The sequence below is a fragment of the Dipteris shenzhenensis genome, chromosome 8 (genome assembly GCF_047967505.1).
Source record: "Dipteris shenzhenensis isolate YYH24624 ecotype China chromosome 8, Dip_SZ_1.0, whole genome shotgun sequence".
In the NCBI taxonomy this organism is placed as follows: Eukaryota; Viridiplantae; Streptophyta; class Polypodiopsida; order Gleicheniales; family Dipteridaceae; genus Dipteris; species Dipteris shenzhenensis.
The window spans coordinates 3,582,517-3,654,605 of NC_141603.1; the positions used below are offsets into that span (position 1 = coordinate 3,582,517).

Below are 72,089 nucleotides of genomic sequence, written 5' to 3' on the forward strand. Positions count from 1 at the left end.
ACTTCAAGACAAATGGGAGTATGTAGATGGATCTACACCTAGACCATTAGATGATCCAGCCAGTAGTAGCTCTACTCCACCTGTTGTCACAGCACCAGCAGCGAGATCTACAGTGGGATCTCCAACTACACAAATAGTTTTTGCACCTGTAGTAGATCCTGCCATTGCCCAAACTTAGGCAAAATGGGATAAGAAAGATAAGTATGCATATCATCTGATCAAGTAGAATGTGCAAGATGTCATGCTAGGATAGCTCAACACAATCAAAACATACAAAGAAGTATGGGATATGTTTGCAACTCTCTACGAGTCCACGGACACTTCTAGGGTTCTCACACTAAGAAACCAAATCAACCAAAGTTTCCGCAACAGTAGTGAAACGTTTGGTCATGCTTACGTACTCAGAATCAAAGACTATAACAATTAACTTGTAGCAGTAGGAGAGACCATGAATCCAACAGAAATGGTTCAAGTCATCCTGAATGGACTAGGAGAGGGATATGAGAATCTAGTCCAGAGTATTGCCATTTAATGGCAAATTCCGACACTAGAAGAACTTCAATCAATCTTACTTAGTGAAGAAATCATGACTGCCATTCATGCACGCAAAGGTCATTCTAATGATCAGGCATTCAGAGCTTCAAATAGAAGTAGAGGCAGAGGTAGATCATTCAAGAAAAGTGGTCATCATTAGCAAAGTCAACATCAGCATCAGCATCATCCTCAGGAACATCAGCGTCAACAAAGAGGAAATCATTCCAATCGAGGAAAATTCCAAGGATGAGGGAATGCATCCACCAATGTGTCAAACATCCATTGCAATTACTTTCATAAGTTTGGACACTATGAAAGAGATTGCCACAAGAAGCAGTACGACTAAGGTGGTCAATCTAGCAACAATCAAGGGAATTTCCACGAAAGAGGAAATCATTGTGGTGGACATTCTAGTCACAATCATTTTGCAAATGAACATGGGAATATGTTTCTTGCAAATGAGGAAATGCAGCAAACTAATACAGTGTACCTAGGCATGGATTGCAATCCAAAAGAGGATTTCAGCTATTAAGTTGACCAAGTAGATCAAGATCCTTGGTATATTGATAGCGGTGCATCATCTCACATGACAAATCATCAGGAATGGTTCACAGAGATGAAACCATTAGAAGGTCAAAAGAATGTCATCTACACAGCATAAAATACACCAAATCCAGTTCAAGGGACATGCATTATCCCTATGAACAATTTCACTAGTACGAAAGGATTGGTGAAAGATGTGCTCTATGTTTCGAACCTCAGCAAGAACCTCTTGTTAATAGGTCAAATGATGGAACACAACTACCGAGTCATCTTCGACAGAGATGAATGCACTATCAGAGACAAATCTAGAAGATTTCAGCTAGTAGGAAAAAGTGTCATGGAAGGACGCTTGTACAGACGTGCATCATCAATGGTTCACTTTACTACTTGACTTTCATCGATGACTACAACAGATATTGTTGGGTCTACTTTCTGAAAGAGAAATCTGAAGTGTTTTCTAGATTTCAAGAACTCAAAGCCATGATAGAAAACCAGATAGGCAGAAAGATCAAAGTCATGAGATCAAATAGAGGAGGTGAATACATGTCTTTAGCATTCATGAACTTTTGCAGAAGTCACGGCATTTGAAGACAATTTACTTGTGTAGATACCCCTTAGCAGAATGCAAGAGCTAAAAGGAAGAATGGTACTTTAGCAGATAGTGCTAGAGTAATGCTTAGTGAGAAGCATCTTCTAAATCAGTATTGGGCAGAAGCAATAGCCATTGCAAACTACTTGCTTAATCAGCTTCCTACTGAACCGATTCAGGGAATGACACCTTATGAAGCATTCACTGGACACAAGCCACGCATATTTGGTTGCATAGCATATGCCCACATACATGATCATCATCGCAGAAAATTGGATGTGAAGTCATGCAAATGCATCATGGTTGGCTACAGTGAAGAGAGTAAAGCATACAAGTTGTATGATCCCATCAACCCCAAGGTCATTATCTCCAAAGATGTAATCTTCGATGAGGAATCAAAATGGAAAACCTCAAACACATAGGAGATAGACGCACCGATTACACAGTCATCTACACAATCGATTGATGAAGAAGAGCAAGAATTGCTAGAAACACCCCAAGCAAAGCCACAATAGCTCAAACGGTCTACTAGGGAAAGCAAACTACCAACCAAATTGACATATGCTCAGAATAGCAAAGCAATTTAGAAGAGCCAGTGTACTTCGAAGATGCAGTTGACAAGCCAAAATGGCAAACTTCTATGAATGAAGAAATGGATGCTTTATATAAGAGTAATACCTAGGAATTATGCAACCTTCCAACAAGAAAGAAGGCCATAGCAAACAAATGGGTATACAAAGTGAAGTACAATCCAGATGGAAGTATTCAAAGATACAAGGCTAGACTAGTTGCAAAAGGATTTGCACAGCAATATGGTCAAGACTATGATGAGACTTATGCTCCAGTAGCAAAGATGGAATCCATACAATTTTTGATATCATTAGTGATACTCAGCAAATGGAATGTGTACCAGCTCGATGTCAAGAATGCATTTCTCGATGATTACCTAGATGAGGAAGTCTACATGCAACAACCAATAGGTTATGTTGAACCAAGAAAGGAGAATAAGGTTTGCCATCTCAAGAAAACTCTCTACGACTTGAACCAAGCACCCTAAAGTTGGTACACCAGAATCAACAAGTATTTTGTTGATTTGGGATACATGAAGTCCAATGCCAATCATACTCTCTACTACAAAGTTCAAGGGGAAGACATTACTATTGCACTTTTGTACGTAGATGATCTGATTGTGATAGGAAGCAAGGTGTTGTCTCTTTTTTACCCAATTGTAGGTTCCAAGGGTGTTGGTCACCTACAGTCATGTCATTGCTCATTGTAGCATAGGTGTTCACAAGTGTAGCATAGGTCCTCGGGTCATGTTCCATTGAGAGGTGTAGGTTGAAGCATGAAAAGTAGATCTCATGCGTATGTGAATGAGAAAGAGGGCTAGATTATAACAATTGATGGAGGCTCTCACCTCCACGAGAGTTCAAGGGTTTAGAAGGGGATTTCAGGGTTAGAAATGGGGATAGGGTTGAGAGAGTTTAGGAGTTCTAGGGTTTAGAGGGGGTTGCAAGGTTTAGGAGGAGTCCAAGGTTGAGGAGTGGAGAGCTAGTCTCCTTCGTGGATTCGAGGGGTAGGGGTTGAGGAGAAGGGAGGAAGGAAGAGGGAGGAAGGAGGAGGAGGAGGGAGAAGGAGGAGAAGGGAGGAGGACGAGGAAGGAGGAGGAGGAGGGAGTTCAAGGGTAGAGAGGAAGGGGGAGAAGGGAGGAGGAGGAGGAGGGAGGAAGGAGGGAGGAGGAGGAGGGATGAAGAAAGAGGGAGGAAGGAGGAGGAGGAGGGAGTTCAAGGGTAGAGAGGAAGGAGGAGAAGGGAGGAGGAGGAGGAGGGAGGAGGCGGAGGGAGGAAGGAGGGAGGAAGAGGAGGGATTTCAAGGGTAGAGATTGCAAGGGTAAGGGCATGCTAGAACACGATAGTGTAAGAGAGCATGGACACAATGGCAATCAATCGCATGAACACAATAGTGAGCTTGAACACTGAATCCCAAAGAGTGGGAGCTTCATTCCATTTGATAGATATTTATACATGTTGGTCTCTCCACTTTTGGGGGGGACCTTTTGGGTCTCTACACAAAGTGGAGGGACCTCCGAAAGTGTAGGCTTTTAGTCTTTCTCTCTCTAGATTTAGTATTTCTCTCTCTATATCTTGATTTTGCAAGTATGATTGGATCTTTTCTAGAGAGGATTTGGGCTATCCTCATCCTTAAGATTTATCATACTATCTTTTAGGATCAAGATATTACAAGCGGAGCTTTGCCGCTACTCTACACACATAATGATCTCATAGTTGTTGTCCTAGACTACACTTCTAGCCCTTGTTGCCACAGGGTTAACTCCCCTGGACCGATTTGATTACCCATCCTCGAGTTATGGTTGGGTCTTCAGACGATGTTGTGATGCCGTTGTCTTTACCCAATGAGTATGGTAAAGATGGCGGCAGTGATAGATGGAGCGAGCTTCTTGTCGACTTTTTCCTTGTAATCCACGAACACCGTAGATTGCTTGCTCAGTTTTTAAGAAGCCAATGTCAACCATTTCTTCAAACAAACACACATAATGCCCTTGAAGAGATATGGCCCTTTGAAAGAGGTGACTTGTTGTTTGAGCATCTATCTATTGATTTGGATTGAAGCTGAGGTTGAGCAAATGGTCATCAATGGTGAGGGACACCTCCAGGATGACTGCTAAGGCTTCACTGTATCTTGCACTTTCCTTGAGTGTTTTGTCATAACTGCTTTGCATAATTGATGCATGTCTGTCCAAGGCTCTGATGAGTGTTTCCTGGCTTGTTGTCCATTTGATTTTAGAATTTCTATTGATTAACGGCCAATTGCGAGGAGCATCTGCATTATTTGGATCATGATGATTGGCATCCCACCAATAGCGACGGGGCACCGCATCAAATGTGGGATGCATGCGAAAGGAAGATGGAGCCTACATATATTCAAGGAGGTACTTTTCATTAAGCAGCTTTGGTCTACACCAAGCAGGCTATGGCTCCAATTTCATGCTGATGTTTGGAGTGATTGTGCTTGGCAGATACTCATTGAAATTAGCGAGAGGTCCCATCCTCCTCTTGACTGTATGTTTGGGTATTGCCTCCAAAAACCACCAATGGGATTATCGGGCACGAGAATCCTATCTATATCTTGTTGCAACTCCCTTGTGGGTGTGCGTATTGAATTATCCAATTCTTGAAGCTCATTAATGGAATCATTAATGGTGTCTTCCATAGAAAACTCAAGGGAGATTGGAGGGACATGTGGTCTTGGGGGAGAGGAAGATGTTATAGGGGAAAAGCTTGAGGTCGAAGCAAGTAGTGAATTCAAGAAGTTAGAAGTAGGGATGTTGGAGGAAAGTGGAGGGAGAGCAGGACAAATTGACTTAGCAACTTGATAATCCTCAAGGGATGGATTGTCAAGTGTTGGAAAAAAGTTAGGTGTAACTGGATGATAGGAGTCAGATTCTTGGAATAGGTGATAGTGTTGAGAGGCATGGCAAGGAATATGGATTAGTGTGGATTTTTGGAAAGGTAAGGAGGATAGTACTGGAGTTAGGTAGGGATGTTAGTAGATCAGAATAAAGAGCGGCAAGATCGGGGAGATTAGATTGAAGGTAGACCATATATTCCTCTGGCAGATCCCTGTTGCTTCTGGTAGGCATTGACAGCTTTAATTTTGAATTTTTCTAGGAGTTGTATCCCATGGAAGTTGCAGGTGATTGTTGCAGTAAAGGTAGGGGTCCAGCTATTACCCAAAGAGGGGGGCTTCCCATCAAGCATTCATAATGTGGTATTGCATCAGCCTTTACCCGTATGAGATTTGCATGTATAGAGAGACAGAACACATTCCTCTCTTCTTCATCATGTGCTGGCATAGATCTTGGAGATTCTTTGTGCTTACTAGTCTAGTCCAATCAAGACCAGATACTGCATGTAACATTTTGATTTGCAAGTGTTTCCAGATTATGGGTATTCTTCCTTTAAGGTGATCCTCTTGCTGGAGGACTACGAAAGCTCTTGGTATAATGTAGTGATGCCTTGTATCAAAAGATCTTGTGGTGACCCCTCCGCACCATCATCGGCTTGACCTAGTAGTTGAATTCTCAACTTGAAAATTATAGCTTTTTGATTTTGCCACTCCATGCACTTATCTTTATACTTACCCAATGTGGAGGTGTATGCAAGCTTTAGACTATTGAATTGTTGAGCTACTTTTGGATGCCCTAGAACTTGATCATTAAGCATGCGGAGTTGGAGTATCTCTTGTTCTTGAGTGTCCCCTTGATTCCATGCCTTCCTTCTCTAGAGCTTGAATTTGATGTTCACCCTCTTTGAGGCTATTTTGCAACTCATTGTTTGTGTCTAATGTGGCATGGAGCTTATCCTCTTTAAGTAATAATCTTTCATTTAATTGCACCAATTCCTTTTTTATATCATCACAAGTGGCTTGCATATGGGAGAGGGATAACTCGACCTTTTCCTTTTGGTTCAAGGCCTTAGATAGCTATAGGTGTTTATCTTGGAGAGAAACCGTGGCTTGTAGGGCATCCTCTCTGCTTTTTGCTAGAGCATTGTGTGCAAGGAGTTGCTGCATTTGTTTAACCATGCTTTCCTTGAGCTTCATAATTTCAGTCTCGGCACTTTGCACTTTGGACTGGAGTGATGGATTTCTCTTTCCTGCTCATCTGACACCATGGTAGCAAATAATTGAGACCATTGTTGTAACTATTGGCTATGATGTTGTATGATCTGGAATGTGCTATGGCCTTGCTTGTATTGGTCATACAGTTGATTCGCATGTGCCCATGTGGAATTTTGATCTATGACTTGAACAAGAGTCTGTTGTATGGTGCCACTAGAGACATTTGGGGGTTGTGACTCTAGAGTCGTGGAGTTGTCAATATTGGTGACTTGTGATTCCTAGACAGGTATGTTATTTGGCTCTCTTGCAAAGTCATTATGTGGAATGGTATCCTCTTGGATTTCCATGTTTGAGTCCTTCTATTGTGAGGATTACCAAAAGGCGAGCGACAAAAAGTGAGCCAGCCAAAAAAAGAGAGCAATGAAAAACAATAAAAGATTTATAAATCCCCCATTTCAGTAGCAAAAAATAATAACTTATTCAAAAGTCCATATGTTTCCTCAATGCTAGAAGGTTAAATATGCATATAACTTTCTGAGCCACTAACACTAATTTCACATCATCCATGAGATAGTTTGTATGTTCCAATTCATTGTTTATATTAAAGACAAACCCTACAGTAACTGCAATCAAGTTCTCTCTTTCCACTATAGTAATTGAGATCATCAATGCAACCTTCCACACAGGTGGGGTGTTTCCAAGGACTCCTTGCATGGATTAGTCTAGATTCCATGCATATGTAAATGCTTAGCTTTTTAAACTCTGTTCACTCTTGGAATGAAACCCATGTTTCTTTGTTACTGGAAAAATATCCTTCCCTAATGATTTATTCTTACCTCCCACTAATCTAACCAATGCAACAAATTAACCACAAATTCATATTTTGGTGCATTAAATTTTACTAGATGGTGCACAAAGACATGATAATCATCTAAAGTACGCCTTGCCATTTGATTTGATATGTAACATGACCCTATTTGGACTTGTAAATCAAAACATACAAGGATGTGAAAATGTCCTATTTTGGGCCAAAACAGGGAGCGCGTTAAAATGTCCTCTTTTGGGAAAATCATATGTTGACATCTTGCAAAAATACAGGGATGTGAAAATATCCTCTTTTGGGCCAAAACAGGGAGCGCATTAAGACATCTTGCAAAAATACAGGGATGTGAAAATGTCCTCTTTTGGGCCAAAATAGGAAGCGCTCCCTGTTTTGGCCCAAAAGAGGACATTTTCACATCCCTGTATTTTTGCAAGATGTCTTAATGCGCTCCCTGTTTTGGCCCAAAAGAGGACATTTTCACATCCCTGTATTTTTGCAAGATGTCAACATATGATTTTTTTGGCCCAAAAGATGAGTTTTTAACATCCCTATATCTTTTTATTGTCAAATATAAATGGCATAATGTTACATATCAAATCAAATGACAAGGCATGATTTAGATCAATATCATGCCTTTTTGCACCATCTAAAAAAATTGTGTATCAGAATATGAATATTGTGAAATTCTGTCCAATTTTTTGCACCAAGTTTAAAGCAAGGTTTCCCATAATGGGGAGCGAGAAGAGTAAGGTCCCAATCAGCATCGTGACTGGGCAGCTTATCAAGCTTGGTAGTGTGGTGCCATCCAATTGGGGATGTTTTGCATGTTGTTCTATTACGTCTTGGAAGTTGTTGGGATCAATCACTGTGTCAATGCTAGGTGTTGATGGTCCTCTACTGCTACCATCCTATCTACTTCAAATTTTTCTTGTTCTTGTTGAACCCATTGCTTCAAGGCTTGGTAGTGCGTCTTTTCAGTTTCAGCATTGGGGTATGCTTCCTTGGCTCCTTGGGTGGCACTTTCCATGGATGTGCTAGGCATGGTCTCACTGTGTTGTGGGATTGGCATGGCTTGTTCTGCCAGAGGGCTCTTTGCTTTTTGAGCGAAAAGGAGTTTTTGCTATGCCACTTCCTTCTGTTGTCTTGTTATGATCAAGATCAGCTATGATGCCACACTTGGTGTTGCCACACTATGATTTTCCACACTTATTATCCCAGGGGTACTTCAGGTTTTATTTCCGTGCTTGGCTGAGGCTTTGTTCTTAGTGGGCAATCCATGCAAGCATGCCCAAATTCGCATTCCTTACACACAGGTTGGAATGAAGTAGGGTTACCCTTGTGTGGCCATTCTGCTATGTGGTGGTTTTCTCCACAACAAAAACACTTGATGGGTGTCGATATGTGGTGGGTCTTACTTGATTTGCATACATCATGATGAGTCCTTCAGCACCATCCATGTAGTACATAGGGTATTTTGTTTCATACTCATAGTGAGGTTCCTGCTCTTCAGTTTGGAGTTGTTGCACCGGAACTACTGGAGCAAGATTGGGAGCCCGTGGATATTGCGAGGGATTGAGATTCCTCATTAGTTGAGGCACTTGTGTTCTCACCGGGAGTGGGTTGAGACGTGGCACTTGTGCATTAGGTGCCAGTCCTGGTTGTCTGTACATGGGATGCCTGTTGGTATTGTTGGGGCTGGGGTTGTCCTAACCTCATATTGTAGAAGCAAGTATTTACATCATGCCCTACAGCATTGCAAATGGGGCACCATAACCATGGGGGCTGAGCCATTTCTGGTGGGTTGAGTCTGTTCCTCAAGATCAGGCATTCATTAGTTGTATGGTTGGCCATACAATGTGGGCACCAAATATTTTCTCTCCATGGGTATTGTGGTGGCTGAGAGATACGCAACTTTTGCTCAATGGCCTGCATCATTTCTTCTTTTACTCTTAGGGCCATGGCTTCCACTCTGTCTTCGGTGGTGCGATCTTTGTGGGAAGTGCTTCCCTTCTTTGAATATTTCTTGTCACGATGACTTGATTTATAGCCATCACTGTCACTGTCAGTATCGGTCATGCCGTCCTCAATGTCAATTGTAGCTTCATGAGCATCGTTGAAATGTGCATAGCTACTAACTTCTTTAATATCCTTGCGAATGGATTTTTTCAGGCCAGATATGAACCATGCTATGAGGTACTTGTCATCCGGACGAGGATCACATTTTGCTATTAATCTTTTCATTCTTCCCAGGTATGTTCTGACCTTTTCTATCTTGCGCATGTCTATATTGCCGAGTTGCAATGTGGGGTCATCTTATAGCCGTTCTGTTTGGAATCTTCTTTTGAACTGGTCAGATAGCAGTGCCCATGTGGCTCTCTCCTCTACAAGAAGGTCAAGGTACCATTCCGAAGCCTCATCGGTTAGGGCCATTGGGAACCAGGCGGCTTTGGTTTCATTTGATTGGTCACCTCCAGCACAACATGCTGTGTCGAAGAGTTGAAGGAACCTATCGGGGTCCCCTCATCCATTGTACTTTGGCATTTCCAATTTAGCAAAGTGTCGTCAACCATTGTTGTTGTTGTTGCAATTGCATTGTTCTTTAAGGTGTTCTAAAGGACTTTGATCATCGCTACTTATTGCTTACTCAATTCGAATTTCCTCCATGCTGCTTGTCGTGGTGAGAGGTTGAATTCTTGAATAGCGGCGAGGGTCAAAGAAAGCTCCCAGAAGTAGGCAGGTTCTAGTCTTTTTCCTGATGTCAAGTGCATAAACAAGTCCTATTTGTGATTTTTAGGTGGGTGCATATGACTGCAAAGTCCGATTATGATTTTGACCTTCGTGGACCCGAAAATGGTCAAAAATAAGCAAGTGGCAGGTCGACATCAATGCCTATGTGAGGCGACTGATTGCAAGTTCCAAGGGTGTTGGTCACCTACAGTCATCTTGTTGCTCATTGTAGCATAGGTGTTCACAAGTGTAGCATAGGTCCTTGGGTCATGTTTTGTTAAGAGGTGTAGGCTGAAGCATGGAAAGAAGATCTAATTCATACATGAATGAGAAAGAGGGCTAGATTATAATGATTAATGGAAGCTGTCGCCTCCATGGGAATTCAAGGGTTTAGAAATGGATTTCAGGGTTAGAAATGGGGATAGGGTTGAGAGAGTTAACTAGGAGTTCCAGGGTTTAGAGGGGGTTGTAGGGTTTAGGAGCATGGATGATTTTTTCGCATTAGTTTCGTTAATAAGCGAAAGTTTTATATGGCTTGTGAAAGTTTATATGCTTTTATAAAAATAAGAGCTTAGTATATTCGCCAGAATCTGAAACTAAAATTAAAAAAAGAGCTAAGTTTAGCCTTTAAGATTATAAAATTATAAATAAAGTCCATGAAAATTCGCCAAAGTTTTATATAATAGATAAATATATTTGGAAACTTTCGCCAACATATTATATATACAATTTAAAAATTTGGGTGGATCTATAGAATTAAGCACCAAAAGAAGACTTGTGCAATCAAGTATAATCTAGTGTTAACATTTAATGTTTGCTAGAATGATAATAATGTAGAGGTTTTATCTATTTGAACATGAAGCCGTTTGATATTGCATGAAATGTAAATGCAATCCATAATCTAAAATACATGATTAATGAGCTCCTATGGTATATGTGATTTTAAACTTGCATTTGAGTCTTTAGATACTTTCCCTATATATATACTTATATAGTGATTATTTTCCTTTACTTGCTTCCTTCTTAATTTCCTATGGTTGTTTACCATGTAACTTTTTAATTTATCGTTGTACCTTCTTACTCATTTGGACTCAGTGCAAATGAAAGGTGCTATCTATCTCCACATGCACCTTCAGTTACACACAACACCCACCAAACCACACCCCCTAACCGTTACACACCGCCATCTTGGAGCCATTATGCACCGTTATGCACTGCCACCTTTTAGCTCTTATCCTTACATCCTCACACTTGCGCCTCACCTCTGTAACCCCTATTTTTTGGTGCACTGAGCACTCCATCCTACTCTTTGCCTCCTTTTTTGAAATTCCTCCATCTCTATTAAGCTCCCGACTCCTTTGGTTATGCTTCACTACATCCCAACTTCATCAACCGACTTGCTCTCCTCCTCCTCCTTCTTACCATCTCAAGTGCCTTCCCTACCATGCCTCCTTCAAACAGGTTCTCTCCTTGTACAAGTAACCCATCCCTTCATTCAAGCCTCTATTTGTGTCCACTTATAGCTCGGCTATCAGCGCGCCAACTTCCTGTGGGCTTTATTTTCTATGTTGCAGCCTTATCTCCTCTGCAATTCTACTACGTACTCCACATTCAAGGTCGTTACTCAACTCGCAAGGTCTCGTTCTTCCCTCTCTTGCAACTGCAAGCACTATGGCTCTCATAGGCAGCTAGGCTATCCACTAGTACCTTGGTGCTGCTGTCCCTTTTCTGTGTGTTGATATAGTAGCTACGGCTTTTTGTTGGGGCTTTTTGTCGTAACAACTCCTCTTTTACTTTTAGCTTCTCTTCTGTCTCTTTTTGCTCACTAATTCCTCGCTAATTGTGGTGTCCTGTTACTTCCATTTGCACATTGAGCAACCGTTCCATTGTTTGTAGCCTACTATGCGTAGAGCATGTTCAGAAGAAGAGCAAGCTGCTTCTGAACCTAGTATTTGAATACATGGACACAGATTTAAAGAAGTACATGGATCTTCATGGATAGAGTAGTAACGGCTCGGGGGGGTCACTCATCATATGTAACCCTATCACGTGAGTTCAACAGATGGGTCTTTATTAATTTCATTACTTACAGATATATATATACATAAGGAAGTAAATTAAGGCCTAAATGTTAAAATACAGAAGGGTAGTGAAAATTACAAAAGTTTCAGAAGCTTGAGTGGTTTATGTTCTGTGATGGTTGAAATCCCTACCTTGGATTATTGTGGTGATATGTAATCTTTATAATCTTTCACATTTTTTATATGATGGGAGCATATGTCTAGGTTTGCTAGCCATGGATTATTGGTTTTTAAATCTAACCACATGAGCCAAGTCATAATTGATGATTTAAAGGAGACTTTAAAACTTGCAGAGTTTTTTTCTGTGTCATTGGATGAGTACACAGCTGTGGATACTACATCGTGGTTGGGAATGCATTTGTACGTGGTGGAAAACAATAAGAGAAAACCATATTTTTTACATGTACACAAACTTGATTCACAATCCAATGCTAATAACTTAGTGCAAGTTTTGATCCAAGCTTTAAAAGAGTATGGAGGTGTGACAGAGTCTGAGATGGTCAAGAAACTTGTTTGTTTTGCATGTGATGGTGCTTCAGTCTTGCAAGGTTGTCGGAATGGTGTCTCTGTACAAATAGAAACAAAATATGCTCCTTACTGTGTTGGGATACATTGTATGGCTCATCGCACAAATCTAGCTTACAAAGTTGTGTCCACATTTCCATCAGTACAACGAATCGAGACGTTGGTTAAAAAAAGCTACTCTTACTTTTGCAAGAGTCCAAAAAGATACAATCAATTTAGAGTTATTGCAGAAGCAGTGGGTACAAAAGGGAGGAAGATTTTGAAGAATGTGGATACTAGATGGATATCTTTGGTTCAGCCAGTGAAAAGATTATGGGATGAATACAGGACTTTAGTCTATTTAATGCACATGGAGGTAGAAGAAGAGGTTGAAAAGGCAGATATTTTGTATCATAAACTGACCAACATAGATTCGATATTGGGATTGTGTGGAATTATTCCACTTTTAGACAAAATGAATATGTTGAGTAAAATGTCGCAATCGAAGGATATTTATATCAATGAATATGTCAAGGCAATAAAACTCACTAATTTGAGTATAACAACAGCATACGATAAGAAGTCAAGCTCCAGTTTTCAAGACGAGAAATTGTTCAAAGATTGGAAAAGTTTAATAGACCTAGATGGGGATTCCTCACTTTTAACATGTGACCAGGAAGGATATGTTTGCCTTCGTGCAAACAATTAGATTTTCAGGATGACAAGAGAAAACAAACGACACAAAAGACTGCAATACATTAAAAAAGAGGCTTTTTTAAAGAAAGTACAAACGGTGAAAAATGCCCTTAGTGAAGTTGCAAGTGCAGTGGTAGATGAGATTAGAAGTAGGTTTCCACGAAATGACCTAATGGAAGCATTTACCATCCTATTTCCACATTCTTGGGTCAATGGATCTTATGAAAATATCAAAGCAGGTCTAAAGAATCATTTGGATGCTCTCAAAAAACATTTTGGACGGGACATTGACATGGACAATATAAAGTACAATGGTTTGTTGGATTTTGGAAAGCTTTATTCACAATCTTCCCTTTTTGGAGAAGTCATGCACCAGCAAAGTAATTTAATGGAAAATGTTCAAATGCAAGGTTCGATGGTTCGGCTACGAGCTCTCTCGCAGTACATTCCTACAAGATAACATTTCTGAGTACTTTAAGCTTGCAAATTTATGTCAAACCTTTATTCTTGGCTCAGTTGAGGATGAAAGGTGTTTTAGTACTCTCGGTTACTTGAAAAATAAGCTTCGTAATAAGCTAGATGATAACTTAGATCTTAGCTTGAGATTATATTCTTGTTCTTATGATGTTAGTAGCTTTCCGTATGATAGAGCATTAGCACTCTGGAAGTCAAGCTGTAAAAGAAAAGGCTATAATTAGTTTTTTTGGACTATTTAAACTAGACTTTGAGAATTTTCTTCCCCCATTGGATTTGAAGGATATTCATTATCCTTAAACAATTTTATGTTTTGCATACTCTACAGTATCCTAAATGCTAGCTATCTCATGTATTTTGAAATTATGTAAAACGGAAGAGACAGAGTTTTTAATATAATTAGTTTTTAATATATTTGTAAAAATTGAAAGTTTTTTAAATGTCCTAGAATATTTAGCCAAGTTTTGAAACAAAAATTATAACAAAAGATATAATTCGCCAATTCTTTGAAACTTTTAAAAATAATTTATGAAAAATTTCGCCAGTATATTATAATAATATATTTCTATACCTTCGATAAAAACATCCCTGTTTAGGAGGAGTTTAAGGTTGAGTGGAGAGCTAGTCTCCTTCACAGATTCGAGGGGTAGGGGTTGAGGAGAAGGGAGGAAGGAAGAGGGAGGAAGGAGGAGGAGGAGGGAGAAGGAGGAGAAGGGAGGAGGAGGAGGAAGGAGGAGGAGGAGATGGAGGAGGAGGGATGAAGGAAGAGGGAGGGAGGAGGAGGAGGGAGTTCAAGGGTAGAGAGCAAGGAGGAGGAGGAGGGAGTTCAAGGGTAGAGAGGAAGTAGGAGAAGGGAGGAGGAGGAGGAGGGAGAAAGCAGGGAGGAGGAGGAGGGATGAAGAAAGAGGGAGGAAGGAGGAGGAGGAGGGAGTTCAAGGGTAGAGAGGAAGGAGGAGGAGGAGGGATTTGGTCACCTACAGTCGTGTCGTTGCTTGTTGTAGCATAGGTGTTCACAAGTGTAGCATAGGTCCTCGGGTCGTGTTCCATTGAGAGGTATAGGCTGAAGAGTGGAAAGCAGATCTCATGCGTACGTGAATGAGAAAGAGGGCTAGATTATAACGATTGATGGAGGCTCTCGCCTCCACGGGAGTTCAAGGGTTTAGAAGGGAATTTCAGGGTTAGAAATGGGGATAGGGTTGAGAGAGTTAACGAGGAGTTCCAGGGTGTAGAGGGGGTTTCAGGGTTTAGGAGTCCAAGGTTGAGGAGTGGAGAGCTAGTCTCCTTCGCGGATTCGAGGGGTAGGGGTTGAGGAGAAGGGAGGAAGGAAGAGGGAGGAAGGAGGAGGAGGAGGGAGAAGGAGGAGAAGGGAGGAGGAGGAGGAAGGAGGAGGAGGAGATGGAGGAGGAGGGATAAAGGAAGAGGGAGGAAGGAGGAGGAGGAGGGAGTTCAAGGGTAGAGAGGAAGGAGGAGAAGGGAGGAGGAGGAGGGAGGAAGGAGGGAGGACGAGGAGGGATGAAGAAAGAGGGAGGAAGGAGGAGGAGGAGTTCAAGGGTAGAGAGGAAGGAGGGGGAGGAGGGAGTTCAAGGGTAGAGAGGGACAAGAAGGGAGGAGGAGGAGGAGGGAGGAAGGAGGGAGGAGGAGGAGGGATTTCAAGGGCAGAGAGTGCAAGGGTAAGGCCATGCTAGAATATGATAGTGTAAGAGAGCATGGACGCAATGGAAATCAATCGCATGAACACAATAGTGAGCTTGAACATTGAATCCCAAAGAGTGGGAGCCTCATTCCATTTGACAGATATTTATACGTGTTGGTCTCTCCACTTTTGGGGGGGACCTTTTGGGTCTCTACACAAAGTGGGGGGACCTTTTGGGTCTCTCCACACAGTTGAGGGACCTTTGAAAGTGTAGGCTTTTAGCCTTTCTCTCTCTATATTTAGTATTTCTCTCTCTAGATCCTGATTTTGCAAGTATGATTGGATCTTTTCTAGAGAGGATTTTGGCTATCCTCATTCTTGAAGATTTATCATACTATCTTTCAGGATCAAGATATTACAAGCAGAGCTTCGCTGCTACTCTACACACACAATGCTCTCATAGTTGTTGTCCTAGATTGCACTTCTGGCCCTTGTTGCCACAAGGTTAACACAAGGATAGCTTCATCAGAAGGCTAAAATAAGATTTATATACTATAGAGTTTAACATCAAAGATCTTGGACGTATGCACTATTGTCTTGGAATTGAGTTCTGGAGAGATTCAGACAGCACCTTTATGAGTTAGCTCAAGTATGTTGACAGTCTCCTGAAGAAGTTTCATATGGTAGATTGCAAGATTGCAGCCACTCCCATGGAACAGAGTTTGAAACTTATGATTCAGAAAAGCCTATAATCAATGACAGGTACTATAGGCAGCTCATCGGATCTCTTGTATATCTGACTATCACAAATCCAAAATAGTGTCATTGCAATGTGTCCAAAGGGTATTGAGATACATCAAAAGTACAAGACAATTTGGAATAGAATACAGAGGAAGTCATCCAAGGTTGCATGGATACTATGATAGTGACTATGCCGGAGATCGTGAAACTAGGAGATCCACACACGGATATGCGTTTTTCCTTGGTCAAGGTGCTATATCATGGTTGTCAAACAAACAACCAACCGTTTCTTTGTCTTCGACTGAAGCATAATATAGCACACTCACTACAGGTGCATGTGAGGCTATATGGCTCAGAAGACTATTGTCAGAAACAAATTACTTTGATGAGTCAAAGACAACAACGATATACTATGATAATCAATCAACTCAAGCATTGGTCCAGTATATCACTCCAGGACAAAGCACATTCATGTCAGAGAGCACTTTATCAGAGAAAGAGTGTTACTTGGTGACATCACGCTGTAGCATTGTGATAGCAAAGAGAATGTTGCAGACATCGTCACCAAACCACTCGGTAAAGAGCTTTTCGAGAAACACTGACTAGCTCTTGGTTTGACGCAAAAGAAGAACATTCCCATTAAAGGGGTGTGATGGAATGTAATGTTCAATCCTTCTTCGATTCCCCAGAATCATCATCTTGAGGGAAGGCCTACTTCATGATGTTGATCTTCAAGGAAGGTGTTGAGAGTTCACGCTCAACATCATGTGATCATGTGTGCATAGCACCATTATGTGATCATATGTGCACAGCACTAACCCAATAGAGTGCTATAAAGGAAAGGGCTAGATGCCATAACCCTAACCATAACCCTAAATGTGTTTGTATATATCCTACATTTTCAACTAAATCTAGTGTACAGTTAGTCATTTGTGGTGTGCTCTCTAGCTGTGCCCTCTCTCATCATCTCCACTCTTCTCCTCTCCCCTCTTCATATTTTGTCATAGGTCTCTCTTTTCACTTCCATAAGGACATCTCCTTTTTGTGTGTGAATGGTAAACCAGAGGTGGCCCATGGATCCCCAGGGCATGCTTTTCAACGTGGTCATTATAATTAGGGAATTCTAGTATGGAGTGAGCCTCATCATCATCGCCATGGAGGAGAATACCTATCCCTTGCTATTGGGTAGACCATGGCGTGAAAGTGCAAAGGTTCTTCATGATCACGGATGGAAATTCATGGAAATTAATACCAAGTACACCAAGTTTCAAAGTCTTAAAAACCCCAAAAAGATCCCTACTAGATGCAAGCCATGTGACTTGGAATTGCAAGATCAGTTTCCATATGAGGTTGAATCTAGGATCATGGACACGCACACCATTTCTCATGGGTGAGATCAATATTTCTAGGTGGTGGTAGAATTAAGCAAAGGATGCAAGACAAAAAGTTCAACAAAAAAAACACACATCTACACTTATCACTTTTTGGAATATCACAGGAGAGCGAGAATTAGACAATCTTAGGATGATGATCACTCAACTTACACGTAGAAAATGGTACCAAAACTAGCCCAAGATCTCAACCTAGGCACAGATGAGGAGCCACAAATGATAAAGTTAAGTCTGTATGTGACCCTTGCACAATGAACAAAGATCCAAGACTCCCCTAGTGCCAGATGTAAAGCCAACCCATCAACAAAGATACAAAATGAACCCCGACTACACCAAGCAAGTGAATGTTGAGTTGGACTAGTTGATTCAAGTAGTGTTCATTGATGCAATCAATAGGAGAAATTAGCTATTCCTAATCATGGTGGTTCCAAAGAATGGTGTGAAGCTCTGAGTGTGCATGGAATACAATAAGGTAAATTCTTAAACCATATAGACCCATTTCCCATCCCCTTCACCAATAGTGTCTTGGACTAGGTAGCGAGCCACGAGATGTACTCATTCATGGATCAGTACAATGGCTTACAACCAAATATCATTGGCACTAGAAACTCAAAATAAGATAACCTTCATCATCAAATGGGTGCAAGGTCATGCCATTTGGCCTAACAAAGGCACCCACTGAATTTTTTAGAGGTCCATGGTAGAAACCTTTAGGGAGTATTTGACCAAGTTCCTGAAAATTTACTTAGATGATTTTTGTGTGTACTTAACGGTGACGAAGCACCTCACTTTCCTCAAAAACGTTTTGATTGTTTAGGGAAGTAGGGATCTCCTTAAATCCGACCAAATGCATCTTCTATGTCATAGTTGGTGTGACATGTCATCTCCAACAAAGGGATCAAAATTGATCCATCCAAGATTGAGGACATACAACAAATATTAGAATGAAAGAACTTGACATAGTTATGCCTATCCACTGGCTTCATCATCTCTTATCAATGGTTCGTGAAAGATTTTACTAAGATTATTGCACCATGATACAAGCTCACCAAGGAGGATGTCAAGTTTCACTAGAACAAGGAGCTCTCTATAGTGTTCCATACATTGAAGCAATGAACAACAACAACTCCCATTCTACATCAACCATGAGGATATAATTCTTCACATGCATGTTGATGCATCAAGGTATGTAATTGGTATTACTTTGGCACAGTTGGATAGTAGGCTAGTCTACTATGTCAATTACCTCATGACCCCCCCCTCTCGAGTGCAATTATAATACCATCGAGCAAGAAGCCCTAAGCATGGTCTATAGTGCTAAAAGATTTAGGCATTATTTTATTGGCAACTATTTCTTCTCTACATTGATCACCAAGCATTGCTTTATTTAATTAGCAAAATACTAATCCAACAGAGACTCGTCTGATGGGATGTTGTTGTTCCAAGATTTTGTCTTTAAATCATCGACAAGACTAGGAGGTCATACGTTGGAGCAAATTTCTTCTTAAGACATGTTACACCAAAGAAAGCATAGGGACTCAACACCAAGTTTATAGACGCCCAATTGTTTGCAATCGATATCCCCAAGACCAAGTACGAGGACATTTTTACTATCTATCTAAGGCAACCGTCCCTCATAATGTGCCTTGAGATAAGTGGTAGCAACACACATTGAGGGCTTGGAGATACAATTTTATTGGAGGATAACTCTATTACCAAGGAGAAAACAACTCCTACAGATAAAAGTCTCCCCCTCATGGGCACACAGTCATATTGAGGCACTCACATGGCTTGCTAGAGGTCGCTTCAGTGAGGAGCTCACAACCAAGTAAGTCCTTCAATAAAGGCTCTAGTGAAGCATCCTCTTTTGATATTCCTATTCTCATTACATCATATGCGACGTGTGCCAAAGGAAAAGTACATCGCTACCATAGCATCACATGCCACTCAACTCGAGTGCACCTTGCGAAGCATTCAACATTGGGTTCCTGATTTCATGGGACCATTCAAATAGTTGGCTGAGTACACCCAGGACAAGTATATCATTGCTGCCACCACAAATTATGAAACTAAGTGGGTAAAAGCTAGGCAATGAGGCACAAATCAGCCCAGAGCATGGCCAAGTTTATCTATGAAAATATCATTTGCAGGTATGGTTGCCCCATCGAATTCGTGAGCGATCAAGGCACACACACTTCATGAATGAGGTATTCAGCTCACTCACTAAGGAGTTCATGATCATCCATAGAGTAGCGATCACCTGCTACCTATAATGCAATGGCCAAGCAGAGTCCATCCTCACCAAGATGGTCAGCATGCACCAACATGATTGGGATACCAAGATGTATGCAGCCCTATGGGCATACAGGATAGCCTACAAGGTTATGACAAATTCGACCTTGTTCAAAGTGGCTTATGGACTTGGGGTAATGGAGCCCTTGGAATTTTCAATTTCAATCCTCCAAGTGGTGGCCAAGCATCGCATCAAAGAATAAGATACCATTGACAATTAACTCCAATAGCTAGTAGAGATCGATGAACTCTGACTCCAAGCAATACGGTCCCAACACGAAATCTAATGGCATGAAACAAGCATATTGTTTGGAAGAATTTTAAAAGAATCACGCTTCTTCTCCTATATGATTCCAAGCTTAGTTCCCTTAAGCCTAATCTCAAATTGGGATGGACTGGGCCCATCAATGGACAATCATTCAAAATTTGGGCCTCCCATTCACCACACATAGTAGCGGTGCTATAGTTCACAACAAATAGTATTTCATGCAAACTAATATTGCTCTTCAATAGCCATTGTGTTCATCTATCTCTATCTTCCTGGAAATCCCTTATGCACTTTAGCTCCATGTTGCCAAAATCCCTATTTACAATGTCATTTCCCCTAAACAGCCTATAAAAGTAGATCCCTTGTGTTGTCCCCCCCACCCCCATTTGATCGAGTGGATGCCCATGAGCCAATCAAGGCTTAAGAGAAATAAGGTTAGAGCCTTTACACAACTTCTTTGGGTCGAGGCCTTCAATGCTACATAAGACAAAGGCATTCTCATCACTTTCACTATGCTCATCCCATTGTCTTTGTCAATGGACACACTAAGATTGTCTGCAGGGGTCTCATTGGATAAGTTTTTCTACGGCCCTCTATGTCGTGTCTAGTCCTTGATGCCAAGTAGTAATGCCTCCCAAGGGTAAGGAAATTCTTCCATTTATTATCGAAGTACATTGTCTTGAATAAGAGCACAAGAAACATGCTAAGGAACCTTGTTGCCAAGGCAGTTGCTTTGTACAAGAACCGGCTTGAGGTGGATTGTTTGACAATATTTTACCAAAAAGTCAATCGGCCAACACTAGGCTTGTACATGGGGCTAGGCGCAGTGTAAGCTTGGTGCCCACTTGTGCATCCTTAAGCGTAGGCTTTCCTCACGCCAAGTCCATTAGAAGGAGATGCTCGACTTATCACCAACACCCAAACCTCAAGAAACTAGTGCCTATGTAGATGACATTATCAAGTTTGGAGATAGAGAAACCTGGGGAAACTCAGCATGCACTTATGGCTTATCTATACAGTCCATACTTTATGTTGGATCCAAGACGTCAATCTATCCCATGATCAACATTCGACAACTCGTATGCCTCAGGGACATCGTATGTTTTTTCACTTGTATTTCAAGCTTCTAAGCCTTTATACGGTGAGCTCCACCTTAAGCCTATGACAGATGCTCAATCCTATGCTAATGGATGTTGAACCATGCACATAGCAGATGGCCTTCAGCTCATCATAGTTGAGGATACAAGTTTGACAAGTTGCCATAGCTTGTCAATATTTTGGGCCCCTCTTCTTTAGCAAGGCATAGTACCATACATGCACCTTTGGCCCCATCTTTTATGTAGCTGTCACATTGGATTGTCATAGTTCAACTTTTGGATGAGAGTTGGATTAGTATGTAGTTGATCTCTATTGATCTCTATGGTGAGTATGTAGTTGATCTCTATGGATTCCATTAGTGCCTATAGGAGGAGTCCCAGACTTGCTTATGTATACCATTAAGAACCCTAGATACAATGTGCATTCAACGGGTATTTTAAAAACCCCTTATCTATAAATTCTTCATGGATAAAAAGACCCCGTATTCATAGAAGATCTCATACACCATCTGTTGAAATGTCGCCGCGACATTCAAAAGAGAAAACAATATGCTAACGAGGCTCAAAGATGCACGACATGACAAGGATATGGATGAATGAAGCAGTGCAAAACGGGTTGCTATTCCATTAGTTTGAGCCTTCTTAAATAGGCCATGATACATAATCTCCTTCATCCTTCAAAGTACTCTTCCAATTATAACATTCCTTATCAATCTCACATCATTCTCCTCCCCTAAGGATTTTTCTCCACAATACCACTCTTCTAGTGGTGTTAGCGTCATATGTTTTAACACCCCCCCTTGATGCTAGGCCAATCATAATCGAATACCAATGTCATCAGAGGTGTAGTGTGAACTTACAATGTTAAATTCCCTCCCTTAGTCCCATATTAGGCTCATCAGCCAGTGTTGTAACTAGGATGTGGGAATTTTCATACTCTCGTGAGCTCCCCCTCATAAGGTAGGATGTCACTCGCGAACTTTAAATTTCTTCTAGCTTCCTTGACTACATCATCAGTGCCTAAGGAAAACCTATTAAAAAAACCTGATTTTCAAAAGAGGCCCTATTATTTTGGAGTGATGTTTCCACAAGATTAGCCTAGTAATAGTTCTTTTCTTCATGTCCATACTTCTTACAATAGTGCATTGTGGTTTGCCATTATTCTAGCAATACCCTTCCTCATGGTTTGTCATTCCACAGTAGGTGCATTTCATATTCGGATTACCCTTCTAGAAACATGTCTCAGTACTTTTGAATGGTTGATCACGAGTGGAGCTGAAGCTTGGCCCTCTATTAACTTGGTTTTACTTTCTCTTTCCAATAGAGATGCTTTGATATCATGCAATGTAAGATTGTCCATGTTTCAACCAATGTACTATATCCATCAACGTTGCAATTGGCAAGCAAAATAGCCTTGGCTTCATCATCATCAAGAGTGAGTTTGCGAGTTGCCAATTGTTATTGTATTCCTTTGTACTTGTTCAAAAGACTAGTAAAATCTTCCTTTAGGTCATATTTGAGATTATGGAGCTGCATCAATAAATTGACTTTGGAGTGACGTACATCCGTGCCATATCTTATTTAACTCTTCCCACGCATGCTTGGCATAAGGATACCATCAATGTGCCGAATGACCTCATAACCAAGGTTGTAGGCTATATATCCAAGTGTATTTTCATTGCTTCTTTCCCATTCATCCTCTAGAGTTTCTTCTCTGTCATAGCTCTTGATTAATCCCCACTAATTCTTGTGCATGAGTAAATACATTGTTTTGGATTGTCATGCATGGAATCCGACACCCTTGAATTTATCAACTACATCAAGCGAAGCCATTAGAGTGGTCTTACCTAGCTTTACTGCTTCGCAGTGTTTAACTCTTTTACAAAGAAATCCCCGAAACCATATAGATGCATATTATTGCAAAGAAACTCAAAAAAACCTTATTGTCTTGCATAATTGTAGTACCAGCTCTTGAACTTGCCTTTCTGTGGTTCTCTTCACCTTCAACTTTTTGTGATTCACAAGATGATAGCATCATGCAATGCAATGCTTAGAGAAATAAGAATAGGGGAATAAAGGACCCAAAAAATCAACACTGCCATGTGTCACAAGGACTTTGGCCAAAAACACAAAATAAAAAGAAACTGGAGGTCGTTAATAGCAAAATCACCGAAGGCGACTCAAGTCGGCAGCATGCAAAGATGGCGGATATCGCAGAGCCTCCAAATCACCATAGGGTCAATTAAAAAACAAGGTGGGGATCCCACTAAGGCCCTGCCTTTTGGAGTGACATTATAAGTGTAAAGTAGCTCCATAAATATTTCCAATAACTTGTAAAAGGGAAACGATGGGTGTAAATTGGAAGGAAGGGAAAAGAGAAAGAGCAAGTGAAGGTGAAGGAATATGGGGAAAGGTGTATATGTGAAAGAGAGGAGAGGAAAGAGGTGCAAGAGAGGTGTGGTGGATGGACCATTAAATAAAAGTGGGGAGTGCCTATTTTGGCAAGAGTAATATAAAGGTGGTGTCATACAAGAGACAAAGAGAGCCTCTATCTTTAGAGATAAAAAATATCTAACAAAAGACAACCATTTAGGATCTCCACAACAAAAGAGAAGAACATCTAGGACCTCCACAAGCAAACCAAAACGTTAAACCCTAAACACATTAGAAGCTCTTAAACTACTACTAACGCACACTTGAAGCTCATACTAACCTAAAAACCAAGACATCCCTTAGGGTCCAACAAGAGATCTACAGAGGTGTCATGGGCTCAAAAAACGGTCCATCGAAGCATTGGCGGAGCAGATGACACCTACGACAGACTGATCGAATCGCATGAGACTCGACAGCAGGCAGGCAACTGCTCTGTCGTCTTGAAAGAAGTCACAGACATGGGCCTTCCACCCAGGCCAGCGCTTGTCCTTGCGATTGTAGCAGCCCTGCTTCCGCGCTTCTTTCTCACATGGCGAGTCCCCCATGCAGCAGCATCAAACTCGATGGAGAGCTCCCAAAGGAGGTGGCATTTTCTATAGCAGATCACCCAGCAAAGGAGGGACATTGTCGACCAGTTCAGGGCTGGGAAACAGCAGCATAGCTGTCAAGAAATACTGTGCCAGAGTGGACAGTAGCGTAATAGGAGAGAAATGTTGGAGGTCAACATCTCCTGATGTCACCTTAGAGAAAGAGGGCCTTGCTTGTGGGTGTGCCCGCCCAAAAGAGAGGGTAGGTTAGACTACATAGAGAGGGCCTTTGCTTGTGGGTGTGCGTGCTTCCTGTGAGGCTAGGATCTTGTATTGCCCTCCGCCATGTCTGGGTCACTTCTGAGGTGCTGCACAAGGGCCAGGGATAGATCAGCCTACCTAGAGGCTTCGCCAGGGTGCTGCGGGAGGAGCAGATCTGTGCCAAACTGGAAGGCGCAGATCCCCTACATCTTGGGGGGCCTAGTGGACCAGCTCATGTTGGGCAGGCTCTGGAGCAGCCCTTGCTGTGCACCTTGTAGACCAGGAGGGAGGGCCAAAATGGCGGCTTGGTGGGCTTCCTATAGAGCCGAGGTGGGCCAACGTGCTGGTCGGCCACTTACGCCTGTGGAGTCGGCCCTACAGGGCTTCTTGTCAGCCCTCACATAGGGGGAGGTGAGCCCATTATATAGGGGTGTGGCTGGTCTCATGGAGGCAGCATGGTCGGCCCCTAAAGGGCTGCCAAGTCGGCTCCCTAGGCAGAGACGCATGCCCTCATATAGGGAGTAGGGTGGGCCAGCCCACTTTGTAGACTGGTCGGCCAGCATGCTGCAGCGCACTGGAGGAGGGGCTATATATAGATCCCCCTCACTCCTTTTTTGTCATCTCATTGTGGAGCATTGTTGAGCATTTATAGCACAGGTTTTCCCCCAACAGTTCGTGGGGTTTTGGCCTGAGATCACTTTCAGTTTCTCTCATCTTTCTCTCCTTTCTTGTTTGGTGTGTGAGGTTGGCTCTCTCTCTCTTCACTCCCGTTCATTGCCGCTGCACTTCTCACAAGAAACCCACTGAGGCAATGTTTGCAGCTAACAGCGGTGACGAGATTAGAAACAGAGGCAGCCTGTTGGGATTCTACAGATCTGCTTTGAGGCTGAGTCTGAGAAGACAATCAAGGGCAGAATGGCAGCGACAACTAGAAAGCTGAAGACAAAGTGGTTGCCTAAAAGATGGTAATGGTAGACTGTAGATCAGGCTGCGGGAAAGGTTCCGATACCAAAAAGAGGGAACAATACGCTAAGGGGGCTCAAAGATGCACGACATGACAAGGATATGGATGACTGAAGCAAGTGCAAAATGGGTTGCTATTCCATTAGTCTGAGCCTCCTTAAATAGGCCATACATAATCTCCTTCATCCTTTGAAGTACACTCGTCCAATCATAACATTCCTTATCACTCTCACATCATTCTCCTTCAATAAGGATTTTTCTCCACAATACCATTCTTCTAGTGGTCTTAGCATCATATGTTTCAACACATTTTTCAACCCACAAGTCATCAGATTGGAGAGAAACAACCCCCACTCCGTGATGAACGTTGTCTTCCAGAGCCATCCAAACTTGATTGTATCCACTGAACCCATCCAAGGATGAGTACATTTCATGACCTGCTCTACTGCATCAAGCAATGGATCTATGAACAAAAGTGGGGATGGCTCAGAGATGGTGGCTGCACTAAGCAACGAATCTGTGAACCGAAGAGGGAATCATCATCATCATCTATGCCTTCCAGCAAGTTCAGAAAGAGGGCGGACGGTAGGTTTCACTTTTCTCTTGCTGTAACAGATGCTCGGATCTTCTTCCCCCTCCTTAGGGTGATCTGATCATTCTCCCAATTTTTGGTTATCTTCCCCTGGTCTTCCCAACAACATTGGGTGGGCACCCTCAATTTCCATCTTCAGTATTACAAAAAGTTCTGGATATTCACGGCCTGCAATGATGATGTTCACCATGCCCGAAGGACGAACTCGCTGCTGATATGCTATTTTCACCAAAATTCTAGATATTCACGGCCTGCAATGATGATGTGCTCACCTCTCCAAAGGAAAGGAAACTGCTGATATGCCATTTTCACCAAAATTGTGATGCCTAATTTCATCATGAATTCAGACAGGATGTTGACAACCAACCCACCGTCCAACAATACACCTGGAACCACCTGCCCTTCAATTTTGACAGTCACCTAAGCGATAGCAGTGTCACATTCTGGAAAAAGTATTCACCTTTATACAACTTACTTGGGTTTGGACGGCAACAATGATCGTTCGTTGTCTCATCGTGCACCCCTCTAATCCTACTCTTGTGAGCAGTTGCATTCAATAAATTGGCCCTAAAGACATAGATTGATCCAACGTGATGTTAAGCTTAAAATTCTGTAAATCTTCCTTCTTGGGGGTAATGGTATGGTGGGCAATTGGGGACTCCGGAAAAATAAAATTCCATCCCAATTCTTATTATTTGGACATATTTGGATGTCATAAGGAGTCGGCCCACACTCTTACACCCCAAAGACACCAAGGTCATATGCTGGGGGGGGGGGGGAGGTGGGAAATTAAAACGTGCCAAGATGAATTTCCCACCGCATCACAAAAAAGGCCAATTTGGCATATGGGAAACATAATTTCCCACGAAACCCCTTTTGATTAGGCCTTTCGAGCCCTTTTATACATCTTAATAGCAGAGCTATCCTAATTGCAGGGACACTTGTTCCTTCCCCTTGTCCTGCCCCTTTTTGACTAACCTCTTTCACTTCAATGTGCAAGACTTCCACAAATCTTACCGTCCTTGGTCCAACAGTTTCAGATGGCAAAGTCTTGCCTTTTCTCCAGAACATCCCAATTGACACTATTTGTTGCAAAAGCAGCCTCCACTCTGGTCGCTTTCAACCAAGAGATCTCTTTTGCTACAGTCCTCTTTGGACATCATACTACGGTCTACCAGTTACAATTGAGGAACTCTTTCCTGGGCTACTTAAGCTGACCACTGTGCTTCCTGCATCACCTTGGCCACCTGCTCCCTAATGGTGTTCTCTTCAAATCCCACTGCAGAGCTTTCTGCTTCTTCCGAGAATCTTGTTCCAGTTGTGACACCACCGGCCCCTAGGACCGTGTGATAACCATAACTGCCAACCGTGGACTGTCTTCCACCATAAATTGCTCAACATACACTGTGCCTTCAGCTGGCAATGGCTCAGTATGCACCATGTTAAGTGCTAGAACAAATGGCTTAGATCTACACCCCTTGACCACAACTACTTGCATTACTGTCGTCAACGGATGTCGATCTATGCCAATGAAAAGCTACTGCCCCAACCTTGAATGATTCAGTAAGAATTATAATACAACATGATGCTAGCTTGGTACTGGTGCTACCCTTTAGGGAGGCATATTGATTCTTGTGGAGATGTAGATACACATAATCCCATTCTTTGAAAACCATGTACCTTCTATGCTAATCCACATAATTTTTTAGCTTGATTTGTGCCTCAAGCATGTTCTATTTAGCAAGTTGTAGAAGAGCTTCCATTATTTTCCAAATCATCCCAAGCTTGTTGATCCTTCACAGCCATGTCTGAAACGTGGAAGGCAAGTCCAATCCACTTATCTCCAGTCTTTTGAGTGTCATGGCAAAAGTGCCTCAGGTATTACATGGTCACCCTGTCAAATTGACCATCAGCCTCAAGTATTCCTCCCGGTCAAGGAAAGGTTGCTCTATCATTATCTACTACAAGTATAGCTTGTGGAAATCCTAGAAAAAGCCCTAGTCTAGAAGACTTGGGTGCATCTTTAAGACATGATCTCTCGATTTGCCAAATGTACTGGCAACATACATACTTGATTCCAGAATGATACCCTGAGTGGCAACATATCTGACCATTCTATGTCAGCCCCTTCTTTTTTAGGTGGAACATTTACCATTTAAATGCCATTGGAAGTGGGACCGTATTCACAAGTACGAGCGCCCTAAAACAAAGTTGTTGATGGAGCTCAACGTGTTAGACAAGTTGCAAGCAAAGCCCTATGAATCCCCAACTCACTCTTGAAAAGGTTTCAGAATTCGTATTTGGAACAGAAGAGAACATATAGACACAAGTTTGGGGCATTGATCACTCTTAATCATGTAACCATAAAATTTACAAGAGAAAAAAACAGCTTTCTTAGAAGCTGAATCACCTGGACACCCTCGCAAGAGTGACTGAGTTGGGGCATCAGAAGCCCAAGGTGTAAGAAAAAGAATTGATGTTCATACAAATCCATCAAAAGCCCTGTTGCTTGTTGAATTGTAAAAGATCACTTTAAATATTACCAGAACCAGTATTTACCCAGGGTCGGGAGTGAACTTAGATTACATTGAGAATCAAGACATGACAGCCACTAAGGGAGTAGACCAGGGAAAGTAGGCTTAAAGGAGCAGAGGATCACGAGCTCTTGCGTGTCCTTGTAGGGAGGCATGTAGTACCACGAACCAAGGGAGAGCGTTATAGACAAGGGGGGGCATGCATCTCGTGACCCTCTACCTCCTTGCTGTTGTGGGACGTGGTGGTCATGCATATAAGAGTGCTGCTATGAACAAACTTTGGTGTGAAGCTACCACACCCATGAGTAACTAGGGTGTCCTCTGTCATTACTGCACTGCAACTCCCACACAGCAAAGCCTTTAAGCGAGAGCCTGCTGCGCAGTGGACCCTCCAACCTGTCCTCAGTGACGAGAGCCATAGCCAATAGAATTCTCGAGCCTTCACATTTCATCACGGTGGGACGCCCCCGATGTCCTGGCACTTTGCATACAGTTGGGAATGGTGCCATTGCCTTACTCCATTCGTCTGATTTTACACAGTACGCAAAGAGTGTATCTTGAGGAAAGAAGGGAAAAAATATATCCCCCTTGAAAATGTCGTGGCCTTGAAACAATGCAGGTGGGGGTAGCAGCTGTGGGTCAAAGGCACAGGACCCCATACTAATGCCTCCGCACGACGCAAAAAAGGTGGCATTGTTGGGAGAACGGGTGCAGTTGGAGAGGGAGGGGATGGGCAGTTGTCGGTGGGAACCTGAGAGGAAGTTGAACACGCGGATGAGCGGACCCAAGCGGTCGTAGAAGGCGACGTCTGCAATGAGACTACCCCCACCACCGGCGAGGATCCTCACGCTGGGAAGAGGCGGCGGGACGCTGCGGCCGAGAACTTCGCGACGTTCGATGATGTCTGTGCTGGGCAGGCGGAACCTGTGGCGGCGTAACCGAAACCAGTGGCCGCTTCTGCTGGAACTCGGACTCATGGTGCAGTTTACTCGGACTCATGGTGAAGTAAACTGATGTTGCCGGGTCGCCGCAGGGTGCGCCAAACATTATCGTCAGGATCACCACCGTCGTCGTGGAGTGTGAGGGGAGATCGAGGAGGGCAGGGGAGGGGGGGAGAGGCCATGAACCTGGAGTTGCGGTGCGACCAGAGGCGCAGGAAGCAATGGGGGCGCAGTAGGGCGTTCCAGGAGTGGCATACAAGACGTAGGCGGAAGAGGTGCGGGATGAGAGGCAAGCTGGCCAAAATGCGCAAGGTCAGATCCGCGGGTAGAACAATCCTGTTATTATGGCGCACCAGCAATACCAACTCTGCCGCAGTTTCTTCTTCTGCTGCTTCCCCTAGCGTCGTCATCCTGTGACACACAAGGACCTTTGCAAAAGCTTGTGTTTTGTCGACTAAGAGAGTTCAGTGTACCTCCTTGTACAAAGAAAAGCATACGAGAAAAGAAGCTTGCCTCAGGTTCGGTCGAAAGTGAGCCATGATCATTTCGAGGCCGAGCATTGGAAACGTTTCGTGTGAAACCAAAGAAAGCCTGCGTTTGTACAAAAGTGATGTACCCATTCCTGCAAATATTGTAATAGTAGCAAATGTTGCTGTGTTGGTATAGTGTTCTGGGTCTATAATTCTGGTTTCATTAAGGCAAAGCAAATAGGAGGCTTGGATGTTGTAGTCTGTGTTAATATCCTCAAAATGCAACTATAAAGAGCAAGTATTTAAGGTTTGTATAATGGTATGTGTTTGGCTCCAATTTTTGAGACAAGGGACATCGAACTGCCAAGCTGCAGTTGTAAGGAGTCTTTCCATTTCAGCGGCCACAGTTACATCCACATGGAAATGTTTGCTATCTAAGGGTTTGAGGAGGTAAAGGTTTTCTTCAGAATGTACTCTTGAGAGTGCAGTATATGTGATGCCGTGTTGTGGACGGCTTGTAGGATCGAAACACGATGTTTCCAATGTTGAGCCCTATGCACGGTGGACGGTTCTTGCTGAAGCCGGTTGAATTGGGAATCACGTTCGTGAAATGATGTAGTTGCTATTGCTCCCTATTTGTATTTCCTTTCTGATTGGCAATATTGCAGTCCAGGATTGGTCAATATGATTTTTGTACAAGTGCCGAGTTTGTTGACGTGTGCATGCTCCAGTGCTAGGGCTAGAGAATTACACCCACATAACTACGTTTGAGCTGGACGTTGTTATAGCCTTGAAGTGGCCATCGGCCCCATTCACAAGACCATCGGCTGTGTTGTAGTTCCGTGCACATAGCTCGACAACGATATTTGATTTTAGCTTTATTTCTTTATGCAAGCCGGCAGTCTTGCTGGGGTCATTCGGTAAGGAAAGAGTGCCAGGGCGATTGCCATGTCTATTATCCCACTGCTTGGAAAGTGTAAACCTAATTGCCAATTGACAATTGCCAGTGGATAATACTTATCTGGGTCTCGATGCTGATCGAAATATGTGAACCTAATCACTTGCAGTTTCAACTTTTTGTACGTTAACCTGTTGTATTCCGATACGAATTTGACAAGCGAAATTAGCTCGAGACTTGTTGGTCATGCGATGTAGCGATCTGTAATTGAAGCGCACATAATGTTGGTCAAGTCATCAGGTAATGTTTGTAAGACTTTATTAGGTTTTAGCACAGCTGCATGCTATTGCAATGGTGCTGTATTTATGAATTGCATTGTACGAGAAGCGTGGTGCATCGCCAGTGAAAGGATTAGGTAGCTGCCTGCTGTGCCAACATCTGTTGCAAGTTTAAAAATACAGCTCCCATTTTCTTGATTCGTTCAACCATGTCATTGCTGTCTTGGTTTGATTTCTTTATTATATCATTAAATGCTCTAGTGATTGTGTTGTCTACCTTTGTGAGGTACGAAGTGCAATATGCGACCACTGCATATGGGTCTAATATGAATTGAGCGTCAGTGTTGGCATCCCATAACGGTGCCAACAACTTTGCAAATGGGTTTGTCCAAGCATCCGATTGCTTCCTCTATAGAAAGAATGTTGGCCACTTTAAATTTGCTCACAAACATTGTATATATTCTTCCTTGGTTGGTTTTAACTTATTTAAAAAATCTTTGAAACTGTGCAATGAAGCAGAGGTCGAGTCGTTCAGCTCCTTATATATGCTCACAAGGTTAGATTTGATATGCAAGGAGTTATCATGGAGAGGTTCCAAGATTGTTGTTTCATCCATTGGTGGTATTGGAAAATGAAACCTGCAAATTGCCTTGCCATTTTTTTGGCATGTGCATGTGGTGCTGATTGCAATCAACACCAGATTACAAGATATGTATTGATCCACAAAGCGTGTTGCAAACTCACTTGATTTACCATTAAAAATAGGGGGCCATTTCACCTTGCTCACTACCATGGTTTTGAAATTCGGTCACAAAGTAGAAATCTATGATCTTCCCAAAAAACTGTGTATTAGCCTTCAGAAGCTTTCTCAAGGCTTTCATTCGGTGATCATAATACTGCACACAAGTGACGGGGTCATCACGGACCAGTTCATGTGTTAAAAGCTGGTTTTTATTACTATTGCGCTCAGTTGACCGCAACTCCCTTAGTCATCGAACAACACTGACCAATTGCTCTCTCCAATTGTAAATGTCACGAAGAATGTCGGTGGGCCTAGTTGGTGAATCATTGCAAACAATCTTTTCCGTTGGCATTGTAAGTAGTGCGGAGATGTCTGGATGCTTTCAAATTCTCGGTAACCAATGTTCGATTTCAAGAGTACATCTAAGTTGGGTTTGGTTTTGACATCCTTAGCAGTTATAACCCTACCATTCAATTGTGTCTTCCGCATACGAATCCACACTGAACTAGCAACAAAGTGTATTAAGATCTTTACTGCTTTGAAGAAAAGGTTTTGGATGTGAGTTTCAAAGCATCGGTCCCTGTGTAGGATCTCCCATTGGTTAACTTTTTGGTAGCTGAGCATATTGAGCATATGCTCATACCTTGGCTAACCAAAGAACAACGTTGGGTAGTTTAGCTCCTCGCAATGCTTGTCTCTATATATACCCATTGGCTTTTGGTTTTTGCTTGGAGCAGTCACTGTGATGGTTGAGATTGTATCAAAAATCTCAGCTATGTTGACATATCCATGTACTAGTGTGTCAGTGAAGGGGTCCGCCTCTTGTTTTGGAGTCATACTTTCCTCTGTAAAGCAGGTGTCGCTATTGTGTTGTGCATTCATCCTAAGCTAGAAATGTGGAAGCCATAGTTGTGAGATTAAGAATCCCTCTTGCTTGTACAAGGGTGTTTCAACAAGCCTTTTTAATGCTTTCATTACTAGATTTGGGCGAACATTACTAGTAATGTATGGAGTTTGGTATTCTAGTTTTTGCTTTATTGCGACTCCGATTGTCATGTTATCGTCTAGTTGTCATGGAAGCATGGTTTGAATGCTCTCTAGGTTAGTTGCCACGTTTATGATACTCCCTTTCAGCAAATACTAGCCAAAGTGTAAATATTATCGTATTTGGCCGAAGATTGCTTGTGGTGCAACGATCCTTTCTTCAAGTTCAGTAAGTAGTTGTACTTGTTCAATTGGGCTATTTAATCTCATATTCATGGGTGACACTAAAGTAGGCATTTGGCCACGCTCAACTTGCCGTTTACAGCTAGAACAGACAGAACTACTGGTTGCTCTGATACAGTCCTCATCTATGGCTATAGTCTCTACTAGCATTGCAATGATTTCTTCAGTTGCTTCTTTGATCTAGTATTTGAATAGTAACCTCTTGCAACAACAGCAAGGATGTGTAGAAGTGTTTGAGATAAGTGATAGAAATTTATTGGTTGGCCCGCTACACTTTTTTTTGCTTGTCCCTTTGTGTGTTTGTTCATAGAATCTATTTTCAAGATACTGGAGAGAGCAAACTATCTGGGCTATTGTTTTCCCTTCCACCCGCTACTGTTCCAACATAGTTCTTGCTACTTGGGTCCGTGTTGATGAAGGCATGGTTGCAGCAAGCGATAAGATTTCTTTGTCGAATGTATCAGGCCATTTTCTAGAATGAGTTTGTGGTTGTTGTTCATCAGTAGCTTCAAGTAAAGTTTTTATTGAAACCTTAGTAAACTGGTGTTTTCTTATAAGGTACCGTATGTGAGCCATCACCTTCTCTAGATGAGCGTTATATGCGTTCTATTTGTCATTGAATTTTATGTAGTTCTCAGTGATCATTCTTACTATTTGATTAGGCATAGTGCTCATGATGAGCTATATTGCCTCGTCATCTTTCTTTGACCAAAGATGCCATATCTTTCTAGTGCCTATGATGTACATGTTAGCTTGGCAAATTGTCTTGTTGTGTGTAGTTTTTCCACGTTCACAACGTGGATTTAAGTGTCGTATTGAAGGTGTGTTACCTAGTTGAACAACTAGCTCGAAGTGTGGTGCATCCATTGGACCATCATGGTAAAGAATTTGTAGTAGTTCTATTTCTAACGCGTCGCCAGATTTTATATAAACCTTTCTTCGAGACAATGACCATACATAAATTGGCCACTGCAGGTACTTAGAAGCCCAATAAATAGCAAAATATCCCCCCAGAGTCCACTCTCTGATGCAGGTCTACTCATACGTGCTAGGTATTCTTCGCAACTTTGCACGCCATGGAAATCATGCAGAAAGCTACATGTTAGAAAATTTTCCAAGAAGTCTTTGGCATCTATGTAGTCCATGGTCAGAGAATACATGAATTGGTTTACTATTGCAGCTCGAATTTCTTTGGTTGTTGAGTTCCTATTTAGCAAGTATTGTATTGTCTCAAATAAGCAATCATCGGGTGCGTAGGCATAGTCTATAGCACCCGCTAAGTTTTTCTCATACAGTATAGCATCTATTAGGTTAGGGTCTACTCGTACAAGAGAACATGCAGTTTCGGTAGCGAGTCTTGTGCAGATTTTGGATGGCTTGCTTGGATTCTCTACGATAGATGGTGTATCAATGTGCACTATAGGTTCAAAGTGACCCACATGTGATGGGCGATCATCATAAAGGATATGTAAAGGCGTGGCATTAATATTCATGCCATGTCTTATATAAAGTCTTTTTTTTTGAAGCGACCATACGTAGATTGGTTTTTGTAAGAATGATGATGCCCAGAGAATAGCAAATTGATCCCCCCAAAGTCCCCCCTCTGCTACTGGCTTGCTCATCCACTCTAAATATTCGTCGCAAGTTTGGACATCGTGCAAATCACGGAGAAAATATGCAGAGAGCAAAGTGCATAAGCACCTTGTAGCTTGCTCCTCTCCATTTTGCAAGCTTGTGAGAAACTGCTGAATTATTGTCGCTCAGATTCTGGCAGATGTCAAATGTATATCAACTAAATACTTTATTGTATCAAATAAGCAATTACCAGGGCTGTATTTATAATTTCTTTCACAATGTAGTTCCTAATGTTGCAAAACAATGTCAATCGAGTGTTGAGTTTCAATATTTGGTGCAAGATCTGCTCCACTTGTTACTACAAGAACCATGAATTCATCATCAGATTGAGTTGCAGCCAGTGTAGCACGCGTTGCTGCTACGAGTTTATTCTCATCTTGTGTTATAGTAGGGATGTGGTTGACTAAACCAATGTTGGATATAGGAGTTGTTTCAATAATTGGCTTGAAGGGGGGGGGAGTGTGCAACACTGTTGTCATATAAGATCCGTAATGGGGTTGACACATCTCCTTTGCCACATTGCATACATATCTTCCCGGTTGTGGATGACCACACTTGTATTAGACTTTGAAGAATTTTGAAAGCCACACAATAGCAAATCCACCATCTCTAGAAAGACCACCGCGTGATAGTGGAACACTCATATGTGTAAGGTATTCGTCGTATGTTTCAACTTTGTGCTGCTCACATATGAAGCTCAAATCTAAATATGTGCTAAACCAATCTATTGCTTGCTGATGGTTACTGTGCAAGTGTGAAATAAATTTTTTGATGGTTCTAGTTCAGAGTTGTTTGAAGGTAATTCTGTTTTCCAACAAGTATGCGACTACACCAAATAAACAATCACTTGTCGTATAGTCATAATGCCTGACATGGCTCAAGTTCTTTTCGTATAAGATGTTATTAACTATTTTGTTTTGATCCATTGTTGTTATTCTAAACGCCGTGCTAATCTCTTTTTTTTTTAATTATAAAAGAAACAAACGGGTTTATACTATGCCTTCTAAAATGCTTGCATAACTCGAAAAAATAAAAAATGCAATGAAAAGAACTAAAACAGTGAAGACTCTTATAACAATAGTTCTTGGACTAGTAGTTCCATACAAAGTTTAGATGTCAATCTTTTTTTGTCTTTGCTTTTTTGCATCTATTTAGTAAACAATATTCTTTTACTTGAAGGCGTGAAGCCCGTTTGGTAGGCATAAAGCCCGTTTGGTTGGCAAAACGCCTTTTGACAAGCAAACAACACTTCCAACAAACTTTTTTTTGGCTATCTTTTTTTTATTTTCCAAAAATAAAAAATGGAACAAGCAATTGAAAAATAAGTACTTGGAAAATGGCTTTTTCTTTTCAGAAAAACGGCTTTTTTCTGGCAAACAGGTTTTGTTAACAGTTTTTTTCCCCCGTGCTAGGAAACAACCTTAGTAGCAAAATTGTCATTGGTATCTGAATTGTGCACTGGATCTTCATCTTCGAGATCTGTTATTGGTACATACGAAACCAGTGCATTGCTAGACATTATCGTACTAATTTTTTGTCAAAAATCTTTCTTGTTCTTATTGAAGTATTGATCAACAGTGGTAGTTATCCCGAGTAGTGGTGTTATCCAAGGATCTTTAACGTTGACCTGCACTCGATCGCCGTCTTCTATTTTGATTGTTGCAACCATATGATTGATGATTTTGGGCTCAACACGACATTTGCAGTGAGTACAGTTGTGAGTGTTCTTTGCTATTTGTTGCAACCCAGCTTGCATCTTGCAAAGTGTACAAGCAATGTAGAATGGCCAAGCGGTTTGGATGAACGTTAATTCACCGCAAATTTGCACAAGGATCAACGTTTTAGTAAATAAGACAGTGATCGATAATAACAATTAGGGGTAAAAACCACATGTACTATACTCTGCATCGCTCATCGAGTCAATGTTACTCTCTTGGTCTTGGTAATGTTCAAATACTTCTATGAGCCTCTTTATTTTGTCCTTGTCGGTCACTGGCGCTACTATTGAGTAGGCAGCAAACTGTAGCCGCTTCCTAGTCATATATCTTCTAGTTGTTGCGTTCTTAATCACATATATAGCGGGACAGTCTTCGTTTAGTGCACACATCTTGTCCTTGATGTGCTCATGTTCACAATAGAATGCCAACTACACAAAGAAGGCAAAGAATGCACGACAATAATAGTGTTAGTAATAGCCAGGATTGCAATTGGAAAATAGGCATGACAACAACAAGACTACTTACAATTGAGCGATCATCTGGACCCGTTCAATCAGCCACCTTTAAGAAAGAATTTGAGAATCTTTTGCTCATATGTATTCCAGCATCTTCCAAAACCTCAACTGCAACGTCACTTGTTGGATATGTTTCTGAACTCTATAGCAACTCTGCTATGATAGTATTATCATAGAAATTCAATTGGATTGTAGGGACTGGCACTACCGTGGTGATAACTGCACTCGTTGTGACTTTTAATGTCAACTCACGATTCCCTCTCTCAAATTCTGACTTTTTCTTCGAAATCCAAAAGTTCTCGATTCTCACGTAGTTACCAGGCTTTATTATTTCCTCGTGTTTTTCAATCAACTCTTTGTCAATTTGCAATGTGATCATTGTGAGACCACCTATACCAGTCAAGTCTGCTCTTATGTTTGGGTAGGATGAGTTTCTCTTCTTGTCATACATGCCATAACGGTTCAAAATCGACCCCTAAAAAAGAATCTTGTGCATGTTTGGAATCATATCCTTTATCATTACTACTTGCAACTCAGATGTGTCTTTTCTCTATGCCTTATTACTATTTGTGATAGCATGATTGTTTTCTAGCCTTACATTGGATGCCTTGCTAGTTGAAGCTTGTGAAGACTCCTTCTCAGCGCTGGACCCTGGTTCTTGGTCTTTTATTTGATGTACTTGACATTTTTCTTTAGTGCTTCACTTGCAATATAATAAATTCCAAGGTGGCCATTTTATTAAAAAAATGCCCTCAATGAATGCACCCCTATCCTAGAAGATGCAATTTTAAAAAATAGAGTATTTTAAGGCTCTGTTATGACTTGGGACACTTTGTTAGGTAGTGCTTTAACGGCATAGTGAAGCACTGTAGGTCTGACAATGTATAAAAAGAAGAGTAAACTTGAAGCATCATTAATCGCAAACATTCGCTAGGAGCATGTACAAGCAAAATATATAGCTCGAAGGTAGAGTACTCCAAATAATTGAATGATGTAACAGTAGCAACAACTAAATTAGAGTGTCCCTATTACAAAGCTCCACACCTTGCTCATCGTCATTGTCCCTACAAATAGCAACACCCAATGCATTATTGCCACCTATTTGCTTCAGTTGTGCCTTTCCCAAGGAAAGTGTATCGACCAATGAACTCATGTATGGGTAACACTATCAATGCATGGTCCCATTGACTAATTTCAAAACAAGTTCAATTGACTTTGGGTCAATGCCATAGATTGGTATTGGACCTTCTTGTTGTAAACCCATAAAGAGCAATGTATCAGTTGTCCACCCAACATTTCCGGAAGCCATTAAGAGGTCGTGTAAGTAGCAGTTTGTTTTATTAATTGTAACCTCCTCTTGTGAACCACACAACCAACTAAAAACACCCCCAACCAATGTACAAGAATAGCGGAACAACAAATGGCATGACATTGGGTCTCCCAACCACGAAACGCCGCTATGTACTTCGATAGCTATAGTAGACCCATCATATGTCAGTTCGAGCTTACTTGTCTTTTGGAGGTAAAGGATTGCATGGCATGCAATAACCTAGTGTTTTGCTATAGGCACATCCTTAAGTCTCATAAGCAAAAAGGCATAATATAGTAAATCAAGCCTACATAGAAAAGCAACCGTGTCAGCTTCTCCAACGTAGCTATATAATGTTTACTTTTTGCACCGTCTAGATCCAAAGACCGAACAAAGGCTTATATGTCATCATTGGGCATGATCTAGGCGTGTCTACCGTCTTCATTAGACCATCGCACTGTAATGTTCAGGAACATGTGCGAGTTATCATAATCTCTCAACCCTTCAATTTGGTTTTTGAGCTGATATCGGAGCTCATACAACTGTTCAATTGTTGTGGCTATTAAATAGCACACGAATTCCACAATTATAATACTGACAACTGAACCACTCCTCCTCTTAGTATAAAGATTTCTTATGGTTGGACTCGAATGCTAATTCTTTTGGACTAGCCATAGCACCTGCAACTACAAACAAAACGCGTATGCTCCCTTTAATGGACAGAGGAATATAACATAGCTAGTGCGATAACTATGGATAGATTTACCATCCTTTCAACTTGAAAGAAGATAAAATTGATATCTATCTATTGTGACGTGCGTGTGAGTGTGTGTATGTGTGTGTGTGTGTGTGTGTGTGTGTGTGTGTGTGTGTGTGTGTGTGTGTGTGTGCATGCGCGCATAGACACAACCCAGAATGGCTCTCATTATAAGCTTACAAATGCAAGAAAGCAATGTTATCGTATTACACAATGAGCACCCAAAGAGTTGCGACATTATATATGAGAGGCGCTTAGTCATGCCTTTCTCTCATTCTCTCCTTTTTTTTAAAAAATGAGCCCAATAGAATAGACCAATGTAACAACCGTAAACAACCACATGTAAAAATTTAAGCAGGGATACATTGCAACGTGCTTCTTTTACTGACTGGATACAACTAATAAGAACAATATAGACTACTCTTGAATGGCATCCTCTAGCGATGGCGGTAGGGATAGGGTGTCTCTTAGCGATGGCGACGACAAGATCAATGGCGGCGACAAAGATGGGGTAGGAGCTCCCCCCACCAAAGGAATCCCTCTCCTCTCCATTGGGCTAGAGACATTGAATCATGAGGACAATAGTAAAGTAGATTTCATCATGCAAGATCTTGAGAGGACCAAAGAAATAGCTAAAGATGGTACGAAGTCGGGTTTTACATTCCACATGGAAGGATGTGACATGCAAAACACCGACAAGGCTACGTTCAAAGAAATACTCAGCTCTCTCAAAATTGCCACCAATAGCCGACTATCGTCATCAGGAAAGAAATCAGTAGAGAAGTCCAAAGTTTTTTCAACTCCCAAGCAAGAGAGACAATCCAATGGAGCCAAACAAAATCTAGTGCAGCAAACGCAAGCAGGGGCACCCTTGCTTGACATGCAGAGAGGCTCCTATGCTAGAGCAGTTCAAAGCGGGGATCAAAGCCTCTTGAAAGCACCTCAAACACCAAAACAAACTGCGTGGGAGTAGCTCTCCTCATGGGCCCAGCGCATCTTCGGTGACCCCTCCAACTCAAGACTGGATAAGCTTCCTAGCGCAGATGGAAGCGTTGTCAAAGGTAAGCTTCCAATAGTAAAAGTTCACAATGGACCGCACCCGCCTACGATGTTTCTTGAAGGTTGGATCAAGAACTTCTGGTCGCAAAAAGGCTTAAACCTCACGAGCATTCGTTTTTTAAGAAACGGATATATTATCTTTATCTTCGAAAAAGTAGAGATGGCGACGAAAGTAGTTCAAAAAGGAACATGGACAATTAGAAATCAACCGTTGTCAATCTAGCTCTGGGAGCCTTCCTTCAATCCCGACACCTCCACCCACTAAGGTGCCCATTTGGGTTGAGTTCCCCGATTTGCCCCTTTCCCTTTTTCCATAGCTAGAGGCACTCTGCTTGCCCCTTGGCCAATTTTTGGGTGTAGAAACCGAAAGGTTCATAAGCCCGAGGAAACCCTCTAGCCTGTGTGCTAATGGACCTATCCATAGACCCCCCCAACGCCATTCAACTTCTAGATGGAGATGGTGCAGAGCTGATACAAAAAGTCTTTTATAAAAATATCCCTTGTTGAGCTTGGTGCAACGTCCTCCTTCTTGATCTCTTGTTAGAATCACCGAAGAAAATATTTAGACATATGGTTCCAATTCAGTAAGTACCCAATCAAGAATGGATAAAAACATCTATGTGTTAGTATTATGAGTGCCCAATCAAAAGTCATAAAAACATCTCTATGCTATCTTCACCAAGGTGCTAATCTTCTTTGAATGTATCTCCATGATGGCACACACCTGGAGAAAACTTTGCAAGTGATGATAAGGGTCTTCCTCCTCTTTGCCTTTGAAGTCCTAAATTTCTTGATAGAAGGCCTTTTTAAACAATAGTTGTTTACAACATGAGGCATTCAAACACATGGTGCATGATGCAGTTGCTGCTCTTTGGGCATAGTCACATGGATGTTGATTATGCATGAATTGCTTATGTTACTGACATGCAAAATGTGATCCATGCATATCCTTTGGGATGATGTGGTTAAGGCTAAAAATACCTATCAAGCATTGACAGATTCAACCAACTCCAAGATTTATCTCTTGTTGAGACTACTTCTCTATGTCAGGCTAGACATTTCTTATAGTGCAAAGATCAAAGGAAAGGTTGAGAAGTGGGAAACTAGGGCTAGGAAAAGGGCTTGCACTGATAAGGGCTACTCTTCCAAAAAAATTTTAAACACGTGCATAATAAGAGGCAAAGTGAAAATATCTATTAGGTTAAAAATATGTAGCCTATCCATAGCAAAAGCATTTCCCATGAGTGAGAAATCCTCCCTAAAAAACTATGGAACCTCAATAAAAGAGTCACACCAAGTTGGAACATGAGAAAGAGTACGAGATCTCAAATGACACCTCAAAAGCACCCAAAAAAGGAGTTTCATTCAAAGAGTTGCACATCTCAACAACAACACAAACCGTACCAACAAAGGGGTAACAAACAACTGCAACCATTACCAAAAACAAGCAACACATCATAATCTAAGTGGAATTGCTACAAAACAAAGGGGCACCTCATAGAAAGCTTAGTCTTTATCATGATTTACCATATCTACAACTATTTGTTTTAATTTTTACTTAGAGTCTCTTCAATTTATTTTCACTGACTTATGTATTTCTATCACATTGAAATTGACTTGTGGTTTTCTCGAATTGTAGATTTCTTCCACTACATTATACCCATTATTTCTACTAAATAGATAATAGCAATGACTCATCATAGAAATTCTTAGTTCATATTCACATAAGCCTAAAATACATAGCTAAGTACAATCAAATTAAAATGTCATTCATATTCAATGTGAGATTGTGAAACATAGAGCACATTCAAGTCACATGCTTGTGCTAGGGGCTTTTTTCCTTTCTCAAAAGCTTGTAAAGGGATCTTGATGCTCATTTCATATATCCTTGCTTTCCAACTCTAGACCACACAAAGGGTGGTTCCCACCCTTTTGGATCATTAGGGTTACATCTCCTATGCTTACTCCAACGAATCCTTGTTTCATTCTTGGTCATTGTTCCTCTACAAATAGGTATCCAATATTGAACTAGGAATTTCTTGGAATACCTCGGTTTCTTCTCATTATCAAGATAAAAAATTTGTAACATCTAGCCAAATTGGGTATGTTCCTTCATCCCTAGATTGCACCACTGCTCTTCCTCATCTTCACATTGTCATCTTGTTCATCTTGAATATTGTTTTCAAATTTCCATTATCTCATCTATCCTCCTTATGCTTGGCCAAAGACCATCTCTTTTCTTTTTTTCATGAAAAAGACTTCTATTCCATATGAACAAAACTCACAAGAGCAAGATCAAGGCCAAAATACGTCATGCAAGGCATGAGCATAAACACCCTAAATAGGCCAATAAAATCCTCCTTAGAGCGATCTATAAAAATTGCAAGGTTGAGGCTAAAAGTGCCACCATAAACCTATTGTAGTCTTTGAGGAAAAGGGGGAGCCACTCCATTCCCTAAGGAAAATAACACTCTTGGAAGAAGCTACTCGGCAGGACCCCTACATGCTCACCCAAAATGCAATCATTTTTGACCATATAATGGCCATATTATAAGAACGGTGGACCTTGAGGTCCATCCACGGCCTCTTTTGTTAACATCCACAGAGTACAACCACCAAATGCAGGGTAATCAATGAGTAAAGGTGACCAAGCCGAATGATGTACTTCAACTGGACAAGCTCAAGGGAGTTTGATACCCAAATACACCAAGGTCAATGATTACAAGCAATGTGCACACAGAAGGAGTATAGCTCAAACTCAGGGAATTTGATCCCCAAATACCCTAAGCCTACCCAAATGTCCAAAGATTCCAGGCAAGGTGCACAGGCTGTATGTTCCTATTGCCCCGGCTCGGAACAAGGAGGTACAGGAACAAGGAGATGCACACTTTTAGGCCACGAAGAGTGCATGCGTCTTGCACTTTTTAGCTCCACATCCACAGGAGATAGCGGCGCCAATGAAAATAGCCATGAAAGGAGTACAGCTCAAACTCAGGGAGTTTGTTCCCTAAATATCATCTCAGGACACGGTTACCATTGAGTGTCCCGACGGAGCTGAGTCTCGCCACTCCAGGTTTGAGTCTCATGCATCATGCATGACACCAAACAAGTGAAGGTGTGAGGGCGCTCAGGGAGTTTGAGCCCCAAATCACCCGAGCCTAGGAGTGGCAAGGCTAACACAAGTGCTATTTGGGAACCGATTAAGACCACCTCCTAATTCTAGATTTGTCCCAAGCACTTTACTATGGTTAACACAAGCGCTATTTCCACTAGTAGGGGGAGTCGGTAAGAATATCAATATGCCTTGGCAGCCTATGAGCCCAAGAGCCCATGGTTGTAAAGTGAGGGAGAGTGCTAAAAAGGAAAAGGGTTGGCCCTCCCTTCAAAAGGTAACTTGTATAAAAAAAAGGCCAAAAGTTTGACTTTGGTCTTCATTGTTGTTTGCACAAAATTGAATACAAGCTCCCTCTTCTCTTCCAAGAGAGTGTTTTGGGTGTTCTCTTATTTCCATTGTAGTGCCTTTGTGGTTGTGACTCTATCCCCCTTCACTCCCTTCTCCGTACCATAGGTGATGCCATAATCAAGAGTGCCCTTCACATACCTGAGCACCCGCATCCCTGCATTCCAATGATTCTCTCGGGGCTTATTCGAGAACCTGCTCAAAACTGATGTCCGATCTGGTGTTGCACAGATGAGACTACCAACCAACTTCCTGTACCTCCCGATGTCTGCTAGTGGTGAGGCATCCTCCATAGATAGCCTCACATTTACCTCTATAGGTGTAGCTATCTCCTTGCACTCGGACATACCAATTGCCTTCAAGATCTCCCTTACATATTTCTGCTGAGAGATGAAGATGTTGCTTGGCTCTTACTAGACTTCAATCCCCAAACAGTAGTGCATCAAGCCTAAGTCTGTCATCTCAAACTCCGTGCTCAACGCCTTTCTAGTCTGTTGGATCATGTCTTCATAGTCACCTGTAATAAGGAGATCATCCACATATAGAACAATAATAGCAAATTTTTCACCGTTCCTGTACACATACAAGTTAGCATCTGAGGCACATCTTTTAAAGTTTAATTTATGAAAGAATTTGTCTATCCATTGGTACCTTGGGGCCTATTTCAGCCCGTGTAGAGCCTTCTTTAGCTTGCATACCTTGTTCTCAGAATGGGGGGCCTCAAACCCTGGTGGCTGAGCCATGTACACCTCCTCCTTGAGGGCACCATTCAAGAATGCTAATTTAACATCCATTTGATAAACTGGCCACTTTTTATGAGTAGCCACCGATAGTACTGTGTGAATAGTGGTCATTTTGGCAGTCGAAGCAAAAGATTCTCGAAAATCAAACCCTTCAACATGCGAAAATCCTTGTGCAACCAATCTGGCTTTGTACTTTTCCAAAGTCCCATCGGTGTGTGGATAAAAATGTAAATATGCTTTCCACTTATTGCATGCTGATGGGTAGGTGCATAGCTATGTACATAGCTAGTTAGTGGTGGCTTTGAGCCATGGACACTCTCATAAAAGACTCTACAATGATGTAGATATTGTCTTGAGAAGGTAGATACTTTATGCGGACTTTTCGAAAATGATGAGAGGTGGAGAGAGAGAGAGAGAGAGAGAGAGGACGAAAACTATTTTTTCATGTAGGAATGCCATTTGTGAGCTTGGGAAGCTTGTTTTGGTTGCTTTTTGGTGTTTTAAGTTGATAGGGACTTAGTAGGCTTGATTGCTAAGGTGTGCGTGTGGTCTAATCACATCAAAAAACAACAAAACTAAGGATTTTGTCAAGTTTTGAAGTAGTTTCATGTTCTAGAACTTCCCTTTTTTGAGTTTTGCATTTTGACTTCAAAAAGTGTTTGTTTTCAAGTTTTTTTCATTGAGTAGGTAGATTAGGTAGTGTAGCACCCCCCCATCACAAAGAATCATGAACAGAACGTGCAAAATCCTCAGAAATCACCCAATCTCAGTCGGTGCAACTGTGTCTAACTATCTCACCAAGTCGGCGCTGTAGCGTATCACACCGACTAGATCCCCCACCAATCGACACGTAAGTCGGATCTCACCGGTCAAACATCGTAGACCTGGTGTCATAACACTTCCCTGTAGACCTAACCCCTAACCATGGTTCATCCCATCGCCCGGAGTTAATGCTTGTCAGAGTTACTTTCGCACCGATCTGAGAAGTCGTTGACTAGTGCTGTAGTGGTTCCCCACCGACCGTTGCTATTTTACTATCCTGCCACCGGCATAGTGAGCCTACCCCTCCATCCATAGTCATAATCATTTCCCCCATCATCGCGTTACTCCATCACACTGCCCATCGCTATGAAATCTCATCATTCGGTGTTGTCCGTGTACTACACTATCATTGCTATACTATCCTACCGAGTCATTATCCTACCAATCGGTGTCATATCATATCCCTACGCCTGTGGGGATATCACGTCCTTCCGATCGCGCCAACCACATGGCAATTTATTTCGCACCGATTGTCATCATACATCCATCCTGTCGATCAGTGCTATTTCCTTATTTTGCCGATCGTCGCTGAAAGGTTATGCCACCGCCCACCGCCAAAACCATACTACACCACCTGTTGCTATACTTGTAGCCCATTGATCGGTTCTGTGGTGTTTCCCTGTTGAGCGGTGCTATACCTCTGGGGTAGCTAAGAAATTAACAGAAAATTCCAGAACCTTAGTTCAGCTTAGGTGTCCCCAGCCAGAGGCATCCCACATGCACTTGAGGTCCAGAAGGATTTTGCCAAAAGGTCCAATGCCAGAGGAAAGAGATTCAAGCTATGCTCAGCCCACCCTCCGTCCTAGATGGGGGTCCGGTTGCTCGATTCTGAGCCTCCACTCGTTCATAGAACCCCGTCCAAAAAATCAATCTAGTTCAGATGACATAGAGAGTCTTGGAGGAGTGATGCAAGACCCCATGGGTCCAAGGGCCTTGGAAGCCCCGTTCACGAGTGTAGCCTCTCCCAACTCTCCTACACCTTTGGTTGCATCCAGGATTAGAGGTATGTTCTCTAATATGTTCGACTGCTTGGGAAGAACAGAGTCAGTAGACAGGGAAAACCCCTTTGCCGACATGTCTACAGGAAGGGAATGCCAGCAACATACAGTTCCCAAGCCACAGATCATGACAAACTACTTTTGCCAATCCAGGTTCCTCCGCTTACGCCAGACCCCCCAGTGGGAGAACATGGATGATGAAGATCCATGGATGAGGGAACTCTGTAGACAAGACCCGAGTCAAGGGGATAGTAAGAACTTCCAAGATGGAATGCCTTACAACCCTCTAACCACCTCGGCCCTACTAGCCTTCATCAACTTTGGGGCACCACAGTTCCCACCCTACCACCTGTAGCATGGGACCAATGTTACCATGCCCCAGGACCCCCCACCTCCAGGAGTCTCTTCCTTCTCGTCTATACCAGTTGCACCATTGAACGCAGGCATGGGTACTTGTGTCCCAATGCCGACACCAGCAACTACATGGAAACCACCACCTGGGCAAGGCCTAAGGCCAACCCCACAACCCGTCAGGCCCACAGCAACACCACCTCCGCTAGCTACTCAAATGGTGTTGACTGACGAGGCTATGCGTATTTTGGTTCTAGCCCACTTCCTCTCCATCCCCACCAGCAAATTGATGTCCTCTGGTTCTTTCTCATCCACCGATTCCCTCATCATGCAACTTTCACTTCTGTTTGCCATGGAGTCCGAACATGACTTTTTCGAATTCGAGGCTCACCTGGATCTCCACCCTTGCCCTATTCCAAAGGCTATTGGCCCATCAAATTCTTAGAGCACTCCTTTGGCCACAATTCAAATATCAGACGAAATACCCTCGAAGGACTTACAACACGAAGAAACCTCCACGAGACATGTTACTCAAGAAGAGCCAGCCACAGTAGGCACAACCCCCATGAAAACATGGAAGCGCACCTCGGTGCCAACCACGGGTGAATACAAGATCGTGCATTCACAAGCACACTCGCCATTGGGAGAGGCTTGTCTCCAAGAGCTAGATGCTTGTGTGATCCACTAGTGCTTCGCCTTCAAGGGTTGGGACTACACTCTCCACTACCACATCGCAGCAACATATGCCACTTTCCAGGACTCGACAGTCGTGGAAGCCCTTAACTTTTCAGGCTTGGGAAGAGTAGCAGCCCGTTTCCCATGCCACCTAGACATGAAGCTATTGGCAGAGTTCCTCACGACATACAACAACACCAACATTGGTGTAATCGACAACCCCCACCACTACTAGATCAATTAGAACACGGTGCAAGCAGTATTAAGTCTCCTAGTGGTGGCAGAAAAATATTTCAAGCAAAAGAAGAGCCTGGACTCCTTAAAGATAGTCTGTCCCTACGACCACCACAAGTGCAGGGTTCGCATCTAGTTCACCACCATCTACAAGCCCGAGGTAGAGCGCCCAACAAGAGCTCTGCAATGGCTCACTCAAGTGAAACACATAGATCATCATCAATCCATTGTGCCCAATATCTTGCTGAGGATGGTGAACCTTCAGGTGACAAACTGGGCAAGATGATCTCAGCACCCACGGGGATGTCATCAGCAATCCCATGCTATACGTGCCGGTCCTCTATTACCTGAAAAGTCAGCATCCGCCCATCAGCTTCAGACTCATCGAGAAATCCACCATCGGTCCCATATAGACCAAGCAGGTAGAGACAAAAACAAGGCCCAAGAGATTGAGGACAACACCAAGTGCCACTCCGATCACCCAAGTGCAACCAGAACCAAGTCAGCCGCTCAACCAATATGAGGAAAGCTAGTTGCACAAATTCGTGCAATGACAACTACGCATGCAGTGGCTAAGTCCTTAGATAAGGGCAAACAAGTGCAAAGAGGGCCTATTCTCATTGAAGACCTCTAGGGCGATGGCACCATCGAAACCAGCCTCCATATAGGAGCCAAAACTACGCCAACAACCCCTGCTGCACCGTTTGTCTCAGTCTCCACCACCCCTCAAGAGACGTCCTTCGCCACCACAGGCACCTCTTCCATGCCATTTGCAGGCCTAGCAAAGGCCATACAATTTTGCAACGCATCCCAATACAGGGCAATGGGAGGCTATAGCCATATGATGGCAGAACACTTGTCATGTGCCAACATCATGGAGATGAATCTCTTTGAAGCCATGGCACAACTACTGCAAGTTGCCTGTACAATCTTACAAAGGAGGCAGGAGCAAGCCTCACAACTCTCCTCCAACCTTGTCCAAGCCTAGCTCTCACCACAAGAAAGCTAGTCAACAATGGTTGCAACTCAAGCAATGGGCCATGCCGCACTAAATTGAGCCAATGAATATCAGGCTAAGGTGAAAGAGCTCGAGCTCACTTTGACAAAAGTCAAAGATGACCTCGCCACCAGCAAATCCCTAGTCGACATTTATGCAACATGCAAAAAATATAGAGTCAGCGTGCATGACATTGGAGCAGCAAGTACAGGCAGAGCAGTGGCATGCCTGCACCCAGGAGACCCACGACCAATAGATCCGCTCCCAACAAGATCTCTTGGCATAAGAGAGGAGCCTCACGGTCTCCCTCCTAGAAGAGATCGAAAGACAGCGTGCCACAAGCCACTCGGAAGAGTCAAGGTTGGAAGACCATGAGCAGCACGAGTTCACGCACGAGTTCACGATGTACCGGGAGGGGTTTGCATAGTTAGCCACGTATACACTTGCACCACACACAATCACTCAAACCCTCCAAATGCACTTCAATGCACTCTGCACACCAAACCTTACCTTCCACCTAGACCTCACTACTCCAGTACCGCCCAACACCCTTCAAACTATTCTCTGTCGTAATCCCGACCACTGTCGCCCGATCTTAGTTATGTCTTATTTTTCTCTTAACCTTCAGCCCACCTCCCTATCTCTTCTTTGCCCCTCCGATCTCCAAACCCTATCCGCCCATCCCATTCTTCTCAATTTTCAAGGCTGGTGTCGTGTCATCATTGAGTCCCTCAATTATCCCGCAGATGATGAAGTGATGCAACTCTCAAAGCCCGAAGAACTCATGCCATGGATTTGCACTCCCAAAAGTCTGCATGCAGACATAACTTGGATGCAAATCTATGGCCCAGTCTCAACAGTCCAAGCTTAAGGACACCTTGCGACCTACCAAACCTACCAACCCCTCGGAATAATAATACTCTTTAATTGGGTGCTACAAGCTCTCCAAGACTCACTTGAGTCCTTGGTGAGCAATTTTGAAACAATTCACGTAGCATACCCTGAGGAAATAACCAAGGAAGAAGAACAAAATGCAATCACCCTCTTTCATACCACTGGCCCCCCTGTAGATATTCCATTACCGCCTCCACTAGATCCCGCCCAACCCACCCAACAAGCTACCCAACCTCGTCTCCCTCGGACAACACTGCCTGAGTACTTGTCCAATGCCTCCAACACCACCACTGCATAGCACGGACCCTCTCTGTCCATCACCTCCACCACTTTGGTCGACCTCCTGGACGAGGCATTCAACACACTGCTCAAAGCAGCACATTTTGTACAAAGCACTGATGCGGCGACTCCTACAAGCCCCTCAGAGATAGAGCCAATGCTGCTTGCCAATGACGAAGCTCCGCCATCCCCACCAAGGTCTCCTTCTGAGGATATTCATTGGTGTCCAAACTTGCAGTCCTTCTAAGAATTGCCGAATAGTGTGCTAATGCACCATTGGAGGCGCCAGCTCGAGGGCTCCAACCTCCATCTCTACGAAATTATGGAGGTGCTCCCTCTCACACAATTCATAACGCTTGACGACTGGCACCAAGCGCATCTCCCAAGCACACAATAGGAGGATACAACCTCGCCCCCGATGCCTTCATCCCCATGATCGATGCAGATGCCAGTCTAAAGCCCAATTGGGAGCTCCCATTTTTCAAGCTGGAGAAATTTTGGCACTACTACCACAGCGTGCCCATCAATCGTCGAGTCCACCCACTCTACATGCCCATGGAATGACGTTGGACTTGGGCCGCCTTTTGAGATCCCCAGCAATAGAACCCCAATGTGTTGTACAATTTTCCTAAGTACAACTTCCCTAAAGAAATGATGCAAGAAGGATTTTGCTTTCGCCTCAAGTCATTCAACACCTACGGCTTCGTCCTAGATCCAGCCATCATCGCCACCATCCACTTCAATCGCCTTATCCTCTTACTCCTCCACAATCTTCCCACCCGTAGCCACCCCATAGATGACCGCATTCACAGTCTAACCAATCAGATTGTCTTTCCAAGACCTCCACCTCTACTCCGAGTACGCAACCTCCACGGGCATCACCTCTGCACTTACGAGGATATGCATGCCACCCATTTTTGGAAGTACTGCTCGTACCTCGCTCGCCTCATGTCTAGGCAGCTAGACCGCTACGCCATCCTGCAGTTAGTCCTCTCCACCACCCTCCTCCAATGCGACTGACCCGAGGACAGATCAGCAGGACAGATCAGCAACAAGAAAGGGGGCATGTTAACATCCACAGAGTATAACTGCTAAATGCAAAAGGTAATCAATGAGTAAAGGTGACTAAGTCGAATGATCTACTTCAACAAGACAAGCTCAAGGGAGTTTCATACCCAAGTACACCAAGGTCAATGATTACAAGCAATGTGCACTCGGAAGGAGTATAGCTCAAACTCAAGGAGTTTGATCCCCAAATACCCTAAGCCTGCCCAAAAGTCCAAAGATTCCAAGCAACGTGCACAGGCTGGATGTTCCAGCTGCCCCTGCTCGAAACAAGGAGGTGCAAGAACAAGGAGATGCACACTTCTAGGCCATGAAGAGTGCATGCACCTTGCACTTTTTAGCTCCACATCCACAGGAAATAGTGACGCCAATGAAAATAGCCATGAAAGGAGTACAGCTTAAATTCAGGGAGTTTATTCCCCAAATATCATCCCGAGACAGGGTTACCATTGAGTGTCCCGATGGAGCTGAGTCTTGCCACTCCAGGTTTGAGTCTCATGCATCATGCATGACACCAAACAGGTGAAGGTGTGAGGGCGCTCAGGGAGTTTGAGCCCCAAATCACCCGAGCCTAGGAGTGGCGAGGCTAACACAAGCGCTATTTGGGAACCGGTTTAGGGTTTGTCCCAAGCGCTTTAATATGGTTAACACAAGTGCTATTTCTGCTAGTAGGGAGAGTCGGTAAGAATGCAATATGCCTTGTGCCCTATAAGCCCAAGAGCCCATGGTTGTAAAGTGAGGGAGAGTGCTAAAAAGGAAAAGGGTTGGCCCTCCCTTTAAAAGGTGACTTGTATAAAAGGCCAAAAGTTTGACTTTGGTCTTCATTGTTGTTTGCACAAGTTTGAATACAAGCTGCCTCTTCTCTTCCAAGAGAGTGTTTTGGGTGTTCTCTTGTTTCCATTGTAGTGCCTTTGTGGTTGTCACTCTATCCCCCTTCACTCCCTTCTCCTTCTTTCCTTCCTCCTCCTCCCTTCTCCCTCCTTCTCCCTCTCGTCTCTTCCCCTTCCCTCTTTCTCGTGTGAAACCAAATTGGCATATCTTCAACTACCCCACAACATGTGAGTCACCGCTGAGACCCACCACATCTTTGCATCTAGCTTTCCAAATATCCCATGATAAAATACTCACCAATATCTCCTATGAAGGATCCAAAGCGGCATGCATGGGCCTGACGAGGAAACATAAACATTATTTAAAGAGCAAGAGTCCACAAAGTGTTGACAAACTAAAAGATCCCAAGAAGATCCATGCTCTGTAAAAGACTTTAGGCCACAGAAGAGAGCCAAGCCACTGAGACCTAGATCATAAAGAAGGGAAAGGGGGATCATATATGAAAATATGGTAGCTTTGGATAAGAATTTGCAATATATAGAGATGATGATCATGATTGGTGGAAGATTAAAGTATATTGTCATCACTATGCATAGTATTTAACATTGTTAAAAATAGGATATGTCAATGGTGCTATGGTATTGGTAGATCATCTTGTTTCTAGTTTGGAATTTAGTAGAGATATATGTTTAAAGAAAGGTGTTTGCCTTTTGCACACAGTGCAAATTTCTCAATTCACATGCACTTTTACTTGTCGATTCACTTTATTAGACTCTCCATAGTCTTTGCAACAAATGTTGTGATGCAATGTATTTTTATCATGTTTTTTTGTATAATATGGCATTAGTTTTGCCTTATTTGATATATGGTTGTTAAAGTTGAGAGCATAAGTGGGTGGTGAACGGACCTAGAGTAAGTGGAGAGATCAATTGAGGAGGTATTGATCTATGAGGTTGAGGGATTGATGAGAGTGTGATATTGCTAATGATGTATGCATGTGTAACCATGGGTTACAACCCCTGAGGTCCTAGTTATGCCTAAAAGGGACTAGTATTTGATGTTTCACTCATGGGAATAGGAGTAGCATGTGTAAACACCTCACATGTGTCATGGATTTCACATAATCCATCTACTTTTGTACTATGTGGCAGCATAGGGTAAGCACTTGCTTGGATTGTTTTGGGCACTATGGTACCTAATTCTATGAGTAATATTATGGGTAGACTAGCATAGGTTTTCCATAGAGTGGAAAGAGGGTTGTGGTCGACAAGAAATCAAGGAGTGGAGTAATTTATTTTTAACTTAGGGAATGTAAGAGGTGTGACTAACAATTGAGTATAAAAAATATGATCAAGTTAACTCATGGATTCTTATATTTTATATTCACTTTCACTCACATTGCCTTATGGCAGTAGTTTACAGTTGTATCTTGCAATGGGTTTTGGTAAGATGGTTCTATTCTCCTTTTAGGTGTCATTTACATTATAAAAATTTCTTCGTCCGTGCACAAAACCAGTCTATGTAACATGAATAACATCTGGAAGAATGGGTTGCAAATGCAAACTAATAGCTTTGTCTAAGATTTTGTAAAAAGTACCCAAAAGAGTGATTGGCCTCCATTAGGAAACCAAGTTTCACCAACCCCCCTTTCAGTAAGATGAATGAGACCCATTGTAAGTGAATGAGGCATAGCACCAGAGTCCCAAATTCCCTCCAGGGTTGAGGTAACATGGTCACCACCAATCATGTCCCAAAAAGCAATGAAAAAAGAGGACATCAACCTATTTGATCCGAGACACATGCCTCGCATCAAGTTCCTAAATTCTAGATTGGCGAAAGGTGCATCAAGTGAGGCTTGCATATTTAGTTCCACCAAAGTTGGCATAACCTATCAAATTCTATGTCTAGCATCATCTATGACAAGCATTTTTGGATCTATTGAAATAAGAGAGGTGTAAAAACTAGTAGGTAAGATGGCATTAGGATCTGAGTATAAAATCTCATCAAAGTTAATAATCTAAGAAACACTTTCTCTACAATGTCTTGGAGCAAGACTAGAGAAGAAGTGTTTATTGCCTCTTCCTCCCATTTGGATCCAAAATGACTCCTATGCATGAAAGTCATACTCTACTCATCGGTAATACAAAAGAATTGCTAATGAGCCCTTTGCAGCAAGCTGCTCCTAAATCCAACCATTATAGGGCTCTTCTGCTCTTCCCTTTTTAGGGCTGCTAACTACTGAACCTCTTGTCTGAAAATCTCATATCTCCTAGTAGTAGCAATGGAATGATAGAAATCACTAATACTAGAGATGGATGATGCCACATATAAAGGAGAGGGATGATGCCACATGTAAAGGAGATGGCACTTTGCCCTACATATGAGACACCCAAATCTATAACGCTACCTCTTAAGGCCCTCCTCTCCATAAATAGCATCCAAAGTCTTGAAATGGTAGAATAGGGCTTATAACCTTTAAAATAATTGAAAAGTGATCTGAGGTGAAAATCCTTGGTGAAATGCATACTCTGCCACCTCTATTGAATGCCCAATCATCAACATAAAGTCTATTAATCCACTCATGGATGGGCATCTAACATCTCCTTAACCGTGAGAATAGGAGTGAATGAGGAAAAATGTGAAAGACATCATCTGTCCAAGAATCTTTGCGACTGAATTGGAAAAGAAAGGCATCCCAAGCATCTCTCTCAAGAGAGTGAATGCCACCCTCTCTCCCCCTTTTTTGTCTAAAGGCAACTCCACCATGTTGAAATAATCCATGAGCTTGAACACCTTTAGGGGGGAGTTTCTTTGAGTTGCCCTTCAAGATGCAAACAATCGTTTGGAGGACCCAACTCTACAAGGTGTTTGGTTAGAAGAAAAGTTGAGTAGCTAGTGGAGCTCGATATTCTCTTGCAAAATGGTGAATCTATTTGGATTGTTGTAATACAAATTTTGTAATAATGTGAACACATTTCTCTTTCTCAAACATGGATGGTGTCAAGACTAGAGTGTATTAATATAAACACTCCTCTCTTTTCTAACAAATGAAAGGCATCAAGAGTAGAGTGTTTATTAGCAATGCCTCCTTAGAGATAGTGCTATACTAGAGAACTTTGTAATTTCCATGTGTATAAACATAAAAAGTGTCAAGTGTGTAGTATCTATTAGCACTGCCTCCTTAGAGGCAGTGCTATAATGGAAAACTTTCTGGATTTCCATGTGTAAATTTTCAAAAAGTCAACTGAGTTGAGATGCATTTTATAGAGATCATTCTACAAAGTTTTTCTTTCAGGCCAAAATTTCCTTTTAATGCCCAATACACAAAATATGACTTTTTCTTCGAATTGTTTTTGCATCCAGAAGGGTCTCTAACCACTATATTAACAGACAATGCCCATAGTTGCTATGGCCAAAGGCATGAATAGTTTCAACTGGCTGGTTTTAGTCATTGCGATGGTGGACTTGGCTAGTTTCAACCATCATGGTGGCTGACGTGGCTAGTTTCAACCATCATGGTGGTTGACTTGGGCCACAGTGCTTGCACTATAATTTCAACCATCACAGATGTAGAAATGACATGATATTAATATAATACAACTTACTTTTTTTTCCCCAAAAAAAAGTCAACCATCACGATGGCCAAGTATGCCACTTTTGTGCATGCAAGGCCGCATTTTTTGCATTACCAACCATCATGATGGTTGTGAAAATAACTATAGCCTCCATAATTGCATTGGTCAATGTGGCCATTGTTGTGGTTAACTTGCGCCATTGCGAGTATATTGCAGCAACCAAGGTGGTTGGTGTGAGCCTATGTCCACCTAGAATCCTATTCATGGATGTAAGAAGTGCCACATGTGGTTATAAGAGTTCAACTATAGCATCCGCGTCGGTGTGGCACACTGCAACACAATAGATGCAATGACACTAATAGAATTGGTGTAGTAAAGGCATCTACAACAAGATGATGGCTAGTAAAAAAAAAATGTGTGGTGACAATTCCGTCTCGCCCGTTCATTTCACAAAAAATTTTGACAAGTGTGGGATATTCCATGTCATCATGAGCCACCACCATCAATTTTGTAACCTCACCACCAACGCACATCACGACATGGCCAAATACACATCACAACACACCCCAAAGATAGTTTCATAATTAGCCACACCCAAACGTGCATTGACCCAAGATCCGATGGGCACAATACTTTGCCCGCACCTCAACCTAGGTGGTATTAACTTCTGTGCAAAGAGAGGCACTACATATTTCTTATACTTTCCCATAATAGAAAACTCAAAAAGTTTAAAAACACTCGCGTAAGCTTTACGAGTTATATCAGTAGCATCACAAGCTCCAAGAATCTCCTTTGCATCCATAATGCCCTTGAAGTCCTACATCCTCTTAAGCAACTTGCACATGTAGGACTTTGTGTCTTGGGTCCTTCACCATTGCTACAAGGACATCACCTCAATTCAAAAACCTTTTAGATAATATGAAGAGTCAATATCACCCATGTCAATTCTTTCTATCACATCTCCTCCATGAAATTCCCAAAGAAGAGCACAACTGAATCGTAGCAAAAACAATAAAGCACCATTGATATTCCAGAGTAAGAAGTTCATTGAAACACTAAGGAATCAATCCTGTAGCTTGGATTCTCCTCTTTTGAGCACCACCAATGGGTCAAGTTGCTTCTTCCCTCGCAAATGATGAGTATGGATCACATGTTCAAAAGTGAAGCAAAAGGCATGCATTTCGGTAATCAGGATATGGGCGACTGACATTGTTCTTTTGCAAGAATTGAAATGCGGTGTTGAACATGGGTTGCGGATAGTGCTAGAGAGGGTTGGGTACTCTTCTATAGTCAATTTCCCTTTGTGTGGTAAGGGAGGTGTCGGTGTATTCTTGTTGTAGAGATCAATGTGTTGGGCTTTCAGTTCAATGTAATTAATGTCTATGCCCCCAATACCGCTGTCGAGCTTGTAAAGTGAAGGAGTTTTTTGCATGATAAAATTATTGGTGAAAAAGTTATTGGGAGGTGACTTGAACATGGTGGAGAATTTTCATGACCGATCTCAGAATAGTATGAAGCTGCCTAGAGAGAGGAGGCAGATGCTTGTAGTATTTATGCCTGGATAAAGGGTTAGTGGACTGTGTAGAGCTCGATCCAAACAATCAAAGATAGGGTTTAGAATTCAGAGGAATCTCAGATCATATACCAGTGGAGTCAAGCTTTGCCCTGCTAGGGACTGCTGTTGGGAGATCAATGGATATTCCTTACAAGTATGATACTAAGCTACTTAAGCTTGAGGCATACTATGCAAGGCTGAAGAGGGAATGGAGGAATGTCACCGAGGGTATAGTTGATCCTTGTGCTAGGTGCGATGGAGCCATCAGTGCAGTCTTGGCCCTCTCTAGGAATTGGGAAATTTCTCTTAAAAATCACAAGAAGTTGCTAAACCACCAAGTGACATGGTGCTAGCAATGCTCAAAAAAGGATGTTGATGAGGCCCCTGCAGACCCAATGCTATCAACTCTACTAGTAGAGGCCGAGGAGTCTTTGAAGACCCTTGAAATGCAAAGGGATGGAAAAGCTTGTATTCAAAGCAAGAGACGGCTTACTCTTGGAGACTGCCCATCCAAGTTTTTATTTCAAGCTATTAAAAAAGAACAATTAATGGAAACCATAGACAAAGTAATGGATATGGAGGGTAAGATGGAGACTGAGTTTTGGCACATTGCCAATGTTTTCCAGAGGAGTTGTCTTTTATAGTCGGAGATCTAGGTAATGGGAATCACTAATTGATGCCTTCTTGTAGGATGTGGAATGCAAGTTCTCCAATGTGCAAAGATTAAGCCTAGAAAGGCCATTCTCAAAAGAAGAGCTTAAAAAAGCTTTAGATAGTCTTGAGAGAGAAAGCTCTAGGCCCAGATGGTTTCACTATTGAGTTCTTCACTACCTTTTGGGAGCTAATCAAGAAGTACTATGTCTCTATGATTGATGTAGCCTTCTTCAATAAGAGAGCTCTCACTCTGGAGATGTCAATGTACGGCTAATGAAGCTTTTCCCAAAGAGACAAAACTGACCTAAGGTTGGGGATTGGAGACCGATCACAATGCTAAACACATGGTATACGATAGTAGAAAAGGCACTTACCTATAGGATAGGATATGGAGAGGATACTGATATTTACTATGAACCCAAAGTGCCATCCAATACTATGCTTTTGGGTAGCTTGTGATTCTTGAGGTAACCAAGGATGTTCATGTAGTAAACCTTATGGTAATTGTCATAATTTAGGATGCCGCGCATTTTAGAAGGCTTGTAGATAGATAATGGAGACTACTTACGAAAGCTAAGATTTTAAAAGTTCTAACACCTAGATGATCACTCAATGGGTTGTTTTTACTTGGAACAAGGAATGAGGTGTAAGTTTGGTGGTATCTTCATTTTGCACAAATTAGGTTGATCCCCTAGTTCACCTAGAATTCGACGTTGTACTCAGAGGGTAATGCAATTAATCCAAGGCCAAGAGGAAAGGTCATACTGCCCATGATCCTATGCTTCAATCGAGGATATGCTGTGTAGTCCCACCAGTGACTCACGTGTCGTGGGCATCTTGAAGCATGTCGATGGATCCTCCACTCCACTCTACTTCCTTGTGAGAGAAATGCATGCATATGTTTTCGACTAGCGACTCTCAGCTTGTAGCAAATGCAAATCCATGGGGGAGTTCTCCATCTTGCTCATGTTGATATCCCTTGCTCCTTTGTCTTCCTTCCAGCTTGTGCCTACTCCTTCTCTTCATGATGTTACCTTATATCGGGGCCTCCCACACTCTCTCTATACTCTGTGACTACTAATGGCACCATTTGAGAACATTTCCAACATGTAGTAGAAATAAATACTTCATTCTCATGATCTCATAATAAAACTCACCCATGTCTACCAATCCTAGAGAATGCAGACTTATGGTATGGCAAGTACCTCAAACTAGGTAATAGAGAGTTTCAGTAAAGAGCTTAATAGATGGAGAGGATTCAAGCAAATTTGGCAAGTAGGAGGATTGAGTATTTGTACTACTATTATATTTTACCTATCATGCTGGCATCCCTATAAAATAGGTTTGAACAAATTTACTACCAAATACAGATCCTTTCTTTGGGGAGGCAGCAAGAGAATCTCCAAGAGAAGATGGAGCTTCTGCACAAGACCCAAGCAAGAAGGAGGGTTAGGGGTAATAGATGTGCAGCAGGCTGCTGCTAAGCTTGCCACTTCTTGGATATCAAAGCTCTTCTTAACCTAGAGCCGGATTGGGATCAACTCCTTTCTATGAACTTTTTGCATATCATACCCATCAGAGTTGTGAAGTCGAGAGGCTACCCTAGCTATTTTGTGTCATGATCCCTACTCCGCTAAAGGTAGCCAGTTATGAAATCTCTTTGGTCAGCATTTGAGATAGTCAAAGGGCAACTTGAAGAACAGTTTATTTCTTGCAAGTAAGCTTCAACTTACACCATCTGACCTGGAAAGAGTTAGGGAGAAAAAAACTAGCACAAGGCAAATCACTTTTGCGTCTTCTTATGGTACTGTTCTATGATCCATCGGATACCCGATTCCGTCCCTTCCTTACCTTCTTTGCACCAGTAACGACGATGATTTTGGCCTTATCTACACCGTCGCTAGCGGCAGATTTGAACTTACCGCTGTATTCCGCCAGTTTGCTGCTCTGCTGGCTCCTTCACGTCGTCGCCCTGGTAGTCCCAGGTTCATACCCAGTCACTTTGCGGTGGACTAAACTTCTATACAGGATCTTCATAACTACAAAATTAAGTAATTTCGATTGGAGAGGACTCGCTATGTAAAATGCCTAACAAAAAGAGAAGTGGCATGGAATTATGCGCACACGCAAGCCTTGTAAGGCCTGGGACTTGAAAAGAGTTCAGGCAGTGTGGAAGGGATGAACGAGGGGTGGAGGAGAATCGAGGTGCTTGTTCTACGCACAGTTTGAGATCCTAAGCTTACGAGCTTATATTAACTTGATTGTTCTTATTAATATATGCGGGCTCACCTGCACCGATAGCAAAGGGCTCATGTACAGATCACAAATCGATCGAAGCCTCCACAAATTCCACGCCCTGGTCAATGCAATCGATCACAAGTCTTCTATCCTCTCCTAGTGCCAATCTTCCCACCCAGCTTGAAGATTGCAGCAAACTTCACAAGTCTTCAAGCTGGTCACTGCAATCTTCCACGCCCTGATCGCTGCAAACTTTACAACTCCTCAGGCTGGGCTTGTAAAATATAACTCTCCCGTTGTAATGTATGTCTTGCCAGAAAATATTGAGGCTTGGGAGAAACATATGCCTTCGCACAAGTCGATTCTCACGCTTGGGCTCTCACGGATGAAAAGGGCATGCTTTGACGTGATGGGAGGGAAGGAGGAGCTAGAGGGATGCAATACATAAGAAATGAACAAGGGAAGGAGGAAGAGGTAGAAGGGAAAGAGGAGAAGCTGAAGCAAGGAGAAGTAATGCAGCAGAAGAGGAGCTGGAGTAACGTAGAGGAGAGAAAGGGCAAGGGGACAGGGTAGATAAGACTCCGTAAGAGCACAACCAATCAGAATAAACTCCTCTTGATATAATTGGATAAGACGAGATTAGAGATAAGTACATGATTTAGCTATTTAAAATTTATTTATTTATATTTTATAATGTTAAAACCTTCAATAAAAATCTTTGGAAACTTAAAAACGTTTGTTGTTAAAAATTTTCGAATAGTTATACGTTCAAATCCCATTCGTTCCCTTAAAATAGCTCTATGACCTTAAAACTTTCAATTCCTAGAAACGTTTTGAAATTATGGGAACCCTTGAATACACCATGCAAACAATTCCATTGTAACTTTTTACAGGTTTTTCATGAACACTGGAGCAATGCCATCGACCAAGATGTGTGACTGTGCCATATAAACATAAAGGTCCCCATGTAGTGTGACCTAGGGAATGAGATGGGAAACAAAGTTAAAAGTGTACACATGCAAGTCTCCATCATGCAACAAGGTGGTTAATCATCAAAGATTTGCCATGTGAATGAACTTAGTTGAAGGATTCCATGGTACTTAAATCCATCCTTGAGAAGGTGAGGCTCTGAGCGAGAAACGGTGGCGAGGAAGATGAGGGCTGCCATAGCCCCTCCAAGCTCTCCGCCGCCGAGGGGCAGCTGTCACCTTCATGAAATCCAAGTCTCCTTCAGGCTCCCCAGCTGCAAAGAGGGCGAAGGATGACCCGGGGTCGCATGCAGCTGTCACTCAGGACTTGGACTAAGAGGAGGACATGGATGTTGCAGAGGACGGTGGGCACGACTTTCAAGGCCTGTCAGATGAGATTTTTGGAGGCCTCGGGAAGCTTGCATTGGGAGTGTCAGATGACGTTGTTGTATTCAAAGCGTCTATCTCTAGCAACACGATCTTGCGGGAGTATGCTGAGTTGCGAGAGAAAGGTCTCTTTGTATACTTCATGGGGAAGATGTACATAGAGACCCCTTGGAAAGATGGAGATCTAGCCCCAACATGTGCAGATATGGGATCGTGTCCATCACTTATGTTGGTAAGGGCTTCTATCTTCAATGTCTATGCTCGGCGGAGCTGGTTGAAGAGGTTCTTGACAGAGGGAGTATCCCCTTTTACGGGATGGTTGGGTATGCCGTGGCGTATCACGCAGATTTTGATCCGACAACGGAGCTACAGAATGTATGCCAGTCTAGGTTTCGTTCCCAACCCTCCCCTTGATGCTTCGCCAAGTGGTTCCGGATATTGCTAGAGAACTTGGTCAGGTTATCTTCGCACCCCCCTGCGTGTAGTGGAAACCAATCCAGTCCCGAGACTCTGGGATATCTCTTAGAAGCCACCAAAAGTGGTTCAGTTGGACACTAAAGAGTTTGAACCGGTTCGCATCAAGGTCCGGTTCAATCCCTTGCCAAATGCTTGCTTTGCATGCAAGGAGATTGGTCACTATGCAAGACAGTGCCCTCGGAGGACTAACCAAGAGAAGCAACCGGAACCCTAGAAAGAGCCTCAGATGATGGACATGCAGATTGAAAAGCAGCCTTAACCGACCCCCAAAAGCAGTGAGACTCCACTCGAAGCCGGAATCAAGAGTAGGGCCCCTCAAAGGCCAGCTACGAGTGCGGCTGCTGTCCAACCACAGAAACCCACCCCGCTTGGCACTTTGGTTGCAACAAACCAACTGGTCTTGCCTCAGAGGTTGGGGCTCTTGGAAGACGACATGCGCAGTTTTTCCAACAAGAAGACTGGCCACAAGGAGAACCTGGCAACAAAGAGCAGTGGGAAAAAGGGTAAGGCCGGAAGGCAGAATTCCTATGAGGTGTTGTGCAACTTCAACATTTATGATCATGCTGGTTAAGCTTCTTTCATAGAATATGCACGAGCTCGGCCTGAGAGCCAAGAGGTGGGTGGTGGCTGAGAAGATCAGGCAATGGAATGTTAACATGGTTTGTTTACAGGAGATCAAGCTAGATGAGGAAGAGGCCTCGTTCCTAGCCGCTTTGTTCAAAGGTTTTGATGTTTTCAGTGCATGCAAAAAGAAAGGGGCTTGGGGCACAGCAATCCTGTGTAAGAAAGAGCTTCAAGCCACGAAGGCGTTTGCACATGCAGCAAGCTCCGCTGTTGGAGCAAGTTTGGAGATTGAAGGCAAGTAGCTTGTTGTTGGTTCGGTTTATGCCCCAACAGATGCTGGAGAGTGTGAGATTTTTCGGGAATGGATGAGTGATGATGAGCTCGATGCAAGGGTGGTGCTAACTGGGGATTTCAATCACTCTGAGAGCCGCTCCAAGGCTTGGTCAATAATGAAGGAGAAGCACACAATGGTGGAGGCTCGTCAGTTAGGGATGCTTGACAATCGGCCCACCTGGTTTCACAGAAGGGGGTCCGGCATGCAAGCAGCACTGCTTGACCTGTGTTGGTTCAGTGATGGAGCTTCTTGGGTTTGCCCCCCCTGGGAAGGCGAGGTGGATCGCTCCCAGACAGTTTCGGATCACATGCCATGCTTGGTTTCATTTGTGGTAGGCAACAACCCGATTCGCAAGGGCAGACAAGTCTACAAGATGAATAGCTTGGTCTTCACAGAGGAGAATTGCAGGATCCTAGCATCGGCATGGAGACAGAGTGCTGTAGGGGAGCCAAACCCTGTTATTGCCTTCGACAAGGGCGTTGACGCTGTGACACGGGTTGCAAGGCAGCTGGGCAGGGCTGATGCGGGGCATCTCAGACGGGTGGACTCACAAGCCAAGAAATAGCTAAAAGTTGTAAGGGCTAAGGAAGACAACAGTGAGCATCAAAAGCCTTGTATGTCTCTAGGAAGGAGCCGCTAGAGTGGATGAGAGCCACAGGTATTCAATGGGTCCCGAGAGGATAGGTGATTAGGCACCTTGGGGTTCCGATTGGGATTGGTATCTCCATTAGGCAACGGTTTCTGTGGTGGTGGCCTAAGTTCAAAGCGAAAATCGAGGTATGGTCAAAAGTTCCCCCAAGTCTACTAGGGAGATGCATAGTAGTAAAACACAATTTGGCCCCATCCTCTTTCTATATATTGTCAGTATGTGCATTCTTCAAAACTCATATGCTGTAGATTGAAAAAGCACTAAGGCTCTGGCTGGTGGGATTGATCCTGAGTAGGATTCCAGCTGACTGGCCATCCAACCCTCAACCCTCAACTGGCTCCATAGCCGATGAGTGGGAATGGGGACAGGGAGTACCACTTCATAAGTTCAACGCGAAGATGACTAACATGCTACTTGCTTACAATGAGGATTGGTTTTAGAAGGCCAATGACAGATGGTTAAGATCAAACCCGGAGCATCTATGGAGGGGAAGATTCGAGCAGGCTTGGAAGGCCACCCCCTTCAGCAAGGTCAATTTTTTCATGTGGCGAATTGTTGGAGGTCATTTCCCGGTGGGCAGCCATGTCCCCTGGCTTCAGGTGGATGATAGATGTAAATTTTGTCGGTCCTCTGCTGAGACCATCACACATCTATTTTGGGAGTGCCCGTGGGTTCGAAATGTGTGGAGCATCGTTCGCTCACAATGTGCTAAGGTACTGGGCTTGGAGTTTATATCCAAAGGGGCTGCTATGTTTGGCGCGGAGCTCGGCTCGGACGGAACTGAGCTATGGAATGTCATTAGATACGCGACATTACATAGGTTATGGGTGGTCCGTTATGAGGTCTCAGTCACTAGGTTGTCTGTTCTTTCTTTGTCTTGCAAGCAAGTTGTTATGGATGTTGCCATACAGTGTAGGTGGCTTGTTGCCGGCTGGCCTAATGAGGCAGTTAGTGTATGAAATGTCCCTTGGCAAATTTTGAGTAGTAGACACTTTCAATTAAAAAGTGAACTTCGGTGAAAAGAGTACAATTGACAATTGCCCTCGTTTGCCTCAAGTTTCAAGTTTGAATTCTACCCCAAGGACGTGACCTCCATCCAACGTCCTGCTGGCATCAAAATTCAAGACCCACCCACTTGACCCACTTCCATGGGTCGTACCTTTACAGTCTACACTCCACCTACACCTGTCTTCATCTCTGGCGCCTCCTCCACTTGGCTACAGCTGCCGTTGCCGAGAGGGACCTTCAGCGAAGAAAATGGCGGCTTCTGGTAAAGTCAAGATGTAGAGCTGCGGCTTCCTCTAGCTCGGAAGATACTGAGAGAGAGGGGGAGAACTGCGAAGAGACATTTTGCGGCGGGGGAACGTATGAGAGAGAGAGAGTGAGAAAGAGAGACCAGAACCTGCCAAGAGAGGGGAGGCCAAGTAGGCCTGAGAGGAAGCCAGAGAGAGAGAGAAAGAGAGAGAGAGAGAGAGAGAGAGACAGAGTGAGATAGAGAAGTCTGACTAACCCGTCAAATATATTAAAGGGAAGAGTAAATGAAAGAGAGGCTGCGAACGCTTCTGAAATGGAGAATTGGGCGAAAGGAACAGGAAAAAGACGTCAAAAGGGAAGGGGGGCGTGCCATTGCCAAAAGAAAGAGCGTACGTAGAAAGGCAAGTATATGTAGAAAGGGAAGCCATCTTGGGTCAGGCAACAAAAAACGCGTACCGACCTCCTTTCGCCATCTCTTCTCTTCCACACAGGCCCACTCTTCCTTTCCAATACCACCCTTCTTATCCCCATGTGGATCTCCTTCCGATCTTGCTCTTCCTTAAATGGGTCTCTGGTTTTCCGGACCTTGACTTCCGTCCGTGGTTGATGCTGTGGAAAGTAGTCGGTGTAGATCAAGGCCTCAAATTTGAATTTCATTTGCAGGTTGATTTCACACCCCTGCTTCTGCAAAGGTAAGTTGAGAAAGACAGTATGACGGAGCTTCCTGACTAAAGAGAGGATACCAGGTTGGAGAGTCTCTATCTCATGGAGCGTTACGAGCTAATTGAGGAGATTGGGGCGGGCAATTTTGGTGTGGCAAAGCTGATGCGCAACAGAATGACTAACGAGCTAGTGGCTGTAAAATGCATAGAACGAGGTTCTAAAGTGAGTTTCCCACAAGTTATGAAATACTTGGCTATTGAATTGCCTAAGTTCGTCTAATCAACTCTCACGCTTATATATATATAGTCAATGGGAAAACAATCTTTATTTTCCGGCTCTGTAGCTCCCCAATTTACGCATGGTAACCAACGAAGCTTAAGCGTCAGATGAATGGCGGTCTCTATGTTCAAAGCCTTATTTTTCCTTGATCTTGCTGTTACGTAGATCAATGAAAATGTTCGGAGAGAGATCATCAACCACCGGTCTCTGCGGCATCCCAACATTGTTCGCTTCAAGGAGGTAATGTTCTGGGTGTTTTCTGCAAGATATCATTGTCCATTGTCCAGTGGACAGCTGTTGGGGCCTTCGTGCTCTTCATAAACGCTTCGACATAGTACAAGGTTCCAATTTCCGAAAAGGCTATCTGGTATGCTACAGCAGGTTTCTGGCTAGGAATGAAAACATACCCGGTCCTTTTATTTGCTGTCGAAGTACTGGGTCAGCATTCATTATATCTGGGCATAATTGCCTCTTTCGGTGACAAATAAAAAAAGAAAAAATGGCTGAATGCCTATGCGCCTGACCTCTGCAGGTGTACCTCACACCGTCACACTTGGCCATAGTAATGGAATATGCTGCGGGTGGGGAGCTTTTCGAGCGGGTCTGCAAAGCAGGGCGATTCACTGAAGATGAGGTTTCTGTTACTGACATATCTACCGAATGAAAGTATTTTATGTACACTTACTTTGGATAACCTCTCTTCAATCTGCTTGCTACAAAAATGTGATTGTGTAGCTGTTTTATTCCAGGCAAGGTTCTACTTCCAGCAGTTGATCTCAGGAGTGAGCTATTGTCATTCAATGGTACTCACACGTCTTGTCCTTCAAATAGTACATTTTCTGTGCATGCTGTATATGGGGATAGGAATTCAGTGAACATTTAGATTCCTTCTACGTGACTATGATGCAGGAAGTATGCCATCGCGATGTCAAATTAGAAAATATTTTGCTAGATGGGAGCCGGGCCCCACGAATCAAAATCTGTGATTTTGGGTATTCTAAGGTAATTAGGGCTTGCCATAAAAGCAGCGATGTGCTGTCTCTTATCTTTTAGCCTTTTTTGGCAACCAATTTCAAAAGATGATGTTTTCCTTTTCTCTTTGAATGGGGCACGGGGGCAGTCTGCTGTCCTGCAGTCACAGCCAAAGTCAACTGTTGGAACACCTGCATACATTGCTCCAGAAGTTCTGTCGAAGAAACAGTATGATGGCAAGGTAATTCTGATTTGTAGGTGACCTAGTTCTAATTTTTAAGGATCAAAAGTAGGCAATCTAATTTATCCACTGATTTGAAGTGTATGTTATTTTGGCTCTTACAGAGAGATAGAGAGCACGCACAGAGAGCAAGAGACAGAGTAGTGTGCAAAGAGAGAGAGAGAGGGGGAGGGGAGGGGGGGGGCGGGGATAACTTGAACTTGGTTGGAGTTAGGAAAAGTTAAGTCTTGGGATTGGGAGTCAGAGAGATCTAGAGGGATAGGATGTATACTAGATATGACAGATTTGGGCCTGCTGCTCATGTTGAGGGGGGCATTATGATGAGTCAATTCAAATACATTGGACAGCTCCTACATAGATTTTGTTTTGAGGACGATTTGGGCCTGCTGCTCATGTTGAGGGGGGCATTATGATGAGTCAATTCAAATACATTGGACAGCTCCTACATAGATTTTGTTTTGAGGACGGCAAATGAGTTTCTACATTTGTTGAGTTTGGTTTCGTTTATCCATGGGTTGAGCGCTTTGATGCCACACTCTATCAACAGGCTCTGATTTATATCTCACACATGGCCAGATCTTCAGTATGTCGTTTCCCAGCTAAGCATATTCATGCGTAGTCCTTTAATACAGCATAAGCAAGGTGTGAAGCATGTCTTCCAATACTTGAAATCAAGGTTTGGGCCTTCTCTATGGCCACCATTCTTCACTTAGTTTGCATGCTTTCGCAGATAGTGGCTGGGCTGGATGCAATGACAAGAGAGTGTCAAACAGTGGCAACTGTTTTATGCTTGCAGCTTCATGCATCTCATTTGGGAGAGACTAAATGAAATTGTATAAACCTCACAAGCAGTTGCAGCTTGAATGAAGAGAATGTGGACTACTTTTTGATTAGTGCTAGTGCTAGCCTTTGTCATGGTTGAGTCTTCCCTTCATGTCTGGAGTGCCGACCAGTATGAAGACCTTTGTATAAATGGATTCCAAGTATGTGTGGGTGTGTGGATTTGTATGTGTGAGAGGCTAGAGCAGATGTTTATACTATGCCCAACCCACTGTTGGGCATTGATGACGTCATTGGGCTGTCATAGTAGCTTGTCCCTGCTATACGTGATGGAGTTTATGGTTTTCAACCTTATGAGTGACTATCATGAGATTGAAACTGCACTATGTGTTGTGTTTTAGAGGATGAGTTTGGGCATGTTCTTGGATTCGTGTAGATATATTTATGGATCTCTTGGTTCGGTGAAGATGAGTACATGGCAGCTTTTACAGCCACGGTGGAATGTATCTGGCTACCGAAACTACTTGCAGATCTTAATGTTGGTTAGACATCTCCCAACATTATCTACTGTCGAGTGCTTTAGCCTTTGCACGGAATCTAGTTTTTCATACACGTACTAAGCACATTAATGAACTATGTCACAAAGAGACTATCAGCATGCGATATTCACTTGTCTTATGTTCCCGACACAAGACAATTTGGCAACCAAGGCGCTTCCACGACCCAAAGTTTGAAGCTTTTCGGCAAGCTTTACACTTGATTCCATTTGTTATGTGATTCTGCCATCCTTGTACCTCCATAATTTGCAATATCCTTTTGGATGAACAAGTGCAACCATGGCAGTAGTTCCAGGTGTCTTTGAGATGTTTCCAGAGTACTTCACCCATACTATGGAGGGCGTTGTGAGAGGTTAGCCCTCGGTATGGCCTTGTAGGTTAGTGCTAGCTAGTGTGTTAGTACTAGTAGTACATTTTGGTAAAGTCCACTCTTATGACATAATCTTGCTCCATGATTTGACCAATTAGGGTTTTAGGATTAGCTTTCATGACTTATTATCACTTTAGCTGTACATCTTACACTTCAGTGTTGCTGTAATACATTGGCTGTCCTTCTGGTTGTTGTACTTCTGCTCCAACTTCCATCAGCTCTGCTGCTGTAGGTTGGTTCTTGTCAATCGAAACTACACAATCAGCTAAGCCTCGGAAAGATGCTGAGATGTAATGTCGGAAAAGACCTCAAGTTTTATGACACTGCATTGCATAAGTCATTGAGTATAGCCTTGTACATGATGCTGAAATTGGGTGTCTATTACATATTTTACCTTTTGGTGGTTATCCATTGACTTAGCGGAGAAATTAATGAGAATATTGATAGTGTAGCTGATGTCCAGTGGTGTGTTCAAAGGAAACATCAGCTGTTGGTCTGATACAATTTGGTGTGAGTATTGATATATCCCTTAAGCACCATTTCATGAAAGACCATCATGTGCGCACACTGAGGAGACATTATGGGGGTGGAAACATGCCTTCAGACAACTACTTCAGAAGATAGGCCTGACGTCTCTTCAGCAAAGATGCACCACGCAAACTCCTAAAAGCTTCAAGATGGATGAACATCATTCTGAATAATTTTGCATGCTTCTCTTCTCTGTCTGCATGGTTTGGTTCTTGAGTGTGTGGTATGTAAATTGAAGGTAGCTTTCGTGATTTGGGTTTCTGTTGACAGTAATTTATCATTTTTTACTCTAAAATTTTCCAGTCATGCTATGGCAATTTACGAAGTTCCTAACGCCTATTTTTTCGTCTTATAGATTGCAGATGTGTGGTCCTGTGGTGTCAATTTATTTGTCATGCTGGTTGGTGCATATCCATTTGAGGATCCTGACGATCCCAGAAGTCTTCAGAAAACAATTGTTGTAAGTCTAGTGAGGCTTACCCCTTTTGATTCTGTTGCTTTCTCTGTGTGCTTATCACTGATCGGTATTTAAGATAAGCCGTTATGCAGCGCATTTTAAGTGGCCAGTATTCTATACCAGTTAATGTCCGCATATCGCCAGAGTGTCGACATTTGCTCTCATGTATATTTGTAGCCAACCCAGCAAAGGTAAGAACTTTGAGCTTTCTATTCCATGGTTAAATCTAGAGTCAGGTTAACTGGATAAGCTTTTTGTTCTGTTTCTTTTTTGGATTTTTTTGGAGAGATGTGTCATGGGTGTACTACTACTGAGTTAAGATTGCATGAGTGTGAACGTCCGCATCTGTGTTTCTTTGTGTAAGTTTGCACTCCAACTGTTGTACAGCGCATCACAATTTCTCAGATCAAAAGCCATCCCTGGTTTTTGAAAAATCTACCCAGAGATTTGGTAGATGTGAGCTACAACGATGACGATTCAAGCCATCCCCAACAAAGCATGGATGAAATTATGCTAGTTTTAGATGAAGCAAGGAAACCAGGACCAATGACAGGGCATACATTGGGGGATATCGATGAGTTGGACCTAGAAGGGGAAGCCGATCCTGACATGGAAGACATTGGAGGCTTCTTGCAATATGAGTGAAGAATAACATACGGTTTCTCGTGAGGCTCCCAACAGTTGCCATGGGAGCTTGCACTTGCTGCACTCTAGTTTACTTTTTTGGGATTCATTTACGAGAGTTCAATAGAAGAACAAGGAATCAATGCAAGACCCCTGAACTAAATATTGGGCATGTCAGCAAATTGTATTTGACAGTCTGTGGAAATGTTGCAGTGTGCTGACAACTGACAAATCGCTGTGGCTAATGAAAGGAAATCAATAACCTTGAAGCCAGTATGCACAATGGGCCCACAAGATTCCTTCTCAACATATAGATTTCTGATGTAAATGATGTTCCTTCTGTATTGTAAGGTGTACTGGGTATTTAAATAAATATGATTTTGATTGGAGGAAATATCAGGTTCGACCAGTTGGATCCTTCTCTCTCTCTCTCTCTCTCTCTCACACACACACACACACATACACACTCATGCATCATCGTGTGTTTGCTTAGATCATGTTGATGGATCTACATTATTTTGAAATATTACTTCTTTTTTATGGTTTGCATTTTTTATATTCACCTATTTTTTCACTTAAAGATGCACCATGGGGGGTCTAAACACATTCTATATTGTCGCTATGACCATTGATGCAAGAGCTCATTGCCATGGTGGCTGGCTTTGTCAGCTGACATGTTCTGGTCCCTATCCAACCCTTTGTTACTTGAATCACTTCTCTCTCTTTATGTTTTTTGAAATTAAAGTTCAAAGGAGCACAATGTATGCATGTGCAATTCAATAATAACCAACCATGTGCGAGGCAATTCCAATACTTTATGTTCCAAAATTTTAGTGGTTAATATATTCGGTTTTGTGTAAGTTTTTTTTTTTCACATGAGAGAGACTTCTATTAAGTATGAAAAAACCCGTGTGAGCAAGCTCAAAGCGAAAATACATCATGCTGTGCATGAAATAGGGAATAGAAAACTTGGAATGAGTTGGAAAGAAACCAAGGTTGAGGTTGAAAGTGCCACCTCAACCCTATTGTAGTCTCTAAGAAAAAGGGGGAACCCTTCCATTCCCTAAGGAATATAACCCTCTTGGTTGAGGCTGATCGGGAAGAACTTTGCACACTCGCTCAATTGGCCATCAGTGTGTGAATGGTGTCAGCCCAAATATTGGCCAGGGTGTGCGAGGGATGGACTTGAGATTCGTCTAAGGCCTCTATACATCTAGTCCTCCAAATATGCCAAGCAGTGATGCTAGCTAGTATCTCCCAAGCTATATCCCCATCAGCATGCGGTTTATAGCGGGAGATAGGCACATCCTCAAGAGAGCAAGTCTCGACTAGGTGATGTCAAATCGATATGCCCCAAGAAGCATCGTGCCACTTATAGAAGATCTGAGGCCCTGATAGGGAGAGCCAAGCCACTGATCCCCACGTCATGAAGAAATGAGAAGGAGCAAAAGTATTGAGGACCCTGGTAATTCCCATCCAAATGGCTCTCACATGCTTGCAGTCCCATAGACAATGTTGAATCGACTCATCAATAGACGAGCACCTAGGACAAGTAGGGTCTGTCCCAAAACTAGATCTCCACATGTTCATTGCAATCCCTCCATGAATAGAAAGCTAGAAAAATAGAGTGACCTTTCTATTTCTTCGGGATCTCCAAAGCCTCCACTAGAAGACTCTCTGCAAATCAGCAGAATCCTGATAACTCTCCCAATGAGGGGCCCTATAAGGTCTCCAACCTCTACAGCTGATCTGGAACCTCCTGGCATTACTGACCATGTAAGCAAAAAAAGGAAGGCTCTTCTCTTGGTTCCCTGCAACAATCTATTTCCACTCTCTTGGGTCCCACTAAAGAAACTTTATCGGCACTCCTCCAAAGAGCCACAACCTCTAAGAACCCGAAAGAGAGAGACGTGGGCTCGGATCAATATGCCATGCAAAGTCCTTGCCCTGATCCAAAAAGCCTATGATCTTGATAGGTTGAAAAGGCAAGCCCAAAAGAATATCCTCTAAAGAAATAACCAGCCTGCCACTTGCCTGTACATAAAAAACCAAGTCAATCTTGTGTGCTCCCAAAAAAGCTATAATCTGGAGAGGAATGCCTATCCTCGAGAAAGCTCCCATCCACACGGAGCAAACAACGGGTGTGTCATCTGTATCCACCCAGTTAAGGGGAAGGGTTGCATCAATTTGAAGTATCCTCCCTGTACATCCTTTGAGGTGACTAACTATTTGTTGTTGGCGGACTTTTGGAAGCCTCTTGAAAGCTTTCCAAGAACCTCAGGAGGTGGCAGGGCCTTGCTCCCACTTGGACCACTACATATAGTGAGACATACCAAGCTGCCTACAATGGTCATCAAGTATATTGTCATTCCACATAATCGCCTGCCTATCAATCTCTTTGATAGAGGATGGAGGAACTCGAAGGGTACTTCTGAAGCTGGCCCAAGCCTTCAAAATCGCAACCATAAGCGAGGAGGATGGAGACCTGAGGCGGGTTCAATCTCCCCCTGAGGAGGGGCTGCAAGCCTGAATGTCGTGAATGAAGAAGTTTTTCCAAGGCTCATCCCTAGGCATAAGTCCTCTAACTACAAACTTGCAAATCAAGGCCCTGCATCGCAAGTTTGGATCTATGATGTTTAGACCCCTCTCTTGTGTGGGAAGGATCAAGGTGTCCCAAGCTACTCTGGCAATAGGGTATGCAGTGCCATCTAGCCTGCTCCA

The 72,089-nt window shown here is 42.9% G+C and overlaps 2 protein-coding genes across 2 annotated transcripts; one reads left to right on the forward strand and one right to left on the reverse strand.

The window, feature by feature from the left end:
* Positions 1 to 28,151: 28,151 nt before the first annotated feature.
* On the reverse strand, positions 28,152 to 29,695 carry LOC147898979 (uncharacterized). The gene is made up of 3 exons (XM_087378169.1): positions 29,334 to 29,695; positions 28,644 to 29,268; positions 28,152 to 28,571 (listed from the first exon to the last, which is right to left on the reverse strand). The coding sequence occupies exons 1-3, from the start codon at positions 29,693 to 29,695 to the stop codon at positions 28,422 to 28,424; spliced, it is 1,137 nt and encodes a 378-aa protein (XP_087234295.1). The 3' UTR covers positions 28,152 to 28,421.
* Positions 29,696 to 63,939: 34,244 nt separating this feature from the next.
* LOC147898980 (serine/threonine-protein kinase SRK2A-like) lies at positions 63,940 to 69,753 on the forward strand. Its single transcript, XM_087378095.1, has 10 exons — positions 63,940 to 64,560; positions 64,644 to 64,782; positions 65,005 to 65,079; positions 65,372 to 65,473; positions 65,589 to 65,642; positions 65,749 to 65,841; positions 65,960 to 66,052; positions 68,643 to 68,747; positions 68,837 to 68,935; positions 69,132 to 69,753. Exons 2-10 carry the CDS (start codon positions 64,663 to 64,665, stop codon positions 69,387 to 69,389), a joined length of 999 nt encoding a protein of 332 aa, XP_087234221.1. The 5' UTR covers positions 63,940 to 64,560; positions 64,644 to 64,662; the 3' UTR covers positions 69,390 to 69,753.
* The last annotated feature ends 2,336 nt before the right edge of the window (positions 69,754 to 72,089 follow it).

Excerpts from the sequence above, each read along its gene's own strand:
- LOC147898979 (XM_087378169.1), bottom strand. The coding sequence starts at position 29,695 with ATGACGACGCTAGGGGAAGCAGCAGAAGAAGAAACTGCGGCAGAGTTG. Across the intron at positions 29,269-29,333 it reads TTACTTCACCATGAGTCCGA|GTTCCGCCTGCCCAGCACAG; the intron begins GTAAACTGCACC and ends ACGCCGCCACAG. Across the intron at positions 28,572-28,643 it reads GACACCCTAGTTACTCATGG|CAAGGAGGTAGAGGGTCACG; the intron begins GTGTGGTAGCTT and ends GTCCCACAACAG.
- LOC147898980 (XM_087378095.1), top strand. The coding sequence starts at position 64,663 with ATGGAGCGTTACGAGCTAATTGAGGAGATTGGGGCGGGCAATTTTGGT. Across the intron at positions 65,474-65,588 it reads GGCGATTCACTGAAGATGAG|GCAAGGTTCTACTTCCAGCA; the intron begins GTTTCTGTTACT and ends GTTTTATTCCAG. Across the intron at positions 68,748-68,836 it reads GTCTTCAGAAAACAATTGTT|CGCATTTTAAGTGGCCAGTA; the intron begins GTAAGTCTAGTG and ends GCCGTTATGCAG.